We start from the raw sequence: 69,572 nt of genomic DNA, 5'->3' as shown, positions 1-69,572 counted from the left end.
TCGCTTCGCTTTGCTTCCTCACACGGACAGAACCAAACCACTAGGTGCGAGGGACAGAACCAAACCAGAGACTAACAAAAACTAACCAGGTCGCCTGCAAGCGTGAGGCCCACGAGCTGGGGATTTGCACCCCCCCATGCGCGCGATGATCGATTGCGTCGCACCCGGTTTATGGATTTCTAGCTCGAACCCCCCGAACCCACCTGATTTGGGCTCGGCCAGCGCATGCGTGTAGGCCCCCTTAACTTTCCTAAGCAAGGATGGAAGGACTCCATATATAAGGTCTTCCAACCTTCTTAACTTAGCAATGTGGAACTAAATGCATACACATATGCATTACCAAAAAGAAACAAAAGGAATAGTTTGAATTAAAACTCAACAATCTCTCACTAATTCAAATTATTTTTGGTCGAAAACAAAGATATGTTCTAAGGCTTGGTTGCAATGAGCTTTTAGTGAAAATACCTTCCGGTTTGAATTTTCACCTAAGTACACCAATCTTATTCACATAGGTTTGAAGAGAACTCAGTCTTGATCTTAAACTTTTTATATGTGAAAATCAATTGATAACAACTCATCACGGGCGACGGTTGAATCATTCTGGGTTGGTGCATTACGGTCATACCACCGAATCTTGTTTCATAAGTGCTAAGGAGAGTTGCCTAGACCCCCCACACTGCGCCCACACAATTACACTTACATAGGTGAGTTCTCCAAGGATGTACTGCGAGCATCCTGTCATTAAGACCTTAAACTCATTAAGAGCTCCTAAGCTCATCCTTACTAGCAGTCAAGCATCTATCTAGGGAAAAGACTATGAGATTACATCTCAATCAATTTGATGCCTACGGTTCACCCTTATAACTTGTTTATACCACATTGAACCTACTTCTTGGGATCTCCAATCAGATAGGTTGGGTTGCAGTTATAGATGAAACCAGGATAGACCTCAGTCTCATTCCCTTATTGGATCTCTTGATTTTCTCAAAATCAAGTCCTTTAGTGAGTGGATCAGCAATATTGTCTTTTGAACTTACAAAGTCCAATGACACCACTCCAAGAGACACTAACTCACGAATAGACTTTAATCTTATTTGTACAGGTCTCTTCTGTTTCTGGTTATACTTGGAGCTTCTAATCTGAGCTATTGTTGTTTGATTATCACAGTGTACTGAAATAGAAGGTATTGACTTTATCATCAAGGAAATTTCAAAAAGAAGACCCTTAAGTCAATCAGCTTCAGTTATTGTGGTATCCAAAGCACACAATTCTGCCTCAGATGTAGAACGGGTTATAATCGTATGTTTAACAGACCTCCAAGCAACTGCACCGCCTCCAAGTGTAAAGATATAACTAGTAACACCTTTATGCTCAGCAGTGTCAGCTATCCAACTAGCATCACTATATCCCTCCAGGACTACAGGGAATCTCCCATACCACAAGCCTAAGGATATAGTGCCTTTGAGGTATCTGAGTACTCTGTCTAATGCATCCCAATGCATTCTGTCCGGACAGCTGGTAAACCTGCTCAATTTCGTTATAGCAAAAGAAATATCAGGTCTAGAACAATTTGCTAAATACATTAGACTACCTATTATTTGTGAGTATCTTAATTGAGACACTGCCACACCACTCTTATTCTTGTGGAGAGTTTTTGAAGGATCATAGGGTGTGACGACAGATTTAACTTGGCTATAGTCATATTTCTCTAATACTCTCTCAATATTGAGTGACTGAGAAATTGCTATTCCATTAGTTGAACGAGTCAACTTCAGCCCTAAAATCATGTCAGCACAACCCATATCCTTCATATCAAACTTACCACTTAAGAGGGCCTTAGTCTCATTAATAATAGAAAGGTTAGAACAAAAAAGTAGAATATCATCTACATATAAATATAAGATAATACAATTATCACCTTTCATTTTAGCATACACACATTTATCAGAGTAATTCATTTCAAAGCCAAACGATAGCATAACTCTATCAAATTTTTCGTGCCACTGCTTTGGGGCTTGCTTCAAACTATAAAGAGATTTGACTAGCCTACAGACTTTATTCTCGTTTCCAGAAACTACATGTCCCTCAGGCTGATCCATATATATCTCTTCTTCAAGATCTCCATTAAGAAATACCGTTTTGACATCAATTTGATGGACCTTAAGATGATATATGGATGTCAACGCTATTAATACTCGGATTGTAGTAATTCTGGTAACTAGGCGGGCTTTGAATTTATTTACTGACCCATCAAGTTTTAGTTTTCTCTTAATCACCCATTTACATCCTATAGTGGTACACCCAGGAGGTAAATCTACCAACTCCCAAGTGGCATTAGAGATAATAGACTCCATTTCACTTTTAATGACCTCTTTCCAGTGCTTAGCTTCAGGAAAAGTCATAACATCTCTATATGTCACAGGGTCACCTTCTATATTATTGGTGATAAAATCCTGGCTTAAATTCGTCGACACACGTTGTCTCTTGCTCCTTCTTAGTTCTGTACACTCACTAGATTCATCTAGTTTAGAGTGACTTGAGAAAGGTGTACCTACCACGGATAATGGGACCTCTACGGCAGCAGGCTTATCTCTAGTAGAAATACTAGATATAGACTGAGGTGTTATGGTCTTCATAGGTGATCCTGTCCGAGCGCTGAGTCGATAGACACTGGGGGCGTGGCGCTCTCCGCTGTCTCCGATTGGTGATATGGATCTCCGGCGAACCTGCAAAGAAGCCAAGCCGGGAAGGGGTTTCCGGCGACGACCCTCCGACGCTCAAGTCAGGCGAAGAAGAAAAGAAGCAGAGTAACTGTGACTACAGTGATGAGAATTCTGCATACCTCCGTCGAAGTTTGGGGTCCTTATATAGGACCCCGGGGAGGCGCGGGCACGCTTCTCGATGCATGCACGCTTCCCCAAACATGCCTCCAAATGAGTGTGTCAGAAAAGCATGCCTAACACAATTCCGTAATCGTCCGAGCATATCCCTGACGTGACGGTGGAAGCTTCTACCGTACGATACTCTGTCCGGTCCGGCCGCCGACCATGCTGTTTGTCGGCGGCAGGCGTCTCGAGGATGATGTTACCAGTTGCCCCTTTCGTCTTTTTGCGTCTCTTGTCGGTTCCAGGGCCAAGCGGTCCGGCCACTTGGCGCTCCCAGCACTCGGGTACAGGTGTGTATTGGACCGAGCAGGAAGATCATCGGTCCTGTGCTCGGATGGGATCGTACCTCAGTGATCTGTGCTTTGACCGAGCGGCTTGTCCGCTCGGGCCATAAGCTCCTTTACCTTAAGCGTCGGAAGCTCGACCTGTGGTCGAGCTATATTCCGATCGGGCTGGAGGACATCCTGCCGACCGGTTAGATATTCTGTCTGCTCGGTAGGACCTTGGGGCTGCAAAGAAAAGGCAAGGGGCTTGAGGAGAAAGATGAACGTAACAGTAACTGAAAAACACGACTACAGAGAGGAGTGCAAAGAAAAGGCGGGAACCAGGGAGCAAAAGGCAAAGGATCTTACAGAAAGTAGGGCGGGCGAAAGAAGAAGACAGAAGATCGTCGGAAGGCCGAGAAATCTGGTTCGCCGGAGCATTGAGCACAAACGAGAGCTCTGCAAGCACGAACGCGAAGATGCGGCTGAAGGGGATGGCGAAGGCTTTATAAGGTTGGGCCCGATCGTCCCGAACCGTCGGATGCAGGTCACAGGGACCGAGGCTTGTATCTGGCTGCTCATTTATAACTGCCAAAGGTCCCATCGGACGTGACGCCGTCGCCGTACGATGACGAAAGAGGTGCCACGTGGCGTCAGGTCATAGGAGTGCATTTAATAAGCCCCATTACGGCGCATAGCTCGCGTGCTCAACCATAATGGCGGGGATTTGCACGTATTCCAAGGGAATCCTGAAGACGTCAGTGGTGACAGGCGACAGACTGACCGGACCATCATTAGTAATAGGCCAAACGACCCCACTTGACATCATACTGACCGAGCGAAAGGGCATTTTAGAAAGCGGCAGAGTGATGCCACCTAGCCAGACTCACGGTCCAGTCAGTCGGACTTAGCGCCTCCTTCGACTAGACTTGAGGGGAAGACATGTGATCCGGTGGTAAGGACGGGGCGCCCACGTCGGCGGCGGTCAACGACACATGGAGGTCAAAGGTCAATAAGGGCAACCCCAAGGTCCTACCGAGCAGACAGAACATCTGACTGGTCGGCAGGATGTCCTCCAGGCCGATCGGAATATAGCTCGACCCCAAGTCGAGCTTCTGACGCTTAAGGTAAAGGAGCTTATGGGCCGGGCGGACAGGCCACTCGGTCGAAGCACAGATCACTAAGGTGCGATCCCATCCGAGCACAGGACCAAGGATCTTCCCACTCGATCCAATACATACCCGTACCCGAGTGCTGGGAGCGCCGAGCGGTCGGACCGCTTGGCCCTGGAACCGACAAGAGACGCAAAAAGACGAAAGGGACAGCTGGTAACATCATCCTCGAGACGCCTGCCGCCGACAAACAGCATGTTCGGCGGTCGGATCGGACAGAATATCGCACGGTGGAAGCTTCCACCATCACGTCAGGGATATGCTCGGACGATTGCGGAATGACGTCAGACATGCTTTTCTGACACACTCATTTGGAGGTATGTTTAGGGAAGCGTGCACGCATTGATAACCGTGCTCACGCCTCCCCGGGGTCCTATATAAGAACCCCAAACTTCGACGGAGGTATGCAAAATTCTCATCACTGTAGCCACAGTTACTCTACCTCTTTTCTTCTTCGCCTGACTTGAGCGTCGGAGGGTCGTCACCTGGAACCCCTTCCCGACTCGACTTCTTTTCAGGTTCGCCGGAGATCCATATCGCCAATCGGAGACAGCGGAGAGCGCCACACCCCCAGCGTCTATCGACTCAGCGCTCAGACATGATCAATAGGAAATATATCCTGAAAAAATGTGGCATCGTGAAGTTCTACAATAGTATTTGCATCTATTCCAGAAATTTCAGATTTAATAATCAGAAACTTATATGCAATACTATTTTGAGAATAATCCAAGAAAATATCATCTATGGTCTTTGGACCAAGTTTTTTTCTTCTGTGTTTAGGTACTTGTACCTTTGCAAGGCACCCCCACACTTTAAGGTATTTCAAACTTGTCCTCCAGCCTTTCCAAAGCTCTTATGGGCTTTTATCCCTAGATCTCATGGGGACTCTATTTAACACATGGCATGCAGTATATAGAGCTTCCCCCCACATGAAGTTGGGTAACCCAGAACTGCCTAACATGGAATTAATCATATCTTCAAGGGTTTGATTTTTTCGTTCTGCAGTTAACTCGTGAATTATACCTGCATCTTGACAAAATTTTTGAAACAGGTTCGAGGTAAACTCTCCACCCCTATCAGACCTTAACCTCTTAATAGTTTTATTTGTTTGATTCTCAGCTTCAGATTTAAAAACCATAAATTTATCTAAAGCTTCATCCTTAGTTTTCAGCAAATAAACATAACAATAATGAGAGTGATCATCAATGAAGGTAATGAAATACCGTTTATGGTCTCTCGTTATTACACTGTCAAACTCACAACAGTCAGTATGCACACAAACTTCACATTTTTTCTTATCACTTATAGCATACTTAGAAATCATGTCTAGATTCATCGTCCTTTTTACGGTATTAAAATTGACATGTCCTAATCTGTCATACCATATATCATAAGACTCAATGTTGTATGAACAACCAATATCAGTAGATTTATTTAAGGTAGCATTTTCTACATTGAGTTTGAATAAACCTTCATTAAGGTAACCTTTTCCAATAAAGGTTCCTAAATGTAATATTACAACTTTATTACATTTAAAGTTCAACTCATAACCAGTGCGGACTAACTTTGACCCGCTAATCAAATTCCGACGGACCCCTGAAACATGATGCACCTCATTCAGTGACAGGACTTTTCTAGAGGTGAGCCTCAGGTCAATTTGTCCTATCCCAAACACCCTGGCTGCAGAATGGTTCTCCATGGTCACGGAAGTGCCTTCAATTACCTGATAAGTAAGGAAGGCAGAGCGATCAGCACAACAGTGCACATTAGCACCTGTATCAACTAACCATTCATTGGGTTGATAGATCAAGTTTAGTTCGGGTTTGAAGATAACAAACCTATCGCTGGTGCCGTCACTAGCAGTGACAACATTTGCTTGTGTCTTGGTGTTGGACATATTGCTCTGGTTTTTCTTCTTGTCCTTTTGCTTAGGGTAGAATTTGACATAATGTCAACCTTGTCCACATGCCCAGCACGGCTTGGTTCCATTTTTCTTTTGAATCTTTGGTTTGGGTTTCATCTTGTTCTTCATTTTCTGATTTTTGAATTTTTTCTTATCAGATGAGACTACTACGTTTGCCTTTGGAATAAAATCCATATGCATTCTTTTATCATCATCTTTATATTGCTTCCGATGTTCTTCTTCGATATTTAAGGCAATCATCAAATCTTCTAGAGAGATTTTACCTCTCCTATGTTTAAGAGTCATGCCAAAATCTTCTCAACTCGGAGGCAATTTTTCGATGATAGACAAGACCTGAAATTTTTCGGGTAATGACATATCTCCTTCAGCAAGATCATGAATTTGAACTTGGAATTCATGTGTCTGCTCAATCACATATTTGCCTTCAACCATTTTGAAGTTTAGGAATTTTGTCATAGTATACTTTTCTAAACCAGAATCTTCGGAGTTGTATTTTTTATCCAAAGATTTTCACAGCTGTTTAGCCGAAGCAGTTGAGCAGTATACATCAAATAGTGCGTCTGAGAGGGCAGACAGGATCCTCCCATGGCAGAGATAATCCCTTTGCTTAAACCTCTGTAAGGCAGCACTATAGGCAGGTTCCTCTTCATCAGGTGAAGGAGGATCTGTTTCTATAACGAAAAATAGTCCTAGCGTAGTAAGCCAAAATTTCATCCGTTGTTGCCAACGTCTGAAATTTTCTCGGATCTAGCGCTAGCCTCATCAGAATCCGTTACCCTATCATTCATCATGTCTATTGATGCTGGTAATAAATTCTCTAAAATTATTGTTGTACGAGAGTACTAAACAGTAGTAAATTGCACCAAAATAGCAAGCATGCAATAAACAGGTAAATAAAAGAGTAAGATTTAGAAATTGGTATCTTCTGGTTGAAGCGTCGGCGTGCCAATTGTCTTCCCAAAGCGTGCGTCGCTTCCTCATGCTGACAGAACAACCAAGTCCGTCATTTCGCTTCCTTACCCGGAGAGAACCAACCTGGTGCGTCGCGTCGCTTCCTCACGTGGACAGAACCAAACCACCAGGTGCGAGGGACAACACCAAACCAGAGACTGGCAAAAACTAACCAGGCCGCCTGCAAGCGTGAGGCCCACGAGCTGGGGATTTGCACCCCCCTGGGCGCGATGATCGCGTGCGTCGCACCCGGTTTATGGATTTTCGGCTCGAACCCCCTGAACCCACCTGATTTGGGCTCGGCCCGCACATGCGTGTAGGTCCCCTTAACTTTGCTAAGGAAGGATGGAAGGGCTCCATATATAAGGCCTTCCAACCTTCTTAGCTTAACAATGTGAGACTAAATGCATACACATATGCATTACCAAAAAGAAACAAAAGGAATAGTTTGAATTAAAACTCAACAATATCATCATCGGAACTACTCGAAGATGAGTGATCAGATTGATGGGAATCGGGACTAGAGAGGGGAACATTGCAAGATTTTGACGATGAGTCATAATCCTGCCACGTGAGGGAGCAGCATGAGTTCTCTCCAATGTTTGTCATGCGTCTTTAGATGAAGTTGATGAAGAAATAAACTGCACAAGAGTAAGAGACATCGAACCTATAATAGCGTTGATAAGAAGTTGATCCAGACGGAGCCAAAGAATATGATCAGGATTCGCCTAGAGGAGCGTGGCGTCTGTAGGCATGATCTGCGCAAGGGGGCAGGGACGTGAGCCATCAACAAAACCTACTAAGTCATATTCGAATAGAAGAGACGTGAATTGTAAGCGTAAGACAGAGTAATTAGAGGTGGTGAGTTTCAACGGTTCTTGAGCATTAATGTTGAGAGCCATAAGAGCGGCTGGTGGATATTGTGGAGAAAAGGAAAAAAGATTGTTGTTAAGGTTAGTGCTTTGATACCATGTCGATTATATAATTTATACACTTTATTAATGATAATATGTAGTATATAAATACTATTACAAACTTAAAAATAGGAAAACACATAAAATAGAAAAACATATAAAATATTATAAAACAAATAAGTATTTCTTAATATTAATTATTCTCTAATAATTAGAAAATAAATAAATATTTACTAATAATAATTATTCTCTAATAATTAGGAAATAAATAAATATTTATTAATAATAATTATTTCTTAATAAAAAGTACTTGTGAAGTTTAAGGAAAGAAAGAGAGATAATTAAATAAAAGAAATAGAAAGAGAACAAAAGAAAGAATTCACGAAAATAGAAAAAAGATTGGTGATACCATGATAAATTCGAAAGAGAAATAAAATAGAAAACAAATAATTATTTCTAACTGTTTGAGAAAGAAAATAGAAAAGAAAATAATTATTTCTAAATAATCATATTGATGAAGACAAAAGTTTAGTTATATAAATTATCTAACTAATAATAAAAATATTAAATGTAATAATAATAATAATATAAATTTAGAAATATTATGTTTTACTGTCAATCTTTTTGATTATGATACTAAATATGATAAATCTTAATTGAATAAAATCAATTTGATATTATTTTTCATAACTGACTTCTTTGTTATTGTTAGAATAAGTATACGGGTAGTTTGGTCTTTTGATTTATTTCTTCTTTTCTATATAAAGGCATAACTCGTGGTTCCTAAGAAACACACGAGATTTTAGGTTTTACTTTGAACATGGTATCAGAGCGAGGTTAAAACCCTAAACCTAATTTTCTTATCTCAGCGCCGCGCGCCTCTCTCACCGCGTCTCTCTCTCTCGCCGCGAGCATCCCCTTCCTCACACCGCCTCCGTCGAACGCGCACCCGCTGCCGCCTCCAACAAGGCAACGACTCCTTCCGCGGCTTCCGCCTCTCCTGGACGGTCGACGACGTGCCGCCGCCTACGGCGCCTCGCTGCCCTCCGTCGAACGCGCACCCGCTGCCGCTGTCTTCTCGCGCCGCCTCTCCTTCCGCGCCGCCTCCTTCCTCGCACCGCCTCCTTCCGCGCCGCCCTCCTTCCTCGCGCGGCCTCCTTCCATGCGTGAGTTCTCTAGCAGCGACGGGCCTCTCTCCAGCAGCGACGGTCCTCCAGCAACGGCCTACCTTTCTCTGCTGTGAACTCTCATCCAGCGGCGCCGTCTCTTTCTGCCGCGGCCTTTCTCCAGTGGCGCCGTCTCTTTCTGCTGTCATCAGCAGCCAAGAACTGACAGCAGCCAAGAACCTCCACCTTCTGCTGTCATCTGCTGCGAACTCTCATCCAGCGGCGCCGTCTCTTTACTTTGAACAATCTTCATATTTGTAATTCAATTCTCTTTGTCAATAAGTTGAAGCAGCCCTTGCCTTAGATTAAGTTGAAGCAGCTCTTTCCGATTGAGGTGGAGCTCCTTCCCGTTGTTGTTTCCGATTTGAGAGTTCAAGCAAGCACAGTCCGGTTCATAGTTCTATTCATGGCTACATCTGGCGCTCCAAAGCCAGATACCTCAATCTTTACCAACCATATTACTGCGCCCCTCTCTTCCGAGCAGTTGGATGGTAAAAATTATATCTCCTGGGCATCTCACATTAAACTTTGGCTTGTTGGACAGGGGTATGAGACACATCTCACTCAAACTGAAGAAGATGTTCAAGACGCCGATCGTCCTCTGTGAAAGAAGGTTGACACTCAGTTGTGTTGTATTATCCGAGCCACCATCCATTCATCTCTTAGGAATGTCTTCCGTACTCACAAAACCTGCAAAGCTGTTTGGACACAAGCTCAACAACTCTTTATAAACACTTCTCGGCGACTCTATCAAGTTTGTGAAGATCTCATGACTATCCTCAACGCCAATCAGATTAAGGATTCAATGTCAACTTATCTGGGTTCAGTTTCTAGCCTTCTTTGTGACTTCAATGAACTGCTCCCACCAGCGGTCGATCCTGTTGAAGAGCTTGAAAATCGGAAGAAATTTTTTATGTCTTTGGCTTTATATGGTCTGCCCACAGATTATTCTTATGTCCGTGACCAGATCCTGGGCAGCCCCACAGAAGTTACCATGGAAAATACCTGGGCGACTCTTCTCCGTGTCCCGGCCAAAGTCTTGATGATGCCTTCTTCTGTTCCTGTCGACTCGTCAGCTTTGGTCTCTCGACACAAAGGACCTCCACCTCGCAAGGGTGGAAAAGGACGCCCTTGGTGTGATCATTGCCATCGACCGGGACACACGATTGATAAATGTTGGAGTCTACATGGTCGTCCTCCTCGTGCTGCTCAAATTGTTCAGAGTTCTGCTGCTCCTTCAGCTTCCACTTCACAGTTAACACCTGATTCGACTTCAACACTTTCTTATACTGACTTTCTGAAATGGTTTGAGGATCGACAGGCTTCGGGTTCCACTGCTACCATTGCAGACGCTGGTACTTCCTTTGCTGGCATATCTCATTCTTCGGGTCCTTGGGTTCTTGATTCTGGGGCCACCGATCATATCACTGGTAATAAATCCCTTTTTTCCTCTCTCACTACTTCTGGTGATTTACCAATGGTCACCATGGCCAATGGTTCCCAAACTCAATCCCAGGGTATTGGTATTGTTCATCCTTCTTCATCTCTTTCAATTCATAATGTTCTTTATGTTCCCGACGCTCCTTTTAATCTATTGTCGATAAGTCAACTTACTCGATCTCTTGATTGTGTCATTTCTTTTAATAACACGTCTGTTTCCTTACAGGACCGGAGTACGGGGAGGATGATTGGCTTCGGATGTGAATCTCATGGCCTATATCGGCTTCAACAACCCTCTTTTGTTGGTTCGGCGGCGGCATCTCCACTTCTTATTCATGCTCAGTTGGGACATCCAGGTCTTAATAAGTTGAAACAGTTACATCCTAGTCTTTCTCACTTAGAGTCTTTATCTTGTGCGTCGTGTCAGTTAGGCAAGCATGTTCGTAGTTCTTTTTCTCCTCGTATTGAAAGTCGGGCTATGTCTCCTTTTGCTTTGGTTCATTTTGATGTTTGGGGTCTGAGTCGTGTTTCTTCTACAATGGGGTCAAGGTATTTTGTTACTTTTATAGACGATTTTTCCCGTTGTACATGGTTATATCTAATGAAGGATCGTTCAGAATTGTTTTCTATTTTTGAATCCTTTTTCCTTGAAATAAAAACTCAATTTGGTACTTTCCTTCGAACTTTACAAAGTGATAATGCACGCGAGTATTTGTCTACTCAGTTTCGTACCTTCTTGACATCTCATGGTGTGCTACATCGCACGTCTTGCCCTCATACCCTCAACAGAATGGGGTTGCAGAACGCAAGAATCATCATCTCCTTGAAACCACTCGGACTCTTCTTCTCCATTCTCATGTCCCTCATCAGTTTTGGGGTGATACGGTACTTACTGCGTGTTATCTCATCAATCGCATGCCTTCTTCCACTCTCTAGGGTAAAATACCTCATCAGGTACTTTATCCACATCAGTCCCTTCATCCTCTACCACCTCAGGTCTTTGGTTCTATTTGTTTTGCTCATGCTCTTGATCCCGGCATTGACAAACTCTCTCCTCGGTCTCATAAGTGTGTCTTCCTTGGGTACCCACGGTCTCAGAAAGGGTACAAGTGTTATTCCCCTATTCTTCGTCGGTACTTTATCTCTGCTGACGTCACATTCTTTGAGTCGGTTTCTTTTTTTGGTCCTTCCGCTTCACTGGCCGAGGTTTCTCCCTCTCCATCTGCACCAGTGACTATCTTTTACCCTCCGGAGGCGCCTCTATCACCTCCAGCCTCGTCTCCTCCTTTGCAGGTTTATCAGCGTTGTCCTCGTTCTGCTTTGCCGCCGACCGACACTGACACTGCTGTGGGCACATCTTTGGAGCCAAGTCCTTCGTCGTTTCCTCCGGTCTCATCTCCTGACTCTGATGTTCCTATTGCACTTCGAAAGGGTATGCGTTCCACTCGTAATCCTTCTCCTCACTATGTTTCTTTAAGCTATCATCGTCTTTCCCCTTCCTATTATTATTGTCTGTCTTCCCTGTCGTCTGTTTCCAAAAATAACTAGTATGATGCGGAAAGAAAAATTACTAGTTATACCTTTTAGAAAGACCTCTTGATCTTTTACCGTATTCCTCTTCTAACCTCGGACGTTGTGTGGGCAACGATCTTCCGAGATGAGAACCACCTAGCACCTTCTTCTTCCTTACAAGTTTCGACCATCAAAACTTCTCCTAGGATGAAGAGGTTCGGCCACCACCACCATGCTCCAAGGGATGCTAGAAAAGAGGCTTCTTTTCTCTCCTTCTTCTCCTTCTTAGTTCCGGCCACCAAAGCTATCTCCACCATGAGAAGGTTTCGGCCACACAAAGGAGAGGAGAGGAAAGAAAGGGTCGGCCACACCCAAGGAAGAAAAGAGGGAGAAAAATAATAGAGTTGTTCACCTTGAAGCCCCTTGGTCTTGACAAATAAGGAAAATTTAATAAAAACTTGTTGGGATCTTAGATGGCTAAAGGGGGGGTGAATAGCCCCTTGAAAAACTTAAACCAAAACTTCTACACAGATAATTGTTAGCACAGCGGAATTAGACAACTAAAGAAAGGAAAAAACTCAAGCACACTAACACTAGGATTTACGAGGTTCGGGGATAACTTGCCCCTACTCCTCGACGTGTCCGTAAGGTGGACGACTCCTTGATCTTCGGTAGATCGCACCCCGGATAACTTCCGGCTACAAATCCTCCTTCTCGGTGGAGCAACCTCCCCACAACGTCTCAAGAAAGATCTAAGTTAAAGCACGAGACTTACAGAAGCTCGGTGGCAAAGGAGAATAGAAATGCTTACAACCACGCGAGGATCAGTAGCAGAAAACAGAGATCGCGAACACCCGAGAGCTCAAGAACTTCGCACAACAGCACAGACTTTTCTTTCAAGCTTTCTTGTTGTTGTTCTTGTTCTCCTCTCGCTGTTTTTACCTGATCTCTGCTGTCACAGATCTGGTCCAAACTGCGCAAATCAGCGCTGCAGCCAATCCCTCTTCCTCCTTACCTGGTTCCCTGAACTCACACCAATGATATCACAGTCAACACTGGCGTCTTCTGAGCTCGAACCAATCCCCAGGAGTCAAGCAGATCGCAGCCAGATCACAGCAGTATCCGTTGATGCCTGAAATGCACCATGCGCCGCTGAAACCAGTAGAAAGACCATTTGTCGCATTCCTCTTATGAACTTAATTTGAAATTAGGCTTGGAATTATACCTGTTAACCTGCAAACTCAAAAGCTAACAGCACAGAGGATTCATCACATAAATGAATGAGATATATCAAAAGCAGTGAAGGAATCGCTGATACAGCGAACAAATGGGTGTGGATCGGTCACCGACCGATCCAAATGGTCCCGATCAATCGATCGGTCGAAACTTCCCTGATCGGTCGAGTGACCGATCAGATTGAGTGTGGATCGGTCCACACCGATCCACCTCTTCTTTCTTTGCGCCTCTTCTCGATCGGTCTCCGACCGATCGATTGCACCTGCATCGAGTGTTCTTCGATCGGCCGCATCGATCGATTGAGTGGATCGGTCCACGCACCGATCCACCTCTTCTTTCTTCTCGCAGCTCTTCTCCCGATCGGTCTCCGACCGATCAGATTGTGCATCGAAGTGTCATCCGATCGGTCATCGACCGATCCATGGAACTCGACGGATCGGCCGACCGATCCATCGATTCATAAACATCGATCGGTCTACCGACCGATCCAATGTGCCATGGAATGTCCACTTAAGTCTCTCTCTGACTTAATCCGGAGAACGAGCTACCGAGCCCTCTCCGACTTCGTCCGGTCCAGAGAACGAGCTACCGAGCCCTCTCTGACCATTCCGTGCCAAGTCACCATACTTGGACTTTTCCCGTGCCAAGCTCCCTGCTTGGACTTTTCACCAGATGTCTTGACCCATCTGGATTTCCCTTGCCTGGCTTTACTCATCAGGACTCTCACCTAGCTTCACTCACTAGGGTTTTTACCTGGCTTCACTCACCAGGATTTCCAACTGCCTAACATCCCAGTTAGGACTTTCTCAATCAGGTCAACCAAGTCAACCTATATTAGTAATCAATCTGAGTTAAATATCTGATACAAACTTAAATCAGTGTTAACAGCAAAACAACATCCAGGTCAGACTGTATCAACAAAACTTCCTTAATTCTTTTGCCATTAAAAAGGAAAATTTATTTAATTAAAAATAATTTTTCTTTTCAATTTTGCAATGGCCGGCCACACCAAGAAATCTCCAAGCAAATAAAATTTTAAACACCAATTAAAACTTCCTTATTTGCTTCCGGAAATTTATAAAAATTTCTCAATAATTTTTATCCCTTCATGATTGGTTTATAAAAAGGAAATTTAATAAATTAAAATCTTTCTTTTAAACATGTGGATAAAAAAAAAGTTATCTCTAAAAATTAAAATCTCTTTTAATCTACAAATAAGGAAAGATATCAAATCTTTTCTCAATCTTTTATAGAAACTAATAAAAGAGAATTATTAATTTTTAAACTTTCTTTTAAATCATGAACATGGTTAAAAAGGAAAGTTTTCTTAAAATTTAAAATCCTCCTTTAATCAACAAATAAGGAAATATTTCAAATTTTAAACTCTCTTTTAAACATGTAGATGATTTACAAATAAGGAAAGTTTTTACCAAAAATTAAAACCATCCTTTTAAACTACAAATAAGGAAAGAGATTAATCTCTTCTCTTAATCTTTTGTAGAAAACTATAAAAGGAAATTTTTAATTTTTAAACTCTCTTTTAAAATCATGATATCCACATAAGAAATAATTTTAATAAAAATCCTTTTTAATATTCTAGTGGCCGGCCACCTAAGCTTGGGACCCAAGCTTTGGCCGGCCACCTACATGGCTCATCCACTTGGTCTTGGCCGGCCCTAGCTTGGCCGGCCCCATTGGATGGGTAAGAAGGTGGGTATGCGGTGGGTATAAATCTCTATATACTAGAGGCTACGATAGGGACCGAGAGGAGGAATTGGTTTTGGTCTCCCGATGAAATTAAGCATCCCGTGTTCGCCCCGAACACACAACTTAATTTCATCAATAATAATTCATTCCACTAAAGAACTATTATTGAACTACCGCACCAATCCCAAATTACATTTTGGGCTCCTTCTTATTATGAGTGTGTTAGTCTCCCTGTGTTTAAGATAACAAATGTCCACTAATTAAGTAAGTTACTGACAACTCACTTAATTAATATCTAGCTCTAAGAGTAGTACCACTCAACTTCATCGTCATGTCGGACTAAGTCCACCTGCAGGGTTTAACATGACAATCCTTATGAGCTCCTCTTGGGGGCATTCTCAACCTAGATCACTAGGACACAGTTTCCTTCTATAATCAACAACACACACTATAAGTGATATCATTTCCCAACTTATCGGGCTTATTGATTCATCGAACTAAATCTCACCCATTGATAAATTAAAGAAATAAATATCAAATATATGTGCTTGTTATTATATTAGGATTAAGAGCACACACTTCCATAATAACTGAGGTCTTTGTTTCTTTATAAAGTCAGTATAAAAGAAACGACCTCTAATGGTCCTACTCAATACACTCTAAGTGTACTAGTGTAATTATATAGTTAAGATAAACTAATACCTAATTACACTACGACCTTCCAATGGTTTGTTCCTTTCCATTATGGTCGTGAGCTACTGTTTATAATTTATAAGGTACTGATAACATGATCCTCTGTGTGTAACACCACACACCATGTTATCTACAATATAAATTAATTGAACAACTTCATTTATCATAAATGTAGACATTTGACCAATGTGATTCTTATTTCTAGATAAATGTTTATACCAAAAGCTAGGCTTTTAGTATACACTCTAACACTAAGGTTGCCGCCCCTTAGGGTTTTCCCTCACCTAGGGTTACCGCCCCCTAGGACCTAAGGTTGCCGCCCCTTAGGGTTTTCCTCCACCTAGGGTTACCGCCCCCTAGGACCTAAGGTTGCCGCCCCTTAGGGTTTTCCTCCACCTAGGGTTACCGCCCCCTTGGACCTAAGGTTACCACCCCTTAGGATTTTCCCTTTTCCTAACCGCAGCTAGTACTTTCCTGAAACACTTATTCAACACGTTAGATCACCACTAACTTAACTTTGAATCCTTTGCCATTATCAAAACTAAGGTTCGATCGTCGCATGCTTCCCGCACCAACAGGCTGATCATTCTGTTTTTTATCGCCACTCGTCTACTGGTTGCATCTATGTAGTGGTTTATGTTGATGATATTGTTATCACAGGTAATGATCATCTTGGGATTTCACAAGTATAACAACATCTCTTCAAACATTTCCAGACAAAGGATCTTGGCAAACTCAAATATTTTCTAGGGATAGAAGTGGCACAGTCTAAAGATGGGATCATTATATCCCAAAGGAAGTATGCAATGGATATTTTGGAACAAACAAGAATGTTAAACTCAAAGAGAGTCGACAATCCCATGGATCCTAATGTCAAGCTCCTACCAAATCAGGGGGAGCCTTTTTCAGATCCTGAACGGTATAGGCGATTGGTAGGGAAACTAAGCTATCTTACTGTCACTCGTCCGGATATCTCATTTGCAGTGAGTGTAGTAAGTCAGTTTCTTAGCTCTCCATGCAAAGAACATTGGGATGCAGTGACTCGCATTGTTCGATATATTAGGGGTAGGAGTGTCAAAAATGAACCCGACCCGACGACCCAACCCGAGTCGACCCGAAAAAAATCAAGTTCGGGTTGGGCATTTTCGGGTTCGGGTCGGGTTCGGGTTGGAGGGTTGGAGAGTAAAAAAATTTCGGGTTGGGTCGGGTCGGGTTCGGGTTGACCCGGGTTGACCTGGGTTAACTTAAATATAGGGTTTTGTTGGTTTTTTGGGGGTTAAATCAAATTTTATTTTAAAAATTTAGATGTTTTTATGTATATTTGTATGATAATGATGGAGTATTGAGATAAAAGTGAAGAATTATAGGGAAATAGCCCAAAAAAGTCGTTTTGAATCGGATTTTCGGGTTATATGGGTCGGGTTGATCGGGTTGGTCGGGTTCGGGTTCGGGTTTAGGTGTTTTGGGTTGAACTCGGGTTCGGGTTGGGTTAAAAAAAAAAAAAACTTAACCCGACCCGACCCACCCGAATTGACACCCCTAATCAGGGGTGCATCAGGAAAGGGTCTTCTATATGAAGACAAAGGACATACTCAAGTCGTGGGATATTCTGATGCAGATTGGGCAGGATCTCCCTCGGATAGAAGATCCACTTCTGGATTTTGTATATTTGTCGGAGGTAACCTTGTTTCTTGGAAAAGCAAAAAACAGAATGTTGTGGCAAGATCCAGTGCAGAGGCAGAATATCGAGCTATGACTATTGCTAGTCAAGAACTTATATGGTTAGAACAGTTGCTTCAGGAACTAAGGTTTGGAGATGTTACACAAATGTCACTCATATGTGACAACCAGGCCGCTATGAATATTGTCTCAAATCCAGTCTTCCATGAGAGAACAAAACATATTGAAGTTGACTGTCACTTTGTCAGAGAGAAAGTCATATCTGGAGATATATCTACTAATTTTGTCAATTCAAATGATCAGCTAGCAGATATATTCACTAAATCACTTAGAGGTCCTCGGATTGACTACATATGTAACAAGCTTGGTGTATATGATCTATATTCTCAAGCTTGAGGGGGAGTGTTAGAATAAGTATAGGGGTAGTTTGGTCTTTTGATTTATTTCTTCTTTTCTATATAAAGACCTAACTCGTGGTTCCTAAGAAACACACGAGATTTTAGGTTTTACTTTGAACAGTTATCATTATTTGGAAGGTGTATAATTGTATATTTTTAAAAAAATATATTCTACATCTAATTATACTTTTTCAAAAATAATATAATGTAAAATTATTTATACATAATGTATCATGAATATGATTAGATATATCTGGAATCAGTAGTCCAAGTCTCGATCCCTCTGTCGAAACACCGAGTATTAAAGGTAAAGGTGAGGCTCACGGCTTTTAAGTGTTATTGGGATGAATAATTGCGGAATGCAATGACAGAATATGCTTATTAGCTGGTGCCCACACTCAATACTGAATTTGAGGTGGACGAAGATCCATATCACTCCACCTACCACAATCCAATTCTAGAGATTACCTCCTTTTTTATATATACATAAATTCCTATCAGAAAACAAAAAATTGTAATAAAATGTTAATAGAAAGAATTTATTAAAATAGGACACTTAATTTGTCTAATTATTATAGTAGGACGCTTAATTTTTTGAATTTTTTAAAAATTCAAAAAAATATATTAGATTAGTTGGTCTGCATTAATGATTATAGTAGTTTTCACAAAAATTACTTTAATATTTTCAAAATTATTAAATACTTGTAGTCAAAATTATTACTTTAATATTTGCAGAATATAAATTCTTTTAATGAGAGATCCAATGATAAAAAATAAAAGAGGTTCTTTAAAATTTTCAACTAAAACAATAAAAATAAGAACAGTATTACAAATACAAAAATATTAATCCATGAATGTCAATGACACGAAGGCAGTCAACAAGTAAACGACAAAACTGGATTCAAAATCCATCACCAAATGTAAACAACAGGCGAAGGAGGGGAGTGGATGGGCTGTGTTAATTTACCAAAATTAAAAATTCATTCCTCGTTTTTATTTACGCGCAAACAAAAAAAAATGAAAATAATAAAGAAAAGCACCGAAACGGCAATAGTAAACGGGGAAGAGAAAGCGACGGCCGTGGTTTCCGCCACGACGAGGAGGCGACAGGCCGCCTGCAAAACCGGGCCGGCGGGAGACCGAACCGCCGACCTGGAGCGAGATCCGCCCTCGAGTCACAGCACCGAACGCGGAATGAGATTATTTACTTTTGGGCAAAAAAGTATGTATTAAATAAAAAGGCGTTCCTTTTTTTCAAATCGTACATGGGTCATCTAAGCCCCACTGGCAGGAGAGTTAACCGAGGTCCGAGAGAGTGTCACGTTTTAATCCTCTTATCCCGTCTCGAAGCCGGAGTAATGCTGTACTGATCACAGTGGCGGATAAAAAAAAAAAGAGTGCTTGTAGAAAAGAGTTAAAGCTTGTCTTTTATCTCGCTATCCCTCGAATTATAGTATATTGATAAAATTTTTCGGGAGCAAGAGGGTACTCAAGTAAATTCCCACTCCCCTCTAGATCCGCCACTAACTTATTAGGGGGCATCGAGATGGGTTAAATGTTGACCGTGTAAAAATTGAGTTGAACAAAATGACGCTAAATGATCATAGAGCTAAGAGCTGAAGACTTACGCACATCACATATAGAATTAATGGGAAAGTAATCCAAGAGTAGATTTATGATACAGTCATTCTGACGTTCAAATTAGAATAATAACCGAGCAAAAATAAAGAAAATGATCAATAATAAAACAAATAATGACATGTGGTAGTGAGACTTAGCATCTGTGAGCACGAGTGAACATACCTGACTAACGGAGAAGACTCATTTTTATACTGTCTCTCATAACCTCTGTCATAAATGAGATGGTAGAGAATATATAATGTCAAAATATATCGAGTAATGGAGTGTGTACGACAGCTTTTCTATAGGTGAAGAAAGATTTCATTGCATGTATATGCCAGAGTAATTACATATTCCCTGAAAGATTGTTACGATTCTCTAATAATATTATCTCCTAAATAGAGTCGGACCGGCTCTGAACTAATCGATTGTAGACTAGGAGTAATGTTCATGTGTGGGGAAATTGGATCCCGAATGTTCGACTAGCTCTGGGGCCGGACGGATATAAGCTAAGGGTCATACCCATAAGTGGGAAGCTGAGCCCTGGACGTCAAATCGGCCTTAGGGCCAAGCGGATGTAAGTTGAGAGCCTTACATTTGAAAAGGTGGGGAGCTGAGCCCCTAAGGTTTGACCGACCTTTGAGCCGACCAAATTTATGTTGGGGATTCAACATCCGCTTGGATGATATTTCTGGTTGGACTTTATGTCATGGGTTCATCTTGCACTCGACTGTTATTCTTGAATATAGAGTTCGATCTAATCGAGCGATGTGTCTAGTATATCGAATTGACCCTTTGATCTGATTAGCCAGAGCACTCGATGGAGACATTAGACTATTCAGCATGATACTAATACAACCTGAGGGTTGACCAATTTTTGATTTTAACTATCACACCTTACTTTCCTCCACATTTTTCAAATGGTCATGCTATAGATAAAAACGACCGTTGATAATTATGAAGATGGTATCTTTCCGAATGGGATAAGAGAATTCCTACTATTCTCTTTCTCTCAATTGAAGAAATAATTAGAAAATAAAATAGCAAGTACAAAAATGAGTAATAAACCCCAGTATAGACTGGTAATTCAACATTTTGTTCATTCGGATTTGATTATGTCATAACTCTATAATTCGAATTAGGTTTATCATTGTATGAACTGCATTGCTGATATTGATCCCAAAAAAGAAACAGTAAGTACAGTTAGTTCGTGAATAACCAACCATCGTACTGTAAAAATAAGATAGGTTTGATCTATGGTGATTGAGGGCCTCCTAAAAGGAATTTACCTTACTCGACGTATTAAATTTAATGGAAAAAATTTAGGCTAGAGAGCCGTGGGCTGAAGTATTCGTGGATGGAAAAAATCCACGAGTTTACCTGCACCAGCGAAGTATAAATTTAATATTGGATACTCTTATTAGGACGATAAAGATCGTGAAAATTACTCCCAAGATTAATTGGATGGTAAAAACAAGACAACTTAGTTAAAAAAAAATAAATGGATAATCCAATTCTTATATAAATCCAATTCTAGTTTTTAATGAAAAAAATGTATAAAATGATATAACTATTTTTTAATATTATTTTTATTATTATTCCATCTATATCTTCTGATTAAATTCTGGATCAATTAGGTGAGTTATAACAGTTTGGAAATTGCAGGTGTAACTATAATTTCATAATGGTTAGCATAAAATAATACAATGGAGAGTAATTGAATGTTTTTGATAAAAAAATTAAACTAGGAAGTCGTCTTAATAAGTCATCTTAATCATTTCAAAAACTAAAGAACGCCCGTTTAATTTTTGTATCTATTAAAGATTTTGATATTCTTCGCGACTAAAAAGGAAATTAGACGCTGGGATGCATTAAAAGATAAACTCTTTTTAAAAATAAATCGTTGCTTATTTCTATTTTTACTGGCCTACTCGGCTTCTTCTCCTTCTTCCTTCCTTCCTATCACTGTCCAGACGTGTTGAGCTGTTCTTTTTATTCGCATCTTCTGGTGCCCTTTGTCGTGCTCTTCTTATTGCGGGAAACAGCGCGGCAGCCTCTCTACCTCCTCCAACCTGTACTCGGTTCCCACACTCCGCTAGATCACGCCTCTGACCAATCCCCTGCTTCCTCCTTAAATCTCCGTCTTCTCCCTCGCTCAAAAATCCCTCCTTGGCTTTGCTAGCCCTGCCGGAGTTCGCCGCATTGCTGCCGGAAGCGTTTTTCTACCCGAATTCGCTTGGTTCTTGCCCGGAACCGGTCGGCGGCGCCGGATTTACTAAAAAGGCGGGATCTTGATTGCGGTTTAGAGGTGGTGTAAGTAATGGCTCCGCCGTTCGGTTGGTGGGATACCGAGGGCCAAAAGGGGACGCCGGTGATCGTCAAGATGGAAAACCCCAACTGGTCCATCTCTGAGATATCCTCCCTTGACGACGAAGACGACGACTACCAGTTCCCCGCTGCGTCCCCGGGGAAGAAAGGCGCGCGGGGGAAGAACGCAAAGCAGATCACCTGGGTGCTCCTTCTCAAGGCCCACCGCGCCGCGGGGTGCCTCACCCAGCTGGTATCTGGCGCCGTCGGGCTCGCGGCCGCCGTGCGCCGCCGGATCGCCTCCGGGCATACGGACTCTGACGCCGTCGCCTCCCCACAGGAGGAAAGCCCCGTGCTGCGCTCGCGGTTTTACTCCTTCATAAAGGCCTTCCTTTGGCTCTCCCTTGCCTTGCTCGTCTTCGAGGTCGTGGCGTACTTCAACGGCTGGCACTTGACCGCCGCCGAGATGCCGCGCCTGGTTCTCCCCTCATCCTTTGATTTCCAAGGACTCTTAATGTCGCTCTACGCCGGTTGGTTAAGCTTCCGGGTGGACTATATCGTGCCGCCGCTTCAGTTCCTCGCCGACGCCTGCGTCATTCTCTTCCTCATACAGAGTGCCGACCGCCTAATCCTCTGCCTCGGCTGCTTCTGGATCCGCTTCAAAGGGATAAAGCCAGTGCCCAAGAGCGCCACCGGCGACTCCAAGGATCTCGAGTCCGGCAGTGACGACTACTGCCCCATGGTTCTGATCCAGATACCAATGTGCAACGAGAAAGAGGTAAGCCATTGTTTGTGAGATTTGGGAAGCATTGCCCTAAATTTGCCGTCTTCTCAAACTGTTTCTTGCTATTTGTAGGTGTACCAGCAATCGATCGCTGCTGTGTGCAATTTGGACTGGCCAAGATCCAATATGCTGATTCAGGTGTTGGACGACTCCAGCGACCCCGCGACGCAGGTTTTGATCAGGGAGGAAGTGGAGAAGTGGAAGCAGGATGGTGCCCCGATCTTGTACCGCCACCGTGTGCTTCGCGATGGCTACAAAGCCGGCAATCTCAAGTCAGCGATGAATTGTAGCTACGTCAAGGATTATGAGTTCGTCACCATCTTCGATGCTGACTTCCAGCCGTCGCCGGACTTCTTGAAGCGCACCGTGCCTCATTTCAAGGTGCAATTTAAGATCTGATCGATTCATCATCAACACGCAGACTTAATTTCTCAGGAAGGAACTAAATTCATCAACTGTCGTGATTTACAGGACAACGAGGAGTTGGGATTGGTGCAGGCAAGATGGTCCTTCGTCAACAAAGATGAGAACTTGCTGACCAGGCTTCAGAACATTAACCTCTGCTTCCACTTTGAGGTGGAGCAGCAGGTGAACGGGGAGTTCCTCAACTTCTTTGGGTTCAACGGAACCGCCGGAGTTTGGAGGATCAAGGCACTGGAAGACGCAGGAGGGTGGCTGGAGAGGACGACAGTCGAGGACATGGACATTGCTGTCCGAGCTCACCTCAACGGATGGAAGTTCATATACCTCAACGACGTCGAGGTGCGACGAAAAGGATTTCTTTAAACTTACAGCATTGATCGTTCATCTATCTCACGATTGAATCATCTGTTCAGTGCCAATGTGAGTTGCCGGAGTCCTACGAGGCTTACAGGAAGCAGCAGCACCGGTGGCACTCCGGCCCTATGCAGCTATTCAGGCTTTGCTTGCCGGACGTTATCAAATCCGAGGTATAAATTCAGTCAAACAATTGAACTTGCCGATGTTCAAACAGTTAAACAAGCAATTTACATGTTGTTTTTTGATTTTCAGATTGGGTTCTGGAAGAAATCAAACTTGATATTTCTGTTCTTCCTGCTCCGGAAACTGATATTGCCATTCTATTCCTTCACGTTGTTCTGTATCATTCTCCCATTAACCATGTTCGTCCCGGAGGCAGAGCTCCCGTCATGGGTCGTCTGTTACATTCCGGCGACCATGTCCTTACTCAACATTCTCCCCGCCCCCAAATCCTTCCCTTTCATCGTCCCTTACCTTCTCTTCGAGAACACGATGTCCGTGACCAAGTTCAACGCGATGATCTCGGGTCTCTTCCAGCTCGGCAGCGCCTACGAGTGGGTGGTCACCAAGAAGTCCGGCCGCTCGTCGGAGGGTGATCTTACTTCTCTCACGAAGGATGAACCCAAGCAGCAACGAGGCTCCTCCATGCCCAACCTTGAATCCATTGCGAAGGAAGATCTCAAGCCCAAAAAGGAGTCGAAGCGCAGGCATAACAGGATCTACAGGAAGGAGTTAGCCCTCGCATTCCTTCTCTTAACTGCCGCCGCTCGCAGCTTGCTATCGGCCCAGGGCATCCACTTCTACTTTCTCATGTTCCAGGGGATCGCTTTTCTGCTCGTCGGTCTGGATTTGATAGGCGAACAGATCGACTGAGAATTGGTGTGAGTTGCTTTACAAGATCCAGATCGAATCTTAGTTCGGAGCAGCAAGAACACAGCTGAATGCTCCTTCAAGAGAGTTTCTGAAAACACTTTCCAATTAAAGATGTAGATAGTTTCAGTCTTGAGTTGTTCGGTGCCGGAATTCCTTCGAGTATCATTCATTTTATATCAAAATTTTGCTGTTGAGAAGGCAATTCCAGGTTACCTTTACAAAAGATTCAGTTTTTAATTTTTTTAAAGTGGAACCAATGATTTCTTTCATATCTTACTGATGTAGTTCTCATTGTTTGTCATTGTTCTTCGATCTGAGTAGACAAATATACAACTCCTTCAATTGACCTGCAACCTGGAGTTGAGATTTACTTAAAAAAAAAAAAAAATAAGGTGCTCATATTCTATGGGTGTAAATTGAGTCTGTCATGCCGATCGATCTCGACGGCATTCAGAACGAGGAATTATGTTTACAATCACAGCACCAACACTACCGTTCAACCATGAAAAACACGAACGGAGCGATCGAGAAAATTATATCCAAAAATCGAAAGAAAAACTTGAACGATTGAAATTTAGAGGCGTGCGTAACCCAGAAACTATGATACAGAAGTTTAGGGCCTTAAGCGCCTCCCATCCATTTGGGAGTCGAAGCATTAGACTGCGCCTTCGATTGCAGCAGCGAAGAGCAGGCGGATGATTCACCGACTCCATTACAAAATCAGAATAAAACAGAGAAAACAACTCGATCGAGCAGTCGAAGGCAAATCGAGTGGAGGCGACGAAGAAGAAGATGGCGACGACATGGTTACGATCTGGATTGCAATTCTCTTCGTGGTGCCATTTAAAGAGGCCAAGGAGGAAAACCTAACCCTAGATTCGGTTTAACAGGTTGTTTAGTTAGTTGGGGCGTAGCCAATTTAGCAGGCCGAATAAGATTAATTGGGCCTAGCAGATTGATGCGTCAGCAATCAATTCAAAATCAAATGACGAATCGAACCAATTAAATTTAACCGACCGATTAATTCCATCAACAATCAAATTTCAGTTTCCATTATCAATTAATTAATTAATTTGTAACGGATGACATTATCAATTGATTATTTATAAATAAAAGTCGACTATCAAGTTTCAGTTTAATTGATTTAGTCATTTTATAAATTTAAAATTAAAATCGAAACAAATAAATTTAAAAAATTAATAGAATTGATCATGAACTTATCTATAATAATACTCCCGTATGAATCATCGTCCCGCGGGAGCTTAGGTGACGTTTGATTTAGAGGTTTGAGAATGAGGGAATGGATTCATTCCCAAATCTTGTGTTTGGTTGATGGGAATGGAATCAAGATTTTGAAATGAAATCTAAAAATTTGGGTATGGATTAAACCCACCCCCTCCCTTGGTTTTGATGAAATGGAATAAAAATTAAGTTTTTGATGAAAATACTCTTAGTATATTTGTTCAATTTTTCTTTCATTTCACTCTCTCTCCTTGTTATCTCTCATCATACTTTCCCTCTCCTCATTATATCATCACATTTTCTCTCTCAACATACTTTATCTTTCCTTATTCTCTCTCATCACACATTCGCTACCATTTTCTCTATGTATTCTCTCTCATCACATACACTCTCTCATTATTTTCTCTCTCTTCATTTTTTCATCATACTTTCTCTCTCCATATTTTATCTCATCACACTTTCTCTCACTTCATTATCTTCCATCACACTCTCTCTCCTCATTCTCTCATATCATACATTCTCTACTATTTTCCCTTTGTATTCTTTCTCATCACACACACACTCTCTCTCATTATTTTCTCTTTCTTTATTCTTTCCTCATTTTTTTCATCATACTTTCTCTTCTCAATTTCTCTTACCATAATCTCTCTCCATATTTTCTCTCATCCTACTTTATCTCTCTTCATTCTATTCCATCACATTCTCTCTCCTCATTTTCTCTCATCACACTTTCTTTCTCTTCATTTTCTCTCATCACACTTTCTTTCTCATCATTTTTTCCCATCACACTTGCTCTCTCTTCATTTTTTCCATCATATTTTCTCTCTCATCATGTTTTCTCATCATACTTTCTCTTCTCGATCTCTCGCTTGCTCTCTCTTCATTTTTTCCTATCACTCTTTCTCTCTCAACACACTTTCTCTCTCATCATATTTTTTCTCTTCTCAATCTCTCCTATCACGCTTTCTCTCCTCATTTTTATCTCATCACACTTTCTCTCTCATCATATGTTTATCTCACATTCAACTTTATCTTCCATCTAATTTTTTCTCTTATTTTTCTCTAAGGATAAAAAAGGAAATTTAAGTTCATTCAAATTGAAAATATTCAACTAACCAAATATTATTTTTAGGAATGATATCCAAGCTCATACTCATTCCCATTCTATAATATTATGATACTCATTCCCATTCCAATTTTTTAGGATAGAATCAAACGTCATCTTAGTCTTTGTTTATAGTGTGTATACAGTAGTGCCAAAGACAATCCAGATTTGCCTCTTTATCATTTAATTTGCACAAGGTTTGATAGAGCTCTAGATGATGACATGACTAATTAACTCTGTGGCCATGGCGTGGACCATTGTGTTCTACCCTTGCTCACCGTCATACGACACACAATGTTAATGAAGAACTCACGTCCCTTGTAACCATGAGGGTGTCCATTTATTAGCTTCATCTCGTGCCTTGCATTCCGGAAACTGATTTATCATCGAATCACAAACAATTAAGCAATAATAATAATGATAAGAAACAATTGGCAGAGGTGCAAGGGATTAATTATTGTATTCTACTATTTATGGCCCTGTTACATGTTTGGAGTTTGTACTGAGCTTGAGGAAGTTTGCGCATCTTGCACAGTGATTCGGAGTAATCTAAGAAAGCAATTAAAAATAATGACTGGAATCGACAGGAATTTGCATCGTGCAGCTACTACGATGCAGAAGAAGATGCAGTGCAGTTTCTCGTCTGATGTCTTCGAAGATGATGTGCTCAATCGCAGTTCCGACCTCCCTTCGCTCGTGCTCGAATTGGGTCCATTCTTTCTTCGATTCGGAGAGATCACGATCTATCAACTCGGAGATGGTGATGTTTTCGTCACAACCAGGGAGGTTTTCTTCGAACTCTAGCATCCTGGAATTCTTCGTCTCTTCTGTTGACTCAGAACTCGAAGGTGATGTCGATTCTTCCTCGACTGCGTTAGGATTAACGGAATTATTAATCAACAGAGGAAACAAAAAGAAGAAGCAGAAGATCGAAACCTTCATGAGAATGCAGAGCAAGGACCGACACGGGGCTCCTCTCCTCCTTGTTCATCTCAGCATCGTCGGCGACAGCTGAAGAAGAGAGCCTGTGGAATTTTACACCGTGGCTGTTGCCCTTCGTCACCCTGTCAATGGCCGCAGCATGCCATCTCCAAGCTCTCTTGATCAGAAGCCTGATGGCCTCGGCTTTCTTCTTCCTCTTGAACCCGTAGTCGGAGAGCCTCTTCAGCCTTCTGCAAGCACTGCCAAACCAGCAAATGCACGCAGCAGAATTAACTGCTCTGTCTGAGTATCCATCATGCTCCAGGAGCTCTTGCTGATCTTCCAATAGCTCACACAGCCTTCTTCCATGTTGGCGCATTGACTCCGGAGGAACAGCATCCATGCAGATAGACAGAGAGCAGCTCGCAGCATTCCTTTTCAGTGAAAGCTGATTAATAAGGCAGAGGCAGAGACTGCCCAAATGGCCGAACCCGGACAAAGAGGAGGCTCGTCAAGCACCTGCTTGTCCCCACTTGGCTCTTGGATGGCAGCAGCAACCATGTGCCATGCCAAGACCCAGTGGAAAAGATTGAATTGATTTGGCGTAGGGAATTGTGTTTAGCATGCCTTCCCTACTCGAGGACTACAAGTAGTAGTAGTAGTAGTTCATCACTGAGCTCCTATCCTCTCCTCGTGGACGAGGACATGGACAGTCCAATCCATCCTGTTTTCAATCAGCCAATGTAGCTCCCACAGAGGCTACACGACAAGGGGAGCTGCACCTCGCTGGCTTGCACGGTCCCAACATGCTCAACAGATTGCTCGAGAAAGAATCCTATGTTCTTATTAGACCCTTCTCTGCTTCTCTATATCGGCACCGTCTCTGTTCTCTTGGCAAAATCTGGCTAGCTGAAGCTCCAAAAAGGCTAGAAGACTGAGATCTCTGTTTGGACTAACCGGAACGATGATCGCATCCCAGGAATCAAGTCGAAACGCAGAAGCGACAGCATACTGCTCAAACGGAAAGGATCTGCTCCTTGTGTGGCTCCGCCAGGCAGACGTATCTCGAGGCTTGTCGTGGGAAATGGGAATCAAGGCGACGGAATGCGGGTCCCAGATGATGTCACATGCTCGTCAAATCACGGACGGTGGATTTTGCCCGGGTTGCGCGTTTAGATTCGTGAGGGCGATAGCGTTTTAATGTTGCGACGGCGGTCAAAACCCTAGTTGGTTCGAGGACGAACGGAGTCGCTGCTCCGCTGCTCTCCGAGGGATGGTACCGCGGCATGCTCTCTTCTCCCTCAGGAGATGTGTGCATACCTTCGACGGCCTCGAGAGCATCGTCTACAAGCAGTCAACGGTCCGCCGTCCTTCGACGGTGGCTCGAAAGACCGTGTACCCACTCCGACACTCCTGCAGCCTCATAGGAACTGTGATTCTCGCTCCGCGGAAGTCGGACAGATGTCGTCCATTTGTTTACACTTTTCTGGAGGTGGAGGGGCCTTCTGTCAGTTCGACCCCTTCGAAATTCCAGTGAGATTCATGTTTTTTTTTTCTCATCCGTCTTGCGTTTTCTCCCTCAGTGCCGTTATTAATCGATGCGTACGGTAGGTTATGAAATCCAACGAAGATAGTTTTTTGGTCTATATTAATTTTTGATTTCACAAATGATGTTATTGACGCTGTGTAATTGGCAGATTTCAAGGTAACTTATGAGGATCATATATTACTTTTCTTTGATCCAAAAATCCTGCTCGCGGAGACTTTGCGCATGACCATGTGTTAGCCTAACGATGTTTATCGCTTAATTAAATTCAGGATGCCTATTTTTTTTGCCAGATAATAGTTAATTAGGGAATGAAACAGAAGCATGTGATTGAGCAGGACTAACTTGAATCAATTGCAATCTATCTGATAATTCTTTGGCGGATGTCAATTCGCTCTGTTCTAATGTTCATACCTGTAGTTCCTTCTGCAATCTGTTTTGATATGTCAACATGGGAACTCGTTTCACTCAAGATATATTTTTTAGTTTTGTACTTTGTTTCATCTTTATTGTTATATTCTTCAAAACTCAACTCAAAATCATAATTATGGAACTGATCTTGCAGGTTTACTTTTTTATTCAGTTTTAGCATGTAACACGCCATCTTCCCTTTTTATTAGTCTGGCAATGTGTGTGTATCTGCATAATGTTTGTAGTAGAAGACGTTATCTCAGCTACTTTCAACTGGTAATTCTGGAACAGGATATTACTGAACATGTTTGACCAGCTAGCAGAAATCTCTTTTAAACACTTAAAAGTAGACGATTTTATATATGTTCGCGGCGCTTTAAGTTCTTACGAGAAGCTCAATGTAAATGGACAGCTTGAAAATATGTACAAGGTACTGTATCGTTATCATTCCTTTTAATATTCCCTCTTTTTGTTTTCTTCTTAAGTACTTACAGGGCATATATCAGGAACACTTTTTTTTTTTTTGATGTTTTAGGAATTTGTTTAATCCTTTGCTGGCATGTCTGTTGATTCTCAATCCTCTTAAAATTTGAGAAGTATTAACTTTCTATATCTACAGTTCGTTCTTCATAATTGCTTATATTATCATGGCACATCTTCTTGATTAATTTGTTAATTGCTAAATGCTAAGTGCTAAATGATGCCTGTCTTAAATTGCTTTGGAGCTAATTTAATGTGCTTAAAGTACTAATTTTGGATTGTTTGATTGTACTGTATTCCATTTCCAAGTGCTTATCTTCCTCTATATACACTCAAAAGAGCTCCCTTTTACCATTGCTGAAGATTTGAATTTAATCTAATATTATAGACTCTTTCTTTGTCAGGTAGTTGTTGAAGATCTGAATTTCGTCCATCGTATTGGAGAAAATAAAAAGCCTACGAACCCCGACAAATTAATAAAAGAAGAATCCACAGCACCCATTTCCTGTATGTTTCTTCCTTTTTTAGAAAAAATGGTCTCACTGTTTTCCAGTGATAGAAGTCATAATAGTGCTGTACTTTTAAAAGGTGTCTGCCATATATCTAATATCTTTGTTTAATAACCATGGACATACAATTTTGTGCAGTTGACAGTGCAGAGGAAACAATGGATCGCCTGCGACTATGGCAGATATTCTTTGCAAATCCACATGAATGGTGGGACAATAGGGAGCATAAACTATATCCAACTTCACCCGATTTTAGACACAAGGACACTGCTAAGTGCCTGCGGCTCATGCCAAATGATCCTCCTTGGATACAAAGGCAGCTGCAACGGTATGACTCAAGTACAGCAACTCAATCTGACAAAGAAGATAGAAAATACTCAAAGGTGCGTCAGTGGGAAATACAGGATCTAGAATGAAGTTGTTGCTATGCAAGAATTGGTTTATCAACTCCTATTTGTTGAGCCAAAGGTTGATACTGATCGGCCTTCCATGATGGAGTGGGATTTGATTTACTATGCTGATAAAGAAAAGAAGTATGCTGCAGTTGTCGATTAGGCAAAAGGATATAAGTCTTGTTAGGTAACCATCCTATCTGTTAGAACAGTGGCTGTAAGTTGAAGCTGAATTAAACACTGAACAAAAGGAACATGACAATACATTTTCTCTGAGAGAGGCCAAATAGCTCATCTTATTCATGAGTATCAAGATGAACTCAGGATGATGCTATTTGTTTTTTTATAGGACCATGGAAGGACGTATCTGCATTGAATGTATAGTTTCATATAATATCAGCTCTATATGTTGATCCGTAACAAATGGTTTTGTAGTCAATTTTGTTGAATTTATTATTCTATATTCTTAATTGCTGAATTTTCATAGATGCCTATAAACTGACCAACGGAATGTTTGACCTGAAACTACAAAAACTTTGCTGATGACCTGATTGCACTTGGTGAGGCTCTACTTCTATCTCTACAAGAACTATGCAGAATAAGTGCTACATGCGATGGTAATGTCATCATTTTACTTCTAATTTTTCATTCAACTTATTTTTACTTTCACATTACCATTTTGTTTCAAATTTGCATTTTACCTTTATTTATTTCCTTGCAACTTCTCTGTGGATCATTTAGTGTTGGAGCTATATTTTTGAACTTGCTTTATCCAAATTAGGGTTCAATGGAATTGCAAAGTTCTAGCTATAAGTTATATCCTTATCCAATTACCAATGTCAACCAATTTGACAATTAATGTTCTATGTTGCCTAAATAGTGCAATCAAAGCCCCAACCTAAAGCATAATCCATAGGTGATATAATAAATAAATAAATAAATAAATATTTATATCTATAATGTAAGTCTATTCACAAGTTTTGGTGCCTAATGTTTTCCACATCTTTAGATGGATGATACTCTTCTTTTATAATACTTATAACATATATTATACATATAATTAGTCAATTTTAATTTGACAGTTTAAAAATTGACCAGCATAAATAACAAAAAGTGTGAGATAATTATAATCAGATATTTTAAAAAAATATTAATTATTTTTATTTATTTGATTCGGTCTTAATCAGATAATTAATTAAATTTGATTAATTCAATAATTATTCGGATTAATTGATTTTATATCCATTTTAGTGGTAACATTTTATCGATTTTGTTTGTCAAAATAAATTTGATTAGTTTAATTTCAATTTGTTCAAATTGATGGGTTGAATTCTCCCTCTTAGTCGTCGTACGCTTTCTAAAATCTAATAAAACTAAAATCAACTCTGATGTAGTTGAGTGAATTCAACGTCTGGTTGCACCTAACAATTGTAGGTGAGCGAAGTCATCACACGCATGACATTCAATTGCTTTCCTTTCTAGAGACAACCAAAATCTCTGAGCTCACATGAATGTTCTAGTTTGGATTCTCTGTCTCGAAATCTCTTTGTTTTCATGTCTCACTGTCGATCGGACAATTCAGATTATATTTTAAGATATCATGACATTTTAATATGTGTGCAATATCCTTGTGATGTACAAGGTATCCTTGAAATGTAATCTGGACCGTCCGATCGACAGTGAGACATGAGAACAGAGAGACTTCGAGACAGAGGATCCGAACTCTGACGGATTTCTCATTTTCTTTGGAAAATATTTGGATATGCAATTTTATTATGGTAAATTAGAGAAAAATATCCAATCACAATGTTAACTTTACATGTAATTTCCATGTCCAAAAAATTCTATTTCCACTCCCTGCATGTAAAGTATTACTTATTTCAGTTCCCTCATACAAATATTGTTACCTAAATTGTCTCTCAAATTTTGTAGGTACAACAAGTCCAAAATTGAATACAAAAAGTCCAAAAACGAGTATAATTTTTCTTAAAGTCAGCACTTTATATTAAAATCGAGTATATTTTCTATTAAAATTGTTCCTCTTATTTTTTAGGTATAAAAAGTCTAAACACAAGTATAATTTCTATTAAATTCAACACTTTACACTAGAATCCAACACTCTATGCTAGGATCGAGTATATTTTTTTATCGAAATTAACCCTCGTATTTTTCAGTATAAATAGTCTAAAAATAAGTATAATTCCTATTAAATTCAGCGCATTAAACAAAAATCGAGTATATTTTGAGATGAAAAAAAAATCGTACTCAATTTGATAGAAAATATACTAGATTCTGAGTTAATATACTCAATTTAAGAGGATTTATACTGATTTTTAAATTTTTTTGTACATAAAAATATCATGGGTAATTAGGTAAAGATGTTTGATTGGGGAGTGATCCGGCGGTTAGAACACGGGACCCCATAGCGAGGGGTCAACGCCACGTGGAAGTCAAAGGGCCAGGTGGTCGACCGGAGAAGGATGAGTCGGCTTCCCAACCGGCCGACCGATGAACATCCGATAGTAAAAGGCGCCCTGACAGGGATCGGGGGTTCCGGCGCTCGATTGAATAGTAACGAAGGGCCGGGCCGAGCGGACGTCATGATCGTCCGAAGACATAATGTAACACACTGCTAGTAGTCCCTACATAACATCTTACCGAAGATCTCCCCAGCATGCCAATGGAGAGAGAAGGCCGGACGTGATGTAAGTGCCGTCCGGCCAGGCGTAAGAAGAATGCCGGCCGGACGGACGCCCCGTCCCACCGGCCGGACGGACACCCCGTCCCGCCGGCCGGCCGGACGGACACCCCGTCCCGCCGGCCGGCCGGACGCCCCGGCCTGTGGTCGGTAGAGGAAGACAAGAACATCTTATGACAGCTGTCAAGTCCTATGGCTAGGCCATACTCCAAGTCTGACAACGAGGTGTTCTGTTGTCCCATCGAAGACGTGCTTCGACTGTAGCAGTATGGCGTCAGGTAAGCTTTCTGACAGACACATACCGAGATATGGGCTGCGGATACGTATGCGTCTCGGTGGACGTGCAGGAGCTCTTTCACCGCTCTATATAAAGAGCCTTATACTTCGCCGGAGGTACGCACGTTCAACACCTTTGGAGCCACTTCTTCCACGGTTAGCTTGCCTGACTTGAGCGTCGGAGGGTCGCCGCTGGGAATCCCTTCCCGGCCCGACTTCTTTGCAGGTTCGCCGGAGGTTCGTGCAACCAGTCGAGGATCCACGTCAGCAGCCGGGAAGCGCCATGTGCCGAGCGTCCGTTGATTCAGCATTCGGACAGGATCAGGGAGTAAAACAAAGATTTTCATGGATGACTGCATACAAAAATTTACTTATGAATAGGGACTGCATGCAAAATTAGTCATTTTATTATTACTAAATATATTTTTTATGCAATAAATTATATATTATATGTATAATTAGATATTTTTGTTCACTTTCTATGCTGCTGCCGAGAGAGAGAGAGAGAGGAGGAGGAGCCGGGGAAGCGGATCAATCTCAGCTGCTGGACGATTCACGGGGACGGCGCTTCTCTTTCCGGTGCAGAAGGTTCCGTACTTCCGTTGAGTAGCCGAATCGAGGGGGCGCTTGATCTGATCGGGCTCCGGTTGGAATCAGGAGGAAAGTTGATGCCAAACCCATGGATCGGTCTGCGCTAACGGTCGGTCCGGGGATGGACCTGCCGATAATGCACGACAGCGATAGATACGAGCTGGTGAAGGACATCGGGTCGGGGAACTTCGGGATCGCCGGGCTGATGAGGGATAAGCAGACCAAGGAGCTCGTCGCCGTCAAGTACATCGAGCGAGGCGAGAAGGTCGGTCGCCTGCTGATTCCGTACCCTTTTTATCTTTTAACAAATTCCTACCTTTGATGGATTTGCAGTTAGTTCTGTTGATTTAGAGAGTTGTGATACTTCCTTCCTCGTTGAATGCTATTTTTTTGGGGTAATTTGATGCTAAATGCACTAATTTCTGGCAAATTAGATCCTGGAGATTAGCAGTTGCAGTGTTTGAGAATTCTTTTCTATCTAGTTAATTATTCTGTTCAGGTGCTGCTACTTTGGTTAAAGTCGATTATCATTGTGTTTCATGTACCTTGTTGAATCTGGGTGATAGTGGTAGTAGTAGTAGTCTGCTTTCTGAGAATAGCAAACCTTCTGTTCTGTCCCTTTTCAATTAGCTCGTTCGAGGTGTAAGGATCATGTCATGATAGGTAAATTCTTCTTTTCTCTTTGCGCAAGTAGTTAGGGTTTTTCTTTCCGGGATATTTGTTTTTCTTCTTTTTGTAGGACTTGTAGGCTTGAGCTATATATAAAGAGCATTGTATTTAATCTTTAACTGCAAGGTCTAAATATCAAGTGCACACTGTCTTTGATTAAGTTATGTTTGATAGGTTTTAGAATTTACTTGACCAAGAAGCAGTGGTAGTATATTTACTGAAAAATGAAGAATGGTTTATGTATCACGGTCCTTTGTCACAATTTAACTTTCATTTTTCTCAATTTATGAAGAAGTCTTGGCCCTTAGGTTCATGAATCTTGATGGTATCAAGGAACTAACACTTGTATTATTGATACTCATTTGTGCTCGATTGCACAATCATTGTTAAACCATTTTGATTGTTCTCATATCATGTTGAAATCATTATATTCTTCACTCGCTATCACTATTCTTCTGTGCACAATCATTGTTTTTTAATTTAATTTTCTATTACATGATGTCCAAAGCATATAATTTTGTATCTTGTCGGGAACTCAACTGCTCTTCTGCACAAAGTCTCTTGAATAGTGACATGAGCTTGTCAGAGCAGGGACCGACACGGGGCTCCTCTCCTCCTTGTCCATCTCAGCCTCGTCGGCGACAGCTGAAGAAGAGAGCCTGTGGAATTTTACACAGTGGCTGTTGATCTTCGTCACCCTGTCAATGGCCGCAGCGTGCCATCTCCAAGCTCTCTTGATCAGAAGCCTGATGGCCTCGACTTTCTTCTTCCTCTTGAACCCGTAGTTGGAGAGCCTCTTCAGCCTTCTGCAAGCACTGCCAAACCAGCAAATGCACGCAGCAGAATTAACTGCTCTGTCTGAGTAGCCATCATGCTCCAGGAGCTCTTGCTGATCTTCCAATAGCTCACACAGCCTTCTTCCATGCTGGCGCATTGACTCCGGAGGAACAGCATCCATGCAGAAAGACAGAGGAGCTCGCAGCATTCCTTTTCAGTGAAAGCTGATTAATAAGGCAGAGGCAGAGACTGCCCAAATGGCCGAACCCGGACAAAGAGGAGGCTCGGCAAGCACCTGCTTGTCCCCACTTGGCTCTTGGATGGCAGCAGCAACCATGTGCCATGCCAAGACCCAGTGGAAAAGATTGAATTGATTTGGTGTAGGGAATTGTGTTTAGCATGCCTTCTCTACTCGAGGACTACAAGTAGTAGTAGTAGTTCATCACTGAGCTCCTATCCTCTCCTCGTGGACGAGGACATGGACAGTCCAATCCATCCTGTTTTCAATCAGCCAATGTAGCTCCCACAGAGGCTACACGACAAGGGGAGCTGCACCTCGCTGGCTTGCACGGTCCCAACATGCTCAACAGATTACTCGAGAAAGAATCCTATGTTCTTATGAGACCCTTCTCTGCTTCTCTATATCGGCACCGTCTCTGTTCTCTTGGCAAAATCTGGCTAGCTAAAGCTCCAAAAAGTCTAGAAGACTGAGTTCTCTGTTTGGACTAACCGGAACGATGATCGCATCCCAGGAATCAAGTCGAAACGCAGAAGCGACAGCCTACTGCTCAAACGGAAAGGATCTGCTCCTTGTGTGGCTCCGCCAGGCAGACGTATCTGGAGGCTTGTCGTGGGAATCAAGGCGACGGAATGCGGGTCCCAGATGACGTCACATGCTCGTCAAATTACGGACGGTGGATTTTGCCCGGTTTGCGCGTTTAGATTCGTGAGGGCGATAGCGTTTTAATGTCGCGACGGCGGTCAAAACCCTAGTTGGTTCGAGGACGAACGGAGTCGCTGCGAGTCGCTGCTCCGCTGCTCTCCGAGGGATGGTACCGCGGCATGCTCTCTTCTCCCTCAGGAGATGTCTACATGCCTTCGACGGCCGCGAGAGCATTGTCTACAAGCAGTCAATGTTCCGCCGTCCTTCGACGGTGCCTCGAGAGACCGTGTACCCACTCCGACGCTCCTGCAGCCTCATAGGAACTGTGATTCTCGCTCCGCGGAAGTCGGACGGTGTAGGGGCCGTTTACACTTTTCTGGAAGTGGAGGGGCCTTCTGTCAGTTCGACCCCTTCGAAATTCCAGTGAGATTCATGTTTTTTTTTTCTCATCCGTCTTGCGTTTTCCCCCTCGGTGCCGTTATTAATCAATGCGTACGGTAGGTTATGAAATCCAACGAAGATAGTTTTTTGGTCTATATTAATTTTTGATTTCACAAATGATGTTATTGACGCTGTGGAATTGGCAGATTTCAAGGTAACTTATGAGGATCATATATTACTTTTCTTTGATCCAAAAATCCTGCTCGCGGATACTTTGCGCATGCTGTCAGCGTAAACGATGTTTATCGCATAATTAAATTCAGGATGCCTATTTTTTTGCCAGATAATAGTTAATTAGGGAATGAAACAGAAGCATGTGATTGAGCAGGACTAACTTGAATCAATTGCAATCTATCTGATAATTCTTTGGCTGATGTCAATTCACTCTGTTCTAATGTTCATACCTGTAGTTCCTTCTGCAATCTGTTTTGATATGTCAACATGGGAACTCGTCCGACACAAGATATATTTTTTAGTTTTGTACTTTGTTTCAACTTTATTGTTATATTCTTCAAAACTCAACTCAAAATCATAATTATGGAACTGATCTTGCAGTTTTACTTTTTTATTCAGTTTTAGCATGTAACACGCCATCTTCCCTTTTTATTAGTCTGGCAATGTGTGTGTCTCTGCATTATGTTTGTAGTAGAAGACGTTATCTCAGCTACTTTCAACTGGTAATTCTGGAGCAGGATATTACTGAACATGTATGACCAGCTGGCAGAAATCTCTTTTAAACACTTAAAAGTAGACGATTTTATATATGTTCGCGGTCCTTTAAGTTCTTACGAGAAGCTCAATGTAAATGGACAGCTTGAAAATATGTACAAGGTACTGTATCGTTACCATTCCTTTTAATATTCCCTCTCTTTGTTTTCTTCTTAAGTTCTTACAGGACATATATCAGGAACACTTTTTTTCTTTTTTGATGTTTTAGGAATTTGTTTAATCCTTTGCTGGCATGTCTGTTGATTCTCAATCCTCTTAAAAGTTGAGAAGTACTAACTTTCTATATCTACAGTTCTTTCTTCATAATTGCTTATATTATCATGACACATCTTCTTGATTAATTTGTTAATTGCTAAATGCTAAGTGCTAAATGATGCCTGTCTAAAATTGCTTTGGAGCTAATTTAATGTGCTTTAAGTACTAATTTTGGATTGTTTGATTGTACTGTATTCCATTTCCAAGTGCTTATCTTCCTCTATATACACTCAAAAGAGCTCCCTTTTACCATTGTTGAAGATTTGAATTTAACCTAATATTATAGACTCTTTCTTTGTCAGGTAGTTGTTGAAGATCTGAATTTCGTCTATCGTATTGGAGAAAATAAAAAGCCTACGAAACCCGACAAATTAATAAAAGAAGAATCCACAGCACCCATTTCCTGTATGCTTCTTCCTTTTTTAGAAAAAATGGTCTCACTGTTTTCCAGTGATAATAGTCATAATAGTGCTGTACTTTTAAAAGGTGTCTGCCATATATCTAATATCTTTGTTTAATAACCATGGACATACATTTTTGTGCAGTTGACAGTGCAGAGGAAACAATGGATCGCCTCCGACTATGGCAGATATTCTTTGCAAATCCACATGAATGGTGGGACAATAGGGAGCATAAACTATATCCAACTTCACCCGATTTTAGACACAAGGACACTCATGAGTGCCTGCGGCTCATGCCAAATGATCCTCCTTGGATACAAAGGCAGCTGCAACGGTATGACTCAAGTACAGCAACTCAATCTGACAAAGAAGATAGAAAATACTCAAAGGTGCGTCAGTGGGAAATACAGGATCTAGAATGAAGTTGTTGCTATGCAAGAATTGGTTTATCAACTCCTATTTGTTGAGCCAAAGGTTGATACTGATCGGCCTTCCATGATGGAGTGGGATTTGATTTACTATGCTGATAAAGAAAAGAAGTATGCTGCAGTTGTCGATTAGGCAAAAGGATATAAGTCTTGTTAGGTAACCATCCTATCTGTTAGAACAGTGGCTGTAAGTTGAAGCTGAATTAAACACTGAACAAAAGGAACATGACAATACATTTTCTCTGAGAGAGGCCAAATAGCTCATCTTATTCATGAGATCAAGATGAACTCAGAATGATGCTATTTGTTTTTTTATAGGACCATGGAAGGAAGTATCTGCATTGAATGTATAGTTTCATATAATATCAGCTCTATATGTTGATCCGTAACAAATGGTTTTGTAGTCAATTTTGTTCAATTTATTATTCTTTATTCTTAATTGCTGAATTTTCATAGATGCCTATAAGCTGACGAACGGAATGTTTGACCTGAAACTACAAAAACTTTGCTGATGACCTGATTGCACTTGGTGAGGCTCTACTTCTATCTCTACAAGAACTATGCAGAATAAGTGCTACATGCGATGGTAATGTCATCATTTTACTTCTAATTTTTCATTCAACTTATTTTTACTTTCACATTACCATTTTGTTTCAAATTTGCATTTTACCTTTATTTATTTCCTTGCAACTTCTCTGTGGATCATTTAGTGTTGGAGCTATATTTTTGAACTTGCTTTATCCAAATTAGGGTTCAATGGAATAGCAAAGTTCTAGCTATAAGTTATATCCTTATCCAATTACCAATGTCAACCAATTTGACAATTAATGCTCTATGTTGCCTAAATAGTGCAATCAAAGCCCCAACCTAAAGCATAATCCATAGGTGATATAATAAATAAATAAATAAATATTTATATCAATAATGTAAGTCTATTCACAAGTTTAGGTGCCTAATGTTTTCCACATCTTTAGATGGATGACTCTTCTTTTATAATACTTTTAACATTTATTATACATATAATTAGTCAATTTTAATTTGACAGTTTAAAAATTGACTAACAGAAATCACAAAAAGTGTGAGATAATTAAAATCAGATATTAAAAAAAATATTAATTATTTTGATTTATTTGATTCGGTCTTAATCAGATAATTAATTAAATTTGAATAATTCATTAATTATTCGGATTAATTGATTTTATATCCATTTTAGTGGTAAAATTTTATCGATTTTGTTTGTCAAAATAAATTTGATTAGTTTAATTTCAATTTGTTCAAATTGATGGGTTGAATTCTCACTCTTAGTCGTCGTACGCTTTCTAAAAACTAATAAAACTAAAATCAACTCTGATGTCTCAATCTCGGCCAATTGTAGGTGAGTGAATTCAACGTCTGGTTGCACCTAACAATTGTAGGTGAGCGAAGTCATCACACGCATGACATTCAATTGCTTTCCTTTCTAGAGGCAACTAAAATCTCTGAGCTCACATGAATGCTCACGCGATTTGGAGGGAGCTGCGTCACGTGCTTTCCTTCAGCTCCACATCAATGCTCAGGTGATTTAGGGTGACGTGTCACGTGCTTTGTCTGAATTTATGGATGGGAAAAATAAAGTTTCAAATTTATCATCAAATCTGTTTTTTTTTTGAAGGAGCTTGGGCGGCACTTGCTGCAAACTACGCAACAAAGAAGGGTGTTTTTGTAAATTTGCGCATCGAGAGTCGAGACAGAAGGACGCAACGAAATATCTCGTTGACTCGCTTTTTATCGCATTGCCACGCAACACCGCTCGTACTTATCTTAAAGCATGATTTTTATTTTTTAAAAAAGAGATTTTTTGCACACCCCCCAAAAAAATCTTATTTAATTTACTGACGGATTTCTCATTTTATTTGGAAAATGTTTGGATATGCAATTTTATTATTACTAAATATATTTTTTATTCTTTATCCACTAAATTATATATTATATGTATAATTAGATATTTTTGTTCACTTTATATGTTGTTGCCGAGAGAGAGAGAGAGAGAGAGAGAGAGAGGAGGAGCCGGGGAAGCGGATCAATCTCAGCTGCTGAACGATTCACGGGGACGGCGCTTCTCTTTCCGGTGCAGAAGGTTCCGTTGAGTAGCCGAATCGAGGGGGCGCTTGATCTGATCGGGTTCCGGTTGGAATCAGGAGGAAAGTTGATGCGAAACCCATGGATCGGTCTGCGCTAACGGTCGGTCCGGGGATGGACCTGCCGATAATGCACGACAGCGATAGGTACGAGCTGGTGAAGGACATCGGGTCGGGGAACTTCGGGATCGCCAGGCTGATGAGGGATAAGCAGACCAAGGAGCTCGTCGCCGTCAAGTACATCGAGAGAGGCGAGAAGGTCGGTCGCCTGCTGATTCCGTACCCTTTTTATCTTTTAACAAATTCCTACCTTTGATGGATTTGCAGTTAGTTCTGTTGATTTAGAGAGTTGTGATACTTCCTTCCTCGTTGAATGCTATTTTTTTGGGGTAATTTGATGCTAAATGCACTAATTTCTGGCAAATTAGATCCTGGAGATTAGCAGTTGCAGTGTTTGAAGATTCTTTTCTATCTAGTTAATTATTCTGTTCAGGTGCTGCTACTTTGGTTAAAGTTGAGTATCGAAGTGTTTCATGTATCTTGTTGAATCTGGTTGATAGTGGTAGTAGTAGTAGTCTGCTTTCTGAGAATAGCAAACCTTCTGTTCTGTACCCTTTCAATTAGCTCGTTCGAGGTGGTAGGATCATGTCATGATAGGTAAATTCTTCTTTTCTCTTTTCGCAAGTAGTTAGGGTTTTTCTTTCCGGGATATTTGTTTTTCTTCTTTTTGTAGGACTTGTAGGCTTGAGTTATATATAAAGAGCATTGTATTTAATCTTTAGCTGCAAGGTCTAAATATCAAGTGTACTGTCTTTGATTAAGTTATGTTTGATAGGTTTTAGAATTTACTAGACCAAGAAGCAGTGGTAGTATATTTTCTGAAAAACAAAGAATGGTTTATGTATCACGGTCCTTTGTCACAATTTAACTTTCATTTTCTCAATTTATGAAGAAGTCTTGGCCCTTAGGTTCATGAATCTTGATGGTATCAAGGGTGTAACACTTGTATTATTGATACTCATTTGTGCTCGATTGCACAATCATTGTTAAACCATTTTGATTGTTCTCATATCATGTTGAAATCATTATATTCTTCGCTCACTATCACTATTCTTCTGTGCACAATCATTGTTTTTTAATTTAATTTTCTATTACATGATGTCCAAAGCATATAATTTTGTATCTTGTTGGGAACTCAACTGCTCTTCTGCACAAAGTCTCTTGAATAGTGACATGAGCTTGTTTTCATCTTTGAAGAATACCAAGGCTTGTATTTTTCTGAATCTCTTTATAGATGTATAAATCAATTTCTTAAGTGATTTATTGCCTAATAGATGGTGGTCAAATGAGATGGACAGTTAGATTGGTTTGTAGTTTTGGCACGATCACTTCATTTTGGTTTGTAGCAATAGCCCTTCCATTCCTATTGTATTGATATCATGAAAATCCCTAAAATTACAATTACACATTCCTGAATTTTATGGGAATAGTGATTTCTTCATTTAGTTGCAAAATGAACTAGAGAGTTGTTGTTATCCCTAGAATTATTACTTTCTCACTCTGGTTCAGTAATTATTATTCTTTCTCAATCCTTCGTAGCTAATCCTTGAATAAAGTCTAAGAATATTTATCCTTATATGTTGAAATTCTTATTACATGAACCACAGGAGTATTTATCCCTATTATGTTCCTACTTTATTCATCTCCTAAGAATAAGTATCATATTGCTTGTCAATTCCATTAAGAAATTTCTTTTTGTCAAGTTTTTTGCTATATGCTTGATTATTAGCTAAATCATGGTGTGATTTCAATTACATACATAACAAACACATTTTTATGCTGCCTTGGTTACAATTTTTTTTTTCCTTTGTGCAGATAGATGAAAATGTTAAAAGAGAGATAATTAACCATCGGTTGTTGAGGCATCCTAATATCATCAGATTCAGAGAGGTAAGTTTATATTTTAGATTATAAAATTCTTTCTTTTGGAGGAAATCTAACTCTTCATTAGTTTTCTCTTCTCCAAATATCCTCAGGTTATTTTAACTCCAACCCATCTCGCTATTGTAATGGAATATGCTTCCGGTGGTGAGCTTTTTGAACGTATTTGTGACGCGGGGCGCTTCAGTGAGGATGAGGTTCTATTTCATCATATTTTTGTAGTTTCGTATATTATACTTCATCATGAATTGGTCCCAATTTCATTTTTCTTGAAGGCACGGTTCTTCTTCCAGCAACTTATATCTGGAGTAAGCTATTGTCATTCAATGGTATGTTAATGAAACTATTGTTGAATTCAATATATGCATTATCAGCCCTAACTGTTTTTTTAATCTTTTATTTTCTAGCAAGTATGTCACCGGGATTTGAAGCTTGAGAACACTTTGTTAGATGGAAGTCATGCACCTCGTCTAAAGATATGTGATTTTGGATATTCAAAGGTACAAATCAGTATTAGGTTATTTTTTTATAGGATTAGTTTCTCAAACAAGGGACTATATCTTCTCTAAAGATATGTGATTTTGGATATTCAAAGGTACTGGATATTCAAAGGTACAAATCAGTATTAGGTTATTTTTTTATAGGATTAGTTTCTCAAACAAGGGACTATATCTTCACTCAGTAGCCAATATTCTGTATTTCAGTCATCGGTTCTGCATTCACAACCAAAGTCAACTGTGGGTACTCCTGCATATATCGCTCCCGAAGTGCTACTCAAGAAAGAATATGATGGCAAGGCAAGTTATATATATACTTGTATATAATTTGTCATGACTGTATTTTAGTTTTATGCTAAATAAACTAATGAATGCCTCAACTATTTGGATCTTATCCCTCCATTAATCTCCTCTAATGAAAAAGATATATCACTTATAATATTCAGATCGATAATTATGTTTTATTATATAAACTAAAATTCTATTAGATTAACTTCTATCCTTTATACTTTTCACTCTAATTGATTCAAATTGTCTAGCTAGAGAATTGAGTTTATATGTTTTTTTGTTAGCCTTAAATGTACTTAAAAAATGCCTAATTCTACATTGTTTTTGCTACCTACATTCAGTGCATGATGAAAGCATTCAAATCAAGTAGTTGAATAAGTAAATTGCAATTCATCACCAGAAAGTTCTCTAATATATCCTCCTGTTTTATAGACGTATTATTATGTCGCTATGAATTCAGACCCTTGGGCTTGCAAATAGGAATGCTGCTATTTTTAGATCATCATGTCATGAACTCTTTCAAGAATCTAGTGTCGTCCATCCCTAAATCTCTCAATAGACTTTATTGACAGTGATATTTCGTCAGAAAATTTTGTTTTATTCCTTGAGGTTGAACCATGTTAAAGAGAGAACCGCCTTAAGCAACTTCTTAGAAGCTCTGATCCATATGTTTGCAGCCTTGTAATAGGAAGCATTAAACATCTTATTCTGCTTAATGATCGGAATACTGATTCTCTCTCATTGTAGTGATATTTTTATAGGACTGATAGCTCTATAAAATCGCAAGATTGAAATCTTGCAGTTATTACAAAGTAAAATTTCAACTTAAGTTTGTGGTTATACTTATTGCTAAGCATAATAGTTTTCCTTTTTTAATAAGAAAAAAATATCAGCGCATAAAGATAAACAAATTTGCAGTGTTGAAGGTGCCACATTTCTCGGTTTAATATCTCATGTTTCATAAGTTGTTACTTGGGAGCTAATGTTTTGTCCTTTGTTTACTTGGTGACTTGAGTTGTGTCACCTCTTTGTTAGTTTAATCCCTCAATTCTAACTTCTACAATCTTCATAACATCTTGACGACTTTCTGTAGATAGCGGATGTTTGGTCTTGTGGAGTTACTCTATACGTAATGTTGGTTGGGGCATATCCCTTTGAGGATCCAGACGAGCCTAAAAATTTCCGAAAGACGATACAGGTAAAATTTGTTTACATGTTCCTACATGGATACAGGTAAAATTTGTTTACATGTTCCTACATGGATATTTCATTTGCATCATCAAACTTAATCACGATCCGTTGCAGCGTATATTGAGTGTACAATATTCGATTCCAGACTACATTCACATATCGCCGGAATGCCAACACTTGATCTCAAGGATTTTTGTTGCCAATCCTGCCTCGGTAAGTTCTTTCGTGACCGTAATTAGTTTGGAACGCAAGCTATGAATGTTCTTCGCATTCTTGACGATCACTAATCATCCATCAGAGAATAACAATTCCTGAGATATGCAACCACGAGTGGTTCCTTAAGAACCTTCCAACAGACCTGATGGACGAGAACACAATGAGCAGCCAGTACGAGGAGCCCGACCAACCAATGCAAAGCAGCGATGCAATAATGCAGATCTTAGCTGAAGCTACAATCCCTGCAGCCGGTACCAGTGGGCTAAACCAGCACCTGATTGGCAGTCTTGATCTTGACGACGATGATATGGAGGACTTCGACTCTGATCTTGACGTCGACATCGAGAGCAGTGGAGAGATGATCTACGCCATGTAAAAAATTTGGTTGCACTGTGACACTTGAAGAAGTCCATCAGAGCTAAAATTGGGCAATAAGATGCATGTTTGGGTCTTTTTGCAATGAGTGAAATGTCCGTTAGTTTTCCCGTAGGATGTCAAGGGACAATGTATTAAGACAGTAGTGTTACACAACCTAGATTTCTATGTGCTGGGAATTGTTTGTTTACTACCATGGTTGCTTAGTATCGTAAGTACTGTAATATATCAAATATAAACTACTTTGTTACCCCTCCAGTGTTGATCATTTTGGGCAGTGGTTTTTGTTTGTTTCCAATCAAACTATTATGTAAGAAACTATGGAACCATACTTGCTAAAAGAAATTGTACGAGAACAAGATGGAATATAGGCTGAAAAAAGGGACTTTAATAAAGCGAGATATAACTTCTTGTGTCTGCTATTTGAAACAATGCTATTGGTGGCACACAAAGAAACACCATAATTCTTTTATTGAAGTGTAGAAAGAATGCACACTGCTACAAAAGGAAATAGCAGGCACATGTAATATAATTCTTTTATTGAAGTGTAGAAAGAATGCACACTGCTACAAAAGGAAATAGCAGGCACATGTAATGTCAAAGTTAAAAACAAAAGTACTCCTACTCTTCCATTCCACAAAATGATAATCCAGATCTCGCCGCCTCTTGGAAGCACAGCAAATCCTTAATTCCTCAAGTACCTGCACACATTACAACTTGTTTTCAGGGGGCAATCACATTGTTAGCAGAAAAACTTGCAACTGAATGTTTGACTATTTTTTTTTAATATCATTTTTCATTTTTTTTTGTTAAAAAAAAAATACAAATTTGTCATTGAGAAGCTTCTTTATTACATTAAAGAAATAGGCACAACCTACATCTATGACCTTCGTTTCCTGATTCAGTCAATAGATAGGAGCCTAGAACATTTTGGAGGATCCTCTTAAACCAGTCAAAAAGATAAATTTAAGATGACTTTACAGTTACACTGAAAAAAACTGAGCTTCCAATGTAACAAACTTAAAAGAAGATGAACCTTTTTAGGATGCGAAAGTGAGACAACAGGCATTCTCATTGTTGTGTAAGCTCATGAGATATTGTGCCTGAATGTTTGACAGAAAGACAACAGTTTCCCTAGATGCTCTTATTATGGAATCGAACTGTTGTATGAGCTCATGAGGTAATCTTTCCTCTAGCCTTCCAACTTTCCATAATATTGTTGAATGGAAAGGGACAAATGTTTGACTGCTGTATTTGAGGTCACAGTTAGGTGTCCAAGTACAATTCAACTAAATCATGATCCAATAAGGATATAGAGGATTGACTTGAAAGACAATGAAGCATCACATGAATATGATGAAGAAAGGGAATATTCTGCCTCTACAAAATGTTACACTAGATATTTTCAGTTTCAGTTGGTCATAAATGGAATTCTATATGTTGAAGAATTTGCATAAACTGCAATAAGAGATTGGCCAAATCATCTGTTCAAATGTATGTTAGTTTTTCCATGATATTTAATGAGTTACCCAAATCCTATGCAGAACTAATTCCAGAAAGACCTCCATTCTCTCGTATTTGAGAATTCTGAAAATATGGGCATTAAATCTAGATAACTAATAGCTACATTAATGATTTGGTCAATTGCTGAAGGCAGATAACACAATCTTTTAAAGATAACAAATAGCTAGATTAATGGCTTGGTCAATTGCTGAAGGCAGATAACACATAATCTTTTAAAATCAACATTATATATGATTGACCACCAGTTTGCCTTACTACCATAATACCTAGATTACTCAGTTGCTAAGTCATGGGCTTCCTACAAATCTGAACAAAACGAATTTAAAAAAAAAATCATCTATATTTTCAGATACTCATAATCTATATCTACTGGTGTGTGGATAAGCAATAGGCAAAATAGAGTCTCCTAAACACACGTAAAACAATGTCACATATGAGACAAGTGAGCATCAGTCAAGCATGTTAGTTCTTGCCAAGTGAGCAACTTAACAGGGCACTTCCAGCGAAATGCATATTGAGATTTCCTTATTGAATAACTTGTTGTCACTTAATAATATGTGATCTGCTGCCTCAAACTGATAAGTGCTTAGTTCATAATTACATTATTTTCTCTCTCCCTTCAGATCATACATTCAGTATAGTCTAACTGCTTGCTCTTCCCTTCTTAAATTTTTGAAGCACACATTTTCTATTCTTTCCATCAAATTTGGTAACACATAGACACAATGATGCATAGAGGAAAAACAAAAACAAAACATCAAATGGATACTTAAGAACGCAACTTTTCATTTGACAATTAGTTAAAGGTAATAATTTCCAAATCCAATCATCATCAAATACTGCTATCATATGTGAGAGTGAGACTCAAAAGTCAAATTCCATGTAACTGTTAGATACAAAGATGATTTTTTTCGAACATAAGAACCCTGGTTACCCTGCAAATAACTAGCATTGATACTAATTTGGGATCTCAGTGTCTCAAGTGTCTTAAGACTAGTTAAGATTATAGATTACAAACATATGCTTAGAGGTGAAAAAAAGTTCTTGATAGAACTAACTTTTATTTTGTTTCCAGTTAATGTGAAAAATGTTAAAATCATGCCTTGAACAAGAAAACGATTCTTGCTATGACCAAAGCTATGCAAAAACATGTCACTGCTCTTTTCTTCTACTTGACACATCACAAACTATCATAACTTAGTCAAAAGTTGAGTTTTCTGGGTAAAAATATAGCATTTCTTTAATAATATAATTCACACTAGTAATTATCAAAATCATTATGAGAAATCATTTTTACTATCGCAAATTAATAACTAACTAAACCAGTGAATGAAAGAAGAATACATGAATTGTGAAAAAGAAAACATCTAACTGTGATATTATCAATCACAACATTGACATTAAAATGGGAAAAAAGAATTTAGACCTAATCAAGTAAAAAAGAGCTTTGTAGAAAACGTCAAGAAACCGTTCCTTAAAAGAATTGAATCTTCAATGATTCCCCGTAGAATAATTCTTTTATTCATTCATTTTTGGAGATCAGTTGGAAAAAGAGGAAACCTACGTGGGCTTTCACATTGATTCCCACTGAATGACGCCCGTCTCTTCCATCAACCATCTTTTCCATTTTTCCCTATCAAATCTCAATTGCATTTTCTTTCGATCAACCAAAACACAAAGTCCAACGAAAGGAAGCAGGGGAAAAAAGTCAAAGCATGCAGGGTAAATAATCATGGCAATACAGGAACCACAGGTATCACAATGATCAAACTGGAACTAAAATAAATATTTCTTTTTTATAAGGACAAATAAAACATCGAGGGGACTAACTAGCGATCCTGACAAGTGCGACGGAAGGTACCCTGAGAAAGCTCACAGCACGCCCTCACGCTGGCCGAGAGGTGGGAGGTGAGTCGAGGAGCGGCCACCGTGCTGTAAAGCGGAAGGAAGGACTGCATGCATCCCAGCTCTCCCAGATTCCTACGACATTTTGAAAAAAAAATAGAATAAAAAGAACTGGAGCGTAGACAGCGAACTAGCGAGGCCTTCAGGTTACGAGGATTACCGGGGAGAAGCGAACGAAGGCTGGCGGCGCTGGAGGCGAGGTACTGCCGAAGGCGGAGCTCGCGCCGCCGCCGGCGTCGACCGGGCGGCGGAGGACCGCGCGGCGGCTAGCAACGATCGCGAGAAGGAACCTCGCCACGCCATCCGCAGTGTGCGCGAAGCGTGACTGCGCAGGGGAGGGTTATAGGGTTTGCGAAGTGGCTGCCAAGCCACGGTGCTTTAAGATTGATAAAGAAGATGATCGTAATTCGTAACGGGAGCACTTGTGATCCTAGCCGTCCATGTGAATTATGCGCGTGTTTCAGTTTCTCTTTGAGCCGTGGGCCGCGATTTTCAATGGGCCAAATAGAGACCTTAAGTTGTGCTGGGCCCAGTCCAGTTATTATTGAATCAAACCAAGCATAATATTCTAATATATGTATATATAATTTAAAAAATATAGGAAATAATTAGAAAAGTATTTTTTTTAATTATTAAAGTGACGCCGGTCTTTTATCTTTCATAACGCCACCATCCTTCAGTAAGTTAGTTGGTCCATTGGCACTGCCAAAGTATTTATATTAATTATGATATATTTAAGGAAAAATTTTAATAAAATATTTAAGGATAGATATATAAATTTATGATCCACATTTTATTTTTTGTGGATCTTAACATTTTATGTGTTTATCCTTAAATATTTTATTGAGATTCTTTCTTTGAACATATCATTTTTTTCATTTATATAGTCTCCCAATATCTTATAATTTGATTATCAGTTATAACATATTACGTTTTTGAATTTACCTTGATCAAGAAGATTCATAAGATTGAATTGATCATCCTATTAATCGGCTCGAAGAAAACCTAACGCTGGCTAAAAATAAAATCACTAAACCCATCTTAGATATTCCAAAAATAATTAAGAAGATGTTGCCATTTGATGTCACATGCTTACCGGTACAATTATGTGACTCCAAAGCTCTCCAACTGTTTATAATTATTAGCAAAGAAAGAGCCTACAAGAACCACACACCTCACTGTCCAATCGAATGTGACATGCCACTCTCCACATGGTGGAGATAAAGACTCCGTGGCTGTTTTCTCCACAGCTCAATCCATCTGTTCCTGAAGAATTTTGTGGCAGCCTAAGCCCTAAAGTCAGTGGTATTGTGAGTAAATTAGAGATAAAACTCCAAATACAATTTTAACTTTATATGTAATTTTCATTTTTATAAAAATTTTGTTTTCACTTCGTAAAATTTTATTTGCTTCAATTTTCTCGTATAAATATCATTATCTAATTATTTCTCATATTTTTTAAATATAAAAAAATCTAAAAATAAATATAATTATTCTTAAATTCAGCCCTTTAAAGTAAAATCAAATATATTTTCTATTAAATTGAGTACAATTTTTTCCCACTTAATATAATTTCTCTTAAATTCATCATCATTTAAATAAAATATAGTATATTTTCATCCAATTGAGTACTATTTAAAAGAGAATCTATATATTTTTCATCTAATTGAGATGGAAAAAGAGTCGTGCTCAATTTGATAGAAAAATATACTAAATTCTGATTTTAGGGTGCTGAATTTAAAAGGAATTATACTTATTTTTAGACTTTTTATATCTAAAAAATATGAGAGGATAATAAATAGGTAAATGGTTATCCATTATGTTTAGTTAGGGAGTGGAAAATTGAGCGTGGTTATTTTTCTACTTAATATAATTCCTTCTAAAGTCAGTACCATTTAAAGAGAATTTAGTTTTTTTTTTTTTTATTCACTTGAGTATCATTTAAAGAGAATTTAGTATTTTTTTCCATTCAACTGAGTACCATTTAAAAGAATTTTGTATATTTTTCATCCAATTAAGGTGGAAAATAAGTCGATTTAATTTAATAAAAACCCATTCGAACCAAACCGAGCACGCCATCAGAATTGCCCATCGGGTTTATGACTAACTTCATGTACCACTGAAGGTCCTTTCAGCGTGCTTTGTCCTCACTTGCACGTACACTGGGAAACTTCCCAGGAGGTCACCCATCCTAAGATTTCTCCAAGCCAAGCATGTTTAATTTTGGAGTTCTTAAGTTTGGGCTTCCGAAAAGGAAGGTGCACCTTGGTGATATGGATAGTACCATCTAACATTTTTAAGTCATACTTACCAGAATCTTAGAAAACCAGGGTATTACAATCACCCCCACTTAAAGACATAACGTCCTCATTGTGTAACCACGAATCACACCACAAACAAATCCCAGAATCTCCCTCGCTAGGTGGTGCCTTGGGTGCTCCTGTCACAGGCGCACTAACGGTCGTAAGGTCGCTCTGATACCATCTGTAATGCCCTGGTTTGGGTGGGCCCCACTCGAACCGAACCGGGCACGCCACCCAAATTGCCCATCAAGTTGACGACTAGCTCCACAGACCATCGAAGGTTCTTTCAGCGTGCTTTGTCTTCACTCGCATGCACCCTGGGAAACTTCCCAGGAGGTCATCCATCATAAGATTTCTCCAAGCCAAGCACGCTTAACTTTAGAGTTCTTAAGTTTAGGCTTCCGAAAAGGAAGATGCACCTTGGTGATATGGATAATACCATCTAACCTTTTTAAGTCATACTTAATCAGAATCTCAGAATCAGGGTATTACAATTATATTCATTTTTAAATTTTTTATATAAAAAAAATATGAGAGACAATTAGATAAATTGATATCCATTATATTTATATTTTGTTAAGGGGTGGAAATAAAATTTTTTAGCAATGAAAATTATATGTAAAATTTAAATTGTGATTAGGGAGTCCAAGCAAATTTTCCCTTGTTTTACTCCATTCACAATGAAAGAGAAGAACAGTAGATCTTTATATTCATTATTATATGTCAGAGAGTGTCATTCGCTGTGATGCTAATAAAGCTACAGGGAACAGATTCCTGAGGGAATCCAATCCACTTCACGGTGTAGTTTTACTGAATCTAGCTCGAGTTGACAGAATCCGTGAGGGATCGAGATCGCCGCCTTTTGACTGAGCTCTTGCTGTTCTTGGGAGGAGCTGAAACCCTGCACAAGGTGATTGCCATTCTTAGAACCATTGTTCTTTGCTTAGTTTCCGTGCAATTTAGTGAGTATATATGAAGATTTGGAATGATTTCTTGTTGCCAGAAGCTCTTCTTTTAGGTTTACAGAGGTACATTTGCTATGTTTAAGATGACTGAGGATTGTTAGACACAAAACACACAAAGAAGGCGATAAATGCTTTGTTTTTCAAACTTCACACTAGTTTTTTTCACTTGCAGTATCAAAGCATCAGAATTGAAAGAATATGAACTTTCTATTAACTCTTCTTCCCTTTCCTTGTGTTTACCAAAGCAGAAATATAATGAGATCTCAGTTTCTGTTCTTGCCATTGTTCCTCTACTTCATCGTTCAAGTTCCTGCTCAAGAACACCCAGATGTGGCAATCAAAGTGAAGGGGTCTGATCTAGTGGCCGAAACCAGTGATACTTTTGTTTGCGCGACTCTCGATTGGTGGCCGCGCGAGAAGTGTAACTACTATCAATGTCCATGGGGAGAATCCTCAATCCTAAATCTGGTGAGAATCCTTTTAGTACGGTTTTAGGCAATCTCACAACTAATCAAGTTTTTTTTTGGCTCCATGGTCGTGCTTCAGAACTTGTCTCATCCATTTCTCGCAAAATCCATTCGAGGTAATCCCTTCCTGTTCTTCATGATCTTCCAATTATATCAATCACAGTTGTTCCATCTTATTCAATTCAGCTTTTAGCCCATTGCGGATAAGAGTGGGAGGTTCCTTGCAAGATCAAGTTGTGTATGGCATGCCGAATCCAGGGACTCCATGCCTTCCTTTTTCGAAGACCGACGACGGTCTCTTTGGCTTCTCTAGAGGATGCTTGAGCACCTCAAGGTGGGACGAGATAAACCACCTATTTCAAAAGACAGGGTAAGCTCTTCTAAAGTTAATTCGATCACTAATGGACAATTTTCTTATAGTGAAAACCATTACAATTACCCAGAGTCGTCACGACATTCGGTCTAAATGCACTATACGGGAGGCACCGGACACAAAGCAATCAGTGGGTAGGAGCCTGGAACTCCACCAATGCTCGAGCATTCATCGAGTACTCGATATCGAAAGGATACAATGTAGATTCATGGGAATTCGGTAATCCCTCTTTCTTTCTCTCTTTTAACTTTACTTGAATTTCTAAGAGAAGGAAAGATTCTGCAAAGTCAAGTAAATGTCTCCTTTATGTGTTATTAGTAGTCGTCTATGATTTATTTTCTTCGTGTTGATCCTGAAACAAATTGACGGAGACATTAGAGACGAGCGTATTCGTCTTTTGCCACGTAAGAGAAGGAAAGATAGTTATAACGGCCGATTCTCGATGATGATCAGGCAATGAGTTGAGCGGGCAAGGTGTGAGTGCGAGTGTCAGCGCCGATCAATACGCCAGAGATTTGATCGCGCTCAAAGCTGTCCTGAAAGTGCTGTACAGAGGTTCGCGACGGGAGGCGTTGTTGGTCGCTCCCGGCGGCTTCTTCGATCAGCCATGGTACGCGCGGCTCCTGCAGGCCTCCGGCGCCGGCACGATCGACGCCGTCACGCATCATGTCTACAATCTGGGTCCAGGTAATGATCCAAACATACGAGAAAGGATCACGGATCCAGCGTACTTGAGTGGGGAAGCAGATACGTACAGGGCTCTGCGACTCACAATACAGAGGAATGGACCGTGGTCCTCTGCTTGGGTCGGCGAAGCCGGCGGCGCGTTCAACAGCGGCAGTAGGCTGGTCTCGAAGGCATTCCTCAACAGCTTCTGGTACGTAGGTTCGCATTGCATCTCTCCTTGCAGATTAGTTTGTAACTGCTCGCTAAAGAGGAACGATTCAGGTACTTGGATCAACTCGGCATGGCGTCCAAGTACAACACCAAGGTGTACTGCAGACAGACGTTGATCGGAGGGAACTACGGTCTCCTCGATTCGAATACTTTCGTTCCGAATCCTGATTATTACAGGCAAGGGCAAGGCATTCGGATTACTCGATCGAAAACGATTTCTTTCTTGTTTAGAGAGTGATAATGTCCTTTTTGCGATTTCTGCGTTGGTAGTGCTCTGCTGTGGCATCGGCTGATGGGGAAAGGAGTGCTTTCGATCGATGTCACTGGTTCATCGTACTTGAGAGCCTACGCGCATTGCAGTAAAGGGAAAGAAGGCGGCGTCTCTATGCTGCTGATCAATCTGAGTAGGTACACCAAGTTCAGCGTGCGCGTCGTCGACGTTCTGTATGGCGATGGTGAAGGCGGCCGGAGGGATGATGGAAAGAGAGAGGAGTATCATCTGACGGCGAAAGACGGCAACCATCTGAGCCAGACCGTGCTGCTGAACGGCGCTCCGTTGGAGATCAGTGAAGAGGGAGACGTTCCTCCTCTGAACCCGGTGAATGCTGCTGTTCGATCGCCTGTCGAGGTGGCTCCCTTGTCCATTGCGTTCGTTGTCCTCCCAGACTTTGAGGCAAAAGCATGCTTGAGATAACGTCGCAGGAGGTCAATTAATAGAATAAATCCTACTTTAATTTCAGCAAATCAATATTGATTTTCTTTTTTACAAAAATTAAAAGGACGTTCTAAATAAAATCTACCGACTAAACGTGTAAAAATTATTGGATAACTTTTATAATGTATTTGGATGAAACTTTCACGTTGGAATAGCGAATGAGTACCCGTTGTTTTTAAACTCTAAATTCTATCATTTTTTCAAACACTCAATTCTAAATCTTAAACACTTATATTAAAATACTTTTTTATCAACTTCATTACAATTATTTAAATTCTATTAAAAATTATTTTAAATTAATTAAAATCATTTAATTTTTATTAAAAATAATTTTAAATTAATCAAAATTACTTTAAATAATAATAATAATAATAATAATAATAATTACTAAATAGCTACTTCAATACTCCAACTATATTATATTAAATGTTACATATTATAACAATTATATAATAACTTCTATTTAGTAAAGTATGTAATCATGAGATACTGAACTTATAGGTCATCCGTTGTAAACACTTCCCTATTTATCCTGATGATCGATGAAGAATTTTTATATGATCAAACCGATCACTCCATATTTGGTGTTACTATTCAATATTTTTAGCCCGAGGCTACGGTATAACAAAAGGACGCCAAGTTGTTACCTAAGCATTCACGATTCGATCCTCAGCTACAATGTATTTATTGAAATTTTTCTTCCAAATAGATAGCACAATCACAAAATAATGGACTTCTAAGACACCCACTGTTAGTTAGAGCACTAGAGTCAATCATATGATGATTGTTGTATGGACTCGATGTATCATATTCCTATATGTTTATAAAGACATTTCTTTGATGGTTATTATACTTGTATTGGTGTCAAATAACTAAGTATAATAGCGTCCATGAGTAGAATGTTCTTATCTATATCAATCGATTGGTTGAATCGATAGTGAGATGATATAGAGAACACTACTCTTAATTATTCCTAGTCAAGTATTAACATTCAGGGACAATGTTAATGCGACGAGACTAGCATGTAGGTCAACTCGATGACTTGCTCTCACAAGTCATGGATATAGAGATATCAAGTTGACACATGGGTATGCATTGGAGAATGTATACTGAATGACTTGCCATGAAAAAGTATCATGGATCGTTATATAAGTGTCATATACTTTCTCATGTGACTATTAGTATGACTATCAGTCTTTGGACCTGAAGTCACCATGATTCCCTACATAAGGAGTTACATACTTTGGCTTTGTCAAATGTCACTCGTAACTGGGTGGACTATAAAAGCGATTACTGGGTATGTAACAAATTATGCGGAGGGATGTGAGTGATGTAGATGGGATCTATCCCTTCTATATGACGGGAGTGACATCATCATTCTTGATAGAGTGAGACCACGTACTAAGTGCATGGCCATGCCCAAATGAGTCAATATGAGATATTGAACTCATTTGATTAGAGTGAGTCTACTTGGAGTTCAAGATATAGATTGATTAGAGGATGACACGGTCTATGCCTCATTTGATCAATCTAGATGTCAAGGATAGAAGGACATTATCATATATTGTGAAGGGTCACAATTAGTGGTCACAAGGTGATGTTGGATCTCAACATTCTTATAACTTGGGTAGTAATGATGTTTGCTAGATACCGCTCATTACTTATGCTTCTAAATGAGTTTAGGAGCATTGCCAACGTTACAAGAACCTATAGGGTCACACACAAAGGGCAATTAGATGGAGAATAGGTTCATATGATGAACCAAGAGGATTAGGTTCATATGATGAACCAAATTGGATCAAGAGTAATCCAAATTAAACTAATTGAGTTGGACTCAATTTGATTCATGTGTCCAATGAGTCTAATTTAGATTATGACTCATTCAATCAATTTAGTTTAATGAATAGAGATTCATTAAATCAAATTGGCTTGAATCAATGGTTATATTTGATCAACCATGGGAGAATTTAAGTTAAGTTTGACTTGACTTGAGAGGGAAGATGAAGGGTCAAGTTTGACTTGACCTTGACTTGACCAAATGTCATGTCATTGTGACTTGGCATAGGGCCGACCAATGATGATGTGCACATCATCAAAGCAACTTCATGGTATGGCACCTCAGAAGGGAAACCAAGAGTCTTGACTCTTGAGATTCCATGGAGGTTACAAACCTCATTGAAGTGGTCGATCACTTTGAGTGATGGAATGAATTGATTTTCATTCAAGGCATCATCTTCTTCCTCCTCTCTTCTTTCTTGCTCTCCCTCTCATCCTTGCCGAGACTCTTTGGGGTGCTAGCACACTCTAAGGTTTCCTCTCCATCTCTTGTTCGTGTGGATACTTCTAGAGGTATGTACACTTGAACACACTTGAGATCCGAAGAACCTTGGACGAGCGGGATTTGCGAAGGGCTTCGCTTCAAAAGTATAACTCACTTTCTTGTAGATCTAGGATAGGAAACATGTACACGGAAAAATTTTATTCTTCGCACAGATCCAGTAGCTAAGAACTTCGGAGTTTCCGCAACGCAAAAAGTGATTTTTACGGTCCGAAAGTTCTAACACTCGCCACAAACGTTTCCCGATTTACTCTAACAACCAGTGAAAAATTTTCATATGACTAGACTGATCACCTTAGATTCAGTATTACCGATTCATCAATTTTTTTTTTATATAATAACTTTTAGACAATATATCAATTGATCATAATTACTACCACAGCATTGAAAATAATCAACAATGTTATAATAGTTACTCCATAGCTTTACGGATTATAACAATTAACGATGGAGGAGATATTTTGGAAAATAAAAAATAAAAAATAAAAAATCCGATGAGGCACCCTTTTGATTTTTTACGTCAGTTTGAGGAATAAATTTGGCCAAGGAAAGATAGAATCACAGGGAGGTGAAAAACACAATTGAACATATTAAAACTGAAAGAATAACTGCACATTTCAATATCGTATGAATTAAGACATTTCCTAGGGTTCCCCAATATTCAAAGGGGTTGGAATGTTAAACATCCATGGCCTCTAAATTTAGAGGTCAAACGAGGAACCGGCAAAAAAAGTTTGAGTAAATTAATAAATAAAAGCCAAAATAAAATTTTCAAAAGAAAAAAGAAACACCCACACAAAATCCGCATCCTCCAAAACAAGTTGTCTCTTCAGTATATACTGGTCGTGCAGCTGGATGCTCCTCCTCTAGCAACAAGGAACAGATTGAGCCTGTTTGTTCCATAGCAAGAATACAGAGCTACCTTTAGAATGCCCAATACTAATTATTATAACCTTAGAATGAATCTAATTCCCAGAGTTTCCAGAGTCGGTCACAAAACAGGAATTTGCCAGATGCATCCCATTTTTGACTGCACCACTATGCAACTGAGTTCTTGGTTTACGAAGTGGTTCTTTCTTTGAGGTGAGATTCAGAACTTCTTCCCTCAATTTTCATGCAGTCCAGATATTTGACTATTATTGAGGGTCCAAGATATGGCAATTCCTGATGAAGTCGTTGGAATAGTTTACATGCAGCGTCCAAAAGGGCTGTAAGTGCTTATATCCAATCTCCAGCCAAGGCTTGCACTGCCCGTTGTAGTGGATCACAGCAGCCTTCTTCACGCTGTCGAGGTCAGTCTTCTCCTGATAGCCCAGACCTAACAAATGCCAGGATGATTCTATAGGATGCACATAACCTCTGAATGCAATTAGAGCTGGTGGTAATGTCCCCAGCTTCCATAGTGTCATATTTGATTTCAGATTCTGCATTGAGATAGAAGAAGAAGAGGAGACGTTAGGAATGCATGCACAAATGAGGGAAGCAACTTCTGCCGATGGATCTTCGAGGACATGAAAATTTAAAAAAAAAAAACAAGTTGCATTTTTCTTATGCATGTGATTCGACAGGAAAACAAGAATTAACTTTCGCCAATATGAATAAGATACAATAAGAAACTGAATGCCTTGACAATAAGAATAAAGGTGCTACACTTAGCATAGGCCCAGATTTCATAGGCAATAATATGGTCACAAGGAAGAATTTGGAACCTCAGTTCCACCTGGGTACATGAAACTGTAATGACATCCGTAGGATTTTATAAAGACTCCACATGCTATTGGCAAAATGCACATAAAGAAAGTTGAAAGTATATGATGAGCATTTGTTTAAAACGACAAAGACTGACACAATAATATAATTAGATCAAGGACATCAATTGTGGATATTCATGAAAAAATTCATATTCTGGTTACAGCTTACGTGACTGCATATCTTATTCCATTATTGAAATGTATGTTTAACTGACATGGTGAAACCGGCATAAGCATTAGCTTACAAGTGATTTATCTGATTATTAGTTCATCAAAAACTGCAACATGCCCAAAGCTATGGTCTGTCCCTAAAACACATGACTAGCTGCAGGTTACTAATGAAATATACATAATGCAATTCGATGAATTTAGAAATAGCAAAAATAAAAGTTATCGAGTATAGAGTCTAGAGAGAAAAATGAAGATAAAACTTAGATTCAAGGTTCATTAGATTCTCTTAGAATTTGGAACCAGCTTCCATTAATTTTGATGGTTCCTCAAAATTGGTTAGAGTTGGATTGGTTATTTCTGCATGGTACAACAAGAATGTTCCCAACAAATGGGTTTTGGTAAATACATCTTATTCCTCCATAAATAACATCTTGCCATGGGTTGGCCCAAGTCATTTGTTTATTTGATTGTCTTTTATTGGTCTACCTCATACTCTAACACCTCCAACTCCAAATTATCAACACACTAATTTTGAGATCCTCTTGATCATTTTCCGATATGTTCATACTACAATATATTTTCTCTCAACTCATCTATCAAAACTTCAAGCTGCTCAATTATATATATAAAAAAATCTCCTGATAAATTCACAAACAAATCCAACATTCTCATCCGTATCACAGTATTCATTTGCATGTGTTTGTCAACAACAACTATGCGACAATGTCTTAGAACTTTTCTCATAGCACAACATGATGGCATGGTCTTCATCCTCTACAAACTACCTAACAGTAATCCTGTAGGTTCTTGTCAGTGGCAAAAGGTGTATAATTGAACTTTCACTTAAACGTGGAGGTTAGCAGATTGTTTGATTGGTTCTGTGAATGATGAATCTAGAATGTTTTTACTGAAAATGACTTAAATGGGAACCAAAGTTCAAAATCCAAGCAAACTCCATTTCTATTATGGAAAATTATAAGTGCATGTGATGCATTTAATCTTGCTTCAGGAACATATTATCAAGAACATTCCCAGAGAATTCAAGATGCATGTAAGAAGTAGCATCGCTGGCAAGCAAACACCATTTGGATTAGGATATTGTAATATTCAACAAGAGTATTCAAAATTTATGATTTTTTTTCATCACACCCAATGTGTCTAAATGCTATGCAATGCATTCGATCTTGCAGCCAATCAATGATTTTACATCTGTAATCAGAGTGATGCATCTATCTAAACCAATCAAAATATACCTGAAAACACCACTCCAATATGCAACAAGAACTAATTTAGTTAACAAGCAAAAAAGAAATGGGAAGCAAATATTTTATAGTTCTTTCTAAAAGGAAAATTTAAGGCACTCATTAGGACAAAGGATTAGAAGATAACAGAGGTTAGACATTACCTCCTTCACCCAGTAATGGTATGTTTCTCGAATATTAGTCTTCCTCCAGGCATTCAAGTCAAAAATATTCATCCCATATGCCCAAGCACATTCATCAGGATCCAATTTATTAGCAATGAGGGGATGCGAGAAGTTGAAATATGTCCTAAACCTTTTACCCATCACCCATGAATCTTCACCTTTGCAAGTTAGGACAGCACCATTTACTTTCCCAGAAAGATCAATTTCCCATAATGGTGACAAGTCACGCTGAACAACAATGTCATCATCTAGAAACACCACCTTGTTGAGATTGGGGAATAACTGTTTCAAAATTTAGAACAATCACATTATTGCCATTATTCAGGAAACATATTACGAATAAAACAAATCTGTACATCAAATATGGGAATGAGATGACAATCACAATCTGACTGGCATGAATGAGAAGCCTTCTGGCCATCCTTCATGCCACAAACATGAACATTAATATGCATACGTGTATATTATTCTTGTGGGATGATACTAAATAATAGTCGATGCATTTCATATATAACAACCACTGGAAGTCATGGTCTTAGGGAAACTTTAAAAAAATCCAGAAGGTAATGTCTGTGTACAGCTCATGAAAAAAGAGACAATCAAATTACAATACATTTTCCACCTTTATTCTCCCAACCTTATTTTAAAGGATGAAAATTTTGAAGAGCAGTAAAGCTTACAATATTAAACCTATAATACGACAATTGAAGTAATATTGAGGTAAGGTGGATGATGCAGCCAATAGCAAAGATACTGTATAAAAGTCGAAGCCATGAAAGTGCTTAGTATGCATGCCTGGACCCAACAACCTGATTCTTTAGTCCACACTACACAACATAGCAAGCATAGACTGAAAAAAAAGTAGAGGTATTAAAATTCAACCTTTTTCGTGTTTGGAACAACAGAATTTCTGTGATTTTTTTTTAACAGGAGCTGGTATCACAAAACAAAATGTTCACACTAACTAAATTACCTCAGGCAGGTATATGCGTAAATGGTTGAGCAGAGAAATATATTTAGGACTCCTAGCCTGCAATTTAGATGCAAAAATCCTCGGAGTATCTGTGACATCAGCTCCCGTGATATGATTCCCATGATAGTGATTTCTGACACCATTGTGATTCTCAATAGCTTCAAGAACAGGCACATTTTCTCTCGTTAACCAGCCAAACTGATGGACACCTTTCACTTCAACAATAGCAGAGGGAAGAGGATTCAATGCAAACCATGAATGCATTCCGGGATAGGTCTTTTTGTCAGTTATGACATGGAAGACTACTCTTTTCGGATTTAGTGAAGATGAAACAACTGAGTTGACCACTACAGAGGCTGCAAGAATATTATCAGTGGCTACGACAAAATGATGGTATGAATTATCTGCAAGCAGCGGTAGCAACTCAGGTGATGGCAACTGTTTACGTGCTTGTGCATTGGATGAATATTCATCAGTAAGTCGTAAAGAGAGACAATGCAAGCCTTTGGGAATAGACGTTGCTGCATAGTGTTTGTGCAGTTGCTCCGCTAGTCGAGATCTTTTCAACTCCCTGTCCATGCTTTCCATCTGCACATAAAATGACAACTGATAAGAATACACCTCCATGAATATTCACTTAACAAATGTTATTTAAAAATGGTTGACAATGGTTTTTTGTAATTAAAAAATTTACAGTAGACTAATTGGTACTGTGAACAGAAGAGTTGTTAGTCTACATAGTTTTCCCCTAAATTTTTATCTTAAAACATGAAATTTCTTCAGTAATGGCTAGTCAGTTATTGATACAAGATAATTCAATTTCAAAGTTTCTAACCTAATCCACCGTTCCTAATCAATTCCCCCAAAGGTCACATAATTGAAGATGACCAGATTCTTTCTAATAAATAGACACACCATAATCTGTTGAAAGAGGAAATGCACCTGGTAGATTTTAACAGAAATGCCTTACACAATAACTTCTAGAAGGACCCAACTAGAAACCATGGTTATAGGATTGTAGGTCTGCTGCTCTTGATGCTCTCACTCATTGATTCTATTATACTAGATGCTAAACTGCGTGATGTGTAGTATTTTTAATTAACTATATTAAAATCAATAAACATTTATAAATTAAAGTTGTGAGAAAAATAATCAAATGATTATTAAAAAAAATGGCATACAAATTAAATTTTATAGTAGAATTCAGAAAGCTAGATTTATAAATTTAAGAATTTTGACAGAATAATTAATTTCAAATTTATGGAATTAACTAATTCTAGGTAGAATAAATCATAAAAATTATATGTTTAATCTAAAAATCATTTTCCTTAGCTGCCTTTATGACAAAAAATGTATCTGAAAATAAATATTATAACTGAAGTAATCCTAAAAAATTGTAATGAGATGGCACCTCAATTATTCATATGCCCCAAGCTACCTTTGTCATACGTATAAATCAACAACAAAGATATATATATATATATATATTCTAGTTTACATGCATGTTTAACTTGATATTCATTTGGAAAATGATAAAAAACTTTCAGCCTAATACAAGAGGTTACATGAATTCAAACCTGAGAAAGCAAATAATGCAGGGATGCTTTCGTTTTACTATAAAGATTATTAACAAATGTCCAATTAATGCAAATGAATATTTGCACGACAAGTAATAGAATTTTCCTTTTTTACAATGAAAAACTGTCTAAGTCCTCCTATCCGTTCATACTTTTTTATTTAGACACTTGCAGTCTAATCAATTGCGCTTTTGATTTACAAAACTGCCATTGAATCCTTCATTTCTTATTATGCATACTAAGACCTTTAAGCTGACCTAGCAAGCTAAGAAACCACCTCAGAATTGTTTTTCCTCGATCTTACTTACAAAAGGAGATGCAGTGGCACTATTTTCAACATTTCTTGTATCATTTCACAACTTGTCTTAAACTGCAAATATATAAGTGAAATCTTTCATCTAGTGTCTCTAGCCCTTCCCAGACAATCTTGAGTGTGAGGATTTGGAAGGAACAGAGATAAGCAAGAATATGTATTGGTTTAAAAGTCTTTAAAACAACTCAATGAAACAAAATTAAGTCCTTGAGGTTGGATGGAACAATATAGGTTGATACCAATTGGCATATCTGGATCTCTCAGGACAAAATATGTCACTAAACCAGGCAACACAGCATACAAATCCCTAGGAGACCAATAGACCCAGTCTCTGACCATCATCGACTGAGATTTTAGTCCAAGATCAGAACAACCCCTAGTTGTGTGGAATTTTTTTTTTAATAAAGTTCAGATGATACAAAGTTATCAATTGTTTTTCATATTTAGTTTTGTTTTTTCATGACTTAGTTTTGTAACTCTGTACTGTAAGCATAGAAATGGAACTGTTTGAACAAAATCAAATGCAAACTAGGTTCCCTTCTGTGCCTGCATTTGTATCAATATGTACAAACCAGATTGCCTGATTACAACCTCTTTTTTATTAGAAGTTTATGAGAAACCACATCTTTTTCAAACACATGCATCAACACTAGGCACTTCTAGCATGAAGATTGCTTATTAATGTATCATATTCATTTTGGTATTTAAAGACCTCTGCTAAAAGAGGAGTTCCTGTTATAGAACTTAAACTAATTTGATCATATCAAAGTTACCGATTTGCTAGTAGTAGTAAAAACACACACAAAAAAAAAAATAAAGAAGAAATGAAGTAAAATAAAAAATTAAGCCATGAATCTGTTTCTTATAACCACTTTCTCTTCTGAATTTAAGGAAACCAAAACAACCCTATTAAGCTTTAAAATTTCTCTTGGTTTTGAATCTTTGATACTTTAAACAACAAAATTGTAAAGACACCATATTTATTTAGGTTTCTACTTCAACCAATTTGTTAATCTTATGATAATGATCTATGAATTTTTCCAAGGCAAATGTTGAGGAATTTTAATACAGACGTGGCTACTACAAAATAATGATAGATGGATTCTAAATGATAGTAGTCTAAATGAAAACAGATTATTCATGATCTACCAAAATGTCACGAACAGTGAATGTCCAATGATCATAAACAATTACTGTTACCAAGTTTTGTTAGTCCCGGCTATTCCATCATAATCATCAAGCAATGCAAGTTTCAACTATTTTGTGTCAGGTACATGGATCATATCCCAACATTGGGATCTATGCATTTTGCAATTCTATACAGCTACTAATATTCAGATCTCTTAAATCATTTGATTACATTAATTTGCTTTGCTTGGTCCTCTCTATTCCTTCAACATCAACTAGAAAAAATTCTACTTGCCCAACTACAGAATCCATTAGTCAACTTTTAACATGTTCATATCATCTTCCCTGACTCTACCATTGATTCAAGTTACATTCTTTGTTCAATTAACACAATAGCAGCTTAGCATTGACATTCTGCTACCTTAACATTTTGCAGAACATTCTTATAATATATAATGGATTATAGAAAAAAAAATTATAAAAAAAACTTTTAGCCGAAGGGACACATGATAATATCATAAAACGTAAAAAGTTTTTATTTTCATTTCCCATCTTGTATATCTCTATCAATATCTTCTTTTTGAATAGTATATTCAAGGTATCTAAATCTCTTATTAAAAATGCATGCCATCCATCTATTTCATTTATTCAGGCAGTTGTACTTCTGCACTTGAAACATTTGGGTTTTTAATTATCTTTCCACAATTCAAGCTTTGAGCTTAAACTCTACTACACCAAGAAGATTTATCTTGAATATAATTGGTAAGTTCAAGATTAGTCTCAATTCTGTGGGAATGGCCAAATATTTGAAACCAAATAAAAAAGAAAGTATGTGAAATTATAATTCAACTACAGAAAAATATCCATGGAACAGACCCAATAACTCAAAAGAGCATCTCCACAAAGTTCAGAGAACCGGAAGCAAACAAGAACTAGATCCTCTCTTTAAAAGAATTGCAATAACATGGTGAATATTTATTTTCTCAAACAAACAAACAAATGCTAAACTACCATAAGGTGCTTTTGGGATGGGCATAAAAATAAGTAAATGGCATACCGTTGCCTTCAAGCTTATAGCAAATGTCTTGGCATCATCCTGGTTATTCTTCATGTCTGAAAGAAACTCACTGAAAGACTCTGGCACTTTTAATCCAGCTGGAATTTCCTCAGAGTTTATTTGGTCAAGTAACTTGTATAGATCTTTAACAAGTTTCTGCATATACATTTAGTTGATTCAGTGTATGATTCCATTTTCACAACAAGAAAATGCTTGTTAATCATGAATTTAAGTAGCAAAGAAGAGAAAAAACTACCTCAGAACCATCACCTCCTCGACCAAGAAACTTTGGACCCAGTCGTCTTCCCAGGCAATCTGAAACAAATAAGTTTGATTCAATTTATTTGCCAATGATGAAGTTCTGCAGTGATTTATACCTTCTGGTAATATACATTACATTTAATAAAGTGAAGATAGTCAGATACTCTAATTTAAATTATTTTGTAAAATATTCACATTTATTCACTCGTAGAACATGCTTGAAGAATACTCCAGAGAAATCTAACATAAAAAGTAGTATTTAAGTTTCATAGCAGCTCATTTGGAAATCCGTAACATAATAACATAAGACAGAATGCACGAGGGTGAAAGTGCCTCTAGAGGTTAAGAATGCAAATATTCCAGAATGAAGAGTCAAGACAATCAATTGAAGCATTTCCATAAGTAATCTCAATTGTCATGGAGCTCTTGCTTATTCAAAGATTTGAAATCATTATTACACAACTGCTTAATAAAGAGCAGGTGGCTGAAGAAATGACAAAGAAAACTTACAAGACAGTACAAATGAAGAAAAAAAATATAGGTAATCCAACAAAATATCACATGCTTTATAAGGAAAATGATAGCCCAAACATCATCCACATCTCACTGCTAACAAGCTATTAGAGAAAGCTTATATAAGTTGCAATCCACGAACAAAAGGAGCCATGCAAATGTCGATGGCAAAGATAACAAGGTAAATACTTGGCATGAAAACTAAAGATCATGATATATATACAGAAATTGATTAGCATTTATAAATTGCTTCAACATGACTATCCTGAGATGATAAGAAAATTGAACAAAATAAATCTAACAATATAAACAGAAGTAAAATATAAAGGTCCTTATTACTATCGATAATCAAATAAAAGAAGAACAGAAATGTGAACAGGCATTTTGAGGAAATTCACAAACAGTCAATGAATTGTGCGGAGAATGTTGACACACAAAAGAACTTATATATGCTACTGCTAAACTGTATTTGACTATAATGGTAGAAAACATACATAAATAGGTTCAAGATTTTTTAGTCCTCGTACATTTCCCTTTCAAAATTAGATAGAGGTCGTCATTGAAAAACAATCAAGAAGATCAAGTTCACAAAAGCTTCAAGATTGTGCACAACGACCGTAAAGTTCGTCCCAAAGAATTGAAATCCTGTGGCATTCTCAACAGTGGAACTACATTTAATCCTAGATCCATAAAAAAGAATTGGGATGGATAATTTTGGTAAACCACCAATTGGAGGAACAGATGCAAGAAATATGTCTATCCAAAACATCAAAGTCAAATTCATAATCTAAATATAACGAATTTGGATGAAATGATACAGAAAATCATCAAACAGAAAATTGAATGACATGTATTGATAACTAAAAATGAAAGGGAAAAAAAGTAAAGATCGAATCTTGCAGTCGGCAATAACATAAGCTGCATCTGGCGACAAATTACAACCATTTCGAGATCCAGAATTTACTTTTCCCGAACCTACCCAAGGAGGAGCACTTGTTGACGCCCTCGAGGGTGACGAGGGCGGTGAGAATGAAGACAAATGGCAAAAGAAATGCGAGGATGAGAATGGTGTGGAAGAGGGTCCGGTAGGAGAAATGACGAGCCGCGACCTTCACCTTCATCAAGTCCAGAAACCCATTGCTGCTCGATATCGTTATGCTTCTCATGCTAGGCGAAAACCTAATCTGCATCGTGGCCACTGCGCCAGCTGCGACTTGCCGCCGGCCCTCACCGCTGCGGCGTCACCGTGGCGGCGCCGGCCAGAACAGATTCCCAGCCCACACCGCCTCCAAGCAAAAGAGCACGCTAACAAATCGCGAGGGCCGCAGGAGAACGAATCAGAGAGGCAGAGATCAGGTACCGGAAGCTGAAAGATCGGATGTGGAAAGGCCCCTACGTGCCAGCATAGAGTCCGCGATCGGAATCGCTAAAGAAGGCTGAGAATTCGTGTTCTTGTTGGCTTTGATCTCTCAAATGTGGCGAAATATTGCGCGATTTGATCATCCGCCCTGTTCAACGAAGAGAGAGAGAGAGAGAGAGAGAGAGATGTCTTTGGTCCTCGAATCAAATGCAAGATTTGTTACTAGTTTGGGGATTAATTTCTGTCATCCGATTATTTATTAAATTTCTTTTTCCCCCTTTGATTGATTCAGTCCCCTTTCTAATTGATTGTCATAAAAATTAAATTGTTATTTATTTTAGATTATTCGAAAAAATTTAGGACGGCTAAAATTCTAAATATTTATCTTCTACAAAATAAAATTTTGTCACGTAGCAATCGAATGAGAATAAAACTAAAAGGGATATAACGTTTAATATTAAAGTGATAAAACTATATTAATCTTAAAATTTAAGTAAGATGAAAATGTGCCTTGCATTCCTTATTCTATATATCACTTTATTTGTCCCTCCGGCTATGAGACAGCGGTAATAGTGCATTGATAATTATAATATATTTATAGAAATTTTTTCTATAAACAAAATTTAGATCTAATGATCCTAGACTTCTCTGCCTATGCTATCAGCATGATTAATCATATATATCTTCCATTTAGATTTAGTTATAATAAACATGTTTATATGTTGTGTTTGTGTTAACGTTAGATAATTTATTAAGGGGGTGTATTCGATTATTTTGAATAACTTTTTGGATTTTAAAGTGTATATGTTTTCAATGTAGACTTTTATAAATTTTATAAAATCTAGTGGTATTCAAATTAAATTTTTATAGAGTTTTAAAAAGTCACGTGATATTAAAATTTGACTTTTTAAAACTCGATGAAAATCTTTGGGTATAAATAAAATAAAAAGTCTTCTCCTCACCCTTTAGTTTTATATAGACCTCAAATCGCCTTAATTTTTTTACAATAGCCATTTCTCTTTCCGCTCCTCAATTTTGATTATTTCTTTGATCTTAAAGGTCCTCTCCTTATTCAACCTCTCGGCAGCCTGCATCAACCTCTCAACATGCATTTCATGCGAAGCTAAGAGTTATCTGAAGGGTTTTGTCGAATGCTTTCGCCATAGTTCGTCGGAACAGAAGTGGAATGGTCGGAACAGGCGTTCCATCACGGGAATGCCTCACGTCTAGGGCTGAAATTTTTTACAAAATTCCCGACCCTTCCCGACTCCCAACCTGTTCTCGTCCCGAACTTTTCCCGACTCGAGTGGTCGGGATTTTCCCGACCCGACTAAAATCGGGAAAAGGATCGAGGACACAAGTTCTACCCGACGGGATTCCTGACCCGACCCGAATATATTAATAATAAATTTTAATTCAACTTTAAAAAAATAATATAGAAAACTAGGCTTAAAAATTAAAATATCTAAAAACTCAAGTACGATTTAAAAAAACACACACACAAAAAGACAAATAGAAAAGTAAGAAAACTAGGGTACTTATGCATCTCAAATTCTTATTCACTCATTCAGCCGTTCACTTCACGCCGCACATGAATCACACCCTTCGCCGTTCGCCGTTTACCGTTCACCATTCACCTTTCGCAGTTTGCCCTCGCCCTTCATCGTTCGCCGACTTATTCCACTGGAACCCTAGCTCACGCCCACCCTTTGTCATTCTCCGACTTATTCCATTGGAACCCTAGCCCACGCCCACACGGCCACACCTCCTTTTGATCTGCTGCTTCCGCCTGTCCATTCGAGAGCTCTCTTATCTCTCTCCCATTTCTCTACGTGTTCGGCTACAGCGTCCCTAACAATAGTCCAAGCCAC

The 69,572-nt window shown here is 39.2% G+C and overlaps 8 protein-coding genes and 1 non-coding gene across 12 annotated transcripts; 5 read left to right on the top strand and 4 right to left on the bottom strand.

The window, feature by feature from the left end:
• Positions 1-21,559: 21,559 nt before the first annotated feature.
• LOC121989644 (probable xyloglucan glycosyltransferase 9) lies at positions 21,560-24,574 on the top strand. Its single transcript, XM_042543812.1, has 5 exons — positions 21,560-22,646; positions 22,725-23,033; positions 23,124-23,414; positions 23,489-23,602; positions 23,685-24,574. The coding sequence occupies exons 1-5, from the start codon at positions 21,882-21,884 to the stop codon at positions 24,303-24,305; spliced, it is 2,100 nt and encodes a 699-aa protein (XP_042399746.1). The 5' UTR covers positions 21,560-21,881; the 3' UTR covers positions 24,306-24,574.
• Positions 24,575-24,696: 122 nt separating this feature from the next.
• On the bottom strand, positions 24,697-24,792 carry LOC121993473. Its single transcript, XR_006115314.1, has one exon. It is a non-coding gene; the product is annotated as a small nucleolar RNA snoR8a (small nucleolar RNA).
• Positions 24,793-27,124: 2,332 nt separating this feature from the next.
• LOC121989643 lies at positions 27,125-28,093 on the bottom strand. Its single transcript, XM_042543811.1, has 2 exons — positions 27,589-28,093; positions 27,125-27,521 (listed from the first exon to the last, which is right to left on the bottom strand). Exons 1-2 carry the CDS (start codon positions 27,974-27,976, stop codon positions 27,214-27,216), a joined length of 696 nt encoding a protein of 231 aa, XP_042399745.1. The 5' UTR covers positions 27,977-28,093; the 3' UTR covers positions 27,125-27,213.
• Positions 28,094-28,478: 385 nt separating this feature from the next.
• LOC121989642 (protein OSB1, mitochondrial-like) lies at positions 28,479-31,381 on the top strand. The gene is made up of 4 exons (XM_042543810.1): positions 28,479-29,106; positions 29,822-29,960; positions 30,415-30,517; positions 30,658-31,381. The coding sequence occupies exons 1-4, from the start codon at positions 28,847-28,849 to the stop codon at positions 30,933-30,935; spliced, it is 780 nt and encodes a 259-aa protein (XP_042399744.1). The 5' UTR covers positions 28,479-28,846; the 3' UTR covers positions 30,936-31,381.
• Positions 31,382-34,352: 2,971 nt separating this feature from the next.
• LOC121989640 (protein OSB1, mitochondrial-like) lies at positions 34,353-39,498 on the top strand. 2 transcript variants are annotated; one of them, XM_042543805.1, is made up of 5 exons: positions 34,353-34,741; positions 35,737-37,228; positions 37,939-38,077; positions 38,533-38,635; positions 38,776-39,498. In XM_042543805.1, exons 2-5 carry the CDS (start codon positions 36,972-36,974, stop codon positions 39,051-39,053), a joined length of 777 nt encoding a protein of 258 aa, XP_042399739.1. In that variant the 5' UTR covers positions 34,353-34,741; positions 35,737-36,971; the 3' UTR covers positions 39,054-39,498. The 2 variants fall into 2 exon arrangements, with proteins under 2 accessions (XP_042399739.1, XP_042399740.1); XM_042543806.1 differs by lacking the exons at positions 35,737-37,228; positions 37,939-38,077.
• Positions 39,499-40,926: 1,428 nt separating this feature from the next.
• LOC121989639 (serine/threonine-protein kinase SAPK10-like) lies at positions 40,927-45,934 on the top strand. Its single transcript, XM_042543803.1, has 9 exons — positions 40,927-41,435; positions 43,052-43,126; positions 43,213-43,314; positions 43,393-43,446; positions 43,525-43,617; positions 43,822-43,914; positions 44,996-45,100; positions 45,208-45,306; positions 45,392-45,934. Exons 1-9 carry the CDS (start codon positions 41,259-41,261, stop codon positions 45,683-45,685), a joined length of 1,092 nt encoding a protein of 363 aa, XP_042399737.1. The 5' UTR covers positions 40,927-41,258; the 3' UTR covers positions 45,686-45,934.
• Positions 45,935-46,125: 191 nt separating this feature from the next.
• On the bottom strand, positions 46,126-49,472 carry LOC121989641 (protein NONRESPONDING TO OXYLIPINS 2, mitochondrial-like). Of its 3 annotated transcripts, XM_042543808.1 has the most exons (4): positions 49,274-49,471; positions 49,070-49,188; positions 48,773-48,841; positions 46,126-46,385 (listed from the first exon to the last, which is right to left on the bottom strand). In XM_042543808.1, the coding sequence occupies exons 1-3, from the start codon at positions 49,414-49,416 to the stop codon at positions 48,819-48,821; spliced, it is 285 nt and encodes a 94-aa protein (XP_042399742.1). In that variant the 5' UTR covers positions 49,417-49,471; the 3' UTR covers positions 46,126-46,385; positions 48,773-48,818. The 3 variants fall into 3 exon arrangements, with proteins under 3 accessions (XP_042399742.1, XP_042399741.1, XP_042399743.1); XM_042543807.1 differs by lacking the exon at positions 48,773-48,841 and having other exon boundaries at positions 49,038-49,188; positions 49,274-49,472; XM_042543809.1 differs by lacking the exon at positions 48,773-48,841.
• Positions 49,473-52,110: 2,638 nt separating this feature from the next.
• Positions 52,111-54,985, top strand: LOC121989638 (heparanase-like protein 2). Its single transcript, XM_042543802.1, has 8 exons — positions 52,111-52,326; positions 52,630-52,849; positions 52,928-52,964; positions 53,035-53,218; positions 53,292-53,440; positions 53,675-54,098; positions 54,170-54,295; positions 54,389-54,985. The coding sequence occupies exons 2-8, from the start codon at positions 52,637-52,639 to the stop codon at positions 54,810-54,812; spliced, it is 1,557 nt and encodes a 518-aa protein (XP_042399736.1). The 5' UTR covers positions 52,111-52,326; positions 52,630-52,636; the 3' UTR covers positions 54,813-54,985.
• A 2,774-nt stretch (positions 54,986-57,759) lies between these two features.
• Positions 57,760-67,924, bottom strand: LOC121989637 (probable galacturonosyltransferase 13). Its single transcript, XM_042543801.1, has 6 exons — positions 67,321-67,924; positions 65,824-65,882; positions 65,568-65,723; positions 61,493-62,080; positions 60,499-60,801; positions 57,760-58,595 (listed from the first exon to the last, which is right to left on the bottom strand). The coding sequence occupies exons 1-6, from the start codon at positions 67,529-67,531 to the stop codon at positions 58,308-58,310; spliced, it is 1,605 nt and encodes a 534-aa protein (XP_042399735.1). The 5' UTR covers positions 67,532-67,924; the 3' UTR covers positions 57,760-58,307.
• Positions 67,925-69,572: the final 1,648 nt, after the last annotated feature.

Source organism: Zingiber officinale, chromosome 6B (genome assembly GCF_018446385.1).
Source record: "Zingiber officinale cultivar Zhangliang chromosome 6B, Zo_v1.1, whole genome shotgun sequence".
NCBI classification, from domain to species: domain Eukaryota; kingdom Viridiplantae; phylum Streptophyta; class Magnoliopsida; order Zingiberales; family Zingiberaceae; genus Zingiber; species Zingiber officinale.
Note: the sequence above shows the minus strand (reverse complement) of the source record. Positions and strands in the feature narration are given on the sequence as shown.

Excerpts from the sequence above, each read along its gene's own strand:
- LOC121989644 (XM_042543812.1), top strand. The coding sequence starts at position 21,882 with ATGGCTCCGCCGTTCGGTTGGTGGGATACCGAGGGCCAAAAGGGGACG. Across the intron at positions 22,647-22,724 it reads CAATGTGCAACGAGAAAGAG|GTGTACCAGCAATCGATCGC; the intron begins GTAAGCCATTGT and ends TGCTATTTGTAG. Across the intron at positions 23,603-23,684 it reads CGGACGTTATCAAATCCGAG|ATTGGGTTCTGGAAGAAATC; the intron begins GTATAAATTCAG and ends TTTGATTTTCAG.
- LOC121989638 (XM_042543802.1), top strand. The coding sequence starts at position 52,637 with ATGAGATCTCAGTTTCTGTTCTTGCCATTGTTCCTCTACTTCATCGTT. Across the intron at positions 52,965-53,034 it reads TCTCGCAAAATCCATTCGAG|CTTTTAGCCCATTGCGGATA; the intron begins GTAATCCCTTCC and ends TATTCAATTCAG. Across the intron at positions 53,441-53,674 it reads TGTAGATTCATGGGAATTCG|GCAATGAGTTGAGCGGGCAA; the intron begins GTAATCCCTCTT and ends GATGATGATCAG.
- LOC121989642 (XM_042543810.1), top strand. The coding sequence starts at position 28,847 with ATGGTACCGCGGCATGCTCTCTTCTCCCTCAGGAGATGTGTGCATACC. Across the intron at positions 29,107-29,821 it reads TCGACCCCTTCGAAATTCCA|GATATTACTGAACATGTTTG; the intron begins GTGAGATTCATG and ends ATTCTGGAACAG. Across the intron at positions 30,518-30,657 it reads ATCCACAGCACCCATTTCCT|TTGACAGTGCAGAGGAAACA; the intron begins GTATGTTTCTTC and ends AATTTTGTGCAG.
- LOC121989643 (XM_042543811.1), bottom strand. The coding sequence starts at position 27,976 with ATGGATGCTGTTCCTCCGGAGTCAATGCGCCAACATGGAAGAAGGCTG. Across the intron at positions 27,522-27,588 it reads TGCTCTGCATTCTCATGAAG|TCGAGGAAGAATCGACATCA; the intron begins GTTTCGATCTTC and ends ATCCTAACGCAG.
- LOC121989639 (XM_042543803.1), top strand. The coding sequence starts at position 41,259 with ATGGATCGGTCTGCGCTAACGGTCGGTCCGGGGATGGACCTGCCGATA. Across the intron at positions 43,447-43,524 it reads TAAGCTATTGTCATTCAATG|CAAGTATGTCACCGGGATTT; the intron begins GTATGTTAATGA and ends TTTATTTTCTAG. Across the intron at positions 43,915-44,995 it reads AGAAAGAATATGATGGCAAG|ATAGCGGATGTTTGGTCTTG; the intron begins GCAAGTTATATA and ends GACTTTCTGTAG.
- LOC121989641 (XM_042543807.1), bottom strand. The coding sequence starts at position 49,416 with ATGGCGTGGCGAGGTTCCTTCTCGCGATCGTTGCTAGCCGCCGCGCGG. Across the intron at positions 49,189-49,273 it reads CCTTCGTTCGCTTCTCCCCG|GAATCTGGGAGAGCTGGGAT; the intron begins GTAATCCTCGTA and ends AAAATGTCGTAG.
- LOC121989637 (XM_042543801.1), bottom strand. The coding sequence starts at position 67,531 with ATGCAGATTAGGTTTTCGCCTAGCATGAGAAGCATAACGATATCGAGC. Across the intron at positions 65,883-67,320 it reads CAACAAGTGCTCCTCCTTGG|ATTGCCTGGGAAGACGACTG; the intron begins GTAGGTTCGGGA and ends TATTTGTTTCAG. Across the intron at positions 62,081-65,567 it reads CTATAAGCTTGAAGGCAACG|ATGGAAAGCATGGACAGGGA; the intron begins GTATGCCATTTA and ends TTTTATGTGCAG.
- LOC121989640 (XM_042543805.1), top strand. The coding sequence starts at position 36,972 with ATGGTACCGCGGCATGCTCTCTTCTCCCTCAGGAGATGTCTACATGCC. Across the intron at positions 37,229-37,938 it reads TCGACCCCTTCGAAATTCCA|GATATTACTGAACATGTATG; the intron begins GTGAGATTCATG and ends ATTCTGGAGCAG. Across the intron at positions 38,078-38,532 it reads AGCTTGAAAATATGTACAAG|GTAGTTGTTGAAGATCTGAA; the intron begins GTACTGTATCGT and ends TTTCTTTGTCAG.